Source organism: Antennarius striatus, chromosome 7, assembly GCF_040054535.1.
Source record: "Antennarius striatus isolate MH-2024 chromosome 7, ASM4005453v1, whole genome shotgun sequence".
NCBI classification, from domain to species: domain Eukaryota; kingdom Metazoa; phylum Chordata; class Actinopteri; order Lophiiformes; family Antennariidae; genus Antennarius; species Antennarius striatus.
The window spans coordinates 11,795,175-11,856,122 of NC_090782.1; the positions used below are offsets into that span (position 1 = coordinate 11,795,175).

A 60,948-nucleotide genomic window follows, 5' to 3' on the forward strand; every position below is an offset into this window, starting at 1 on the left:
AGAATTTGAAAGCAATATGGATGTGTGTATTTTTATTTATGACATTTTTACATTGTTAACACTCTTTATGACTCTTTAAGATACGGAATGAATATAGGTGTGAACTGGGGTATACCTCAGAAATGGTATTTGACCCAAAGCTGTATTCACCCATATTTGGCCACAAGGTGGCAGAAAAATACAAAGTCATGTTACAGGTACACAGCCACCACTGCAGCAAGGGCGCTTCTCCAGCTAACATGAGTGTGAAATTTGGATTAAATTTAGGGAATGAGGGTAGCTTTAAATTTGTTCAAGTGACAGACTTTGACATTTTTAAATGTTACCATGCAGTCCCTGCTGTAACCAATGGAGAAGCAGAACAGTGCTCATCTGAAGCCACTGTTAAAACACTTTACAACCCAACTTAATGAGCTGCATTTAATGCATTGTTAGACTGAAACTTATAAATTTAGCTTTAATTCATGTTTTGTGTCAAATAGGACAGGAATTTTAAAATTTTTTATTATTATTATTATTATTATTATTATTATTATTATTATTATTATTATTATTGGGGTGGCAGTGGCTCAGCGGTAGAGCAGATGTACTGAAGACAGATCGCCCAGCCATAGGTGGATCGATCGATTCCCGTTCCCGCCAGGACATCTCCGGAGTGTGAGCTGACGGTGGGAGGTGTCAGCTCACCTCCCAGCCACTGCCAAGGCATCCTTGAGCAAGGCACCGTCCCCCCTACAAGATGCTCCATTGGGGCGCACTCCGAAAGTCGCTGCCTGTCACTCTGCCTCCCCATATACAGTTTGATGTTGTGTACTAACTGCATACTTACAGGCCCCCTTGTGTGCTGTGGTTGTTTCAGGGGCCTGTACACACTGACTGTAAAAAACTAACACACCTAAGTGATAATGTAATATCCCCCTGGGGATAAATTAAAGTATACTTTTTTTCTTTCTTTCAAATTATTTTGGGAAATCTGGTTGTCCTTGTAAAGATCTTACCGAATTGTTAGCTACTTCACTAACTGCATGCACACAGAATTATATTTGCATAAATTTTTTTCGGAGAACTAGATGAGTTTAAGAACGACATTTTTCCTTGACAATTTAGTGCCTCTTTGGGGAACTGTTTGTCTTTAGCAAGCTAAATAATTTGCAAGTTTATGTATGTTTGACTTCGGCCATTATCTACCTGTTCTCATTTTGTTGAAGCTAATTTACCATCATAACACCATAAGTTTAGACTGTTCACAGACTTAGTACAGAATGCACATACAGTACAGATTTAGCGTTTGGCTCTGTGATTGTCCTTAAAATCATGTGAGCTAGTAAAGTATATTAATATGTTGAAAGTGCTTGATCTAAACTGACCCTAGTCCTGTCAGATTGTAAGCATTTATAGTTAGAAAAGAAATAAATATACAGTAAAATATACAAGACAGACACTCTGGAATCTATGCGCATTATGAGTATTGCCCTGTCAATCCACATGTACATAATTGGGTACAGTCTATCCACATCCACCCCAAAGCCAGACAGAATTCAATCAATTTTTACACATGATTTTGTGCTCTTCATTGTGTGCATCTGATATCTTGATCATTCAATTTCCTTTCCTTTTGCACTTTAAATTGTTGGATACATTTGGACACATCAATGAAAAAGGTTTTGGTCAGTCATCTGTACAAATTCATTTCTCCAGTAGTGAGAGCTTTGGGACACATTTCTTTTTAGTTATTCAGACATGATCCAAATTCAGATTAGTAGCTTAAATATTTTAACTGAAAACACAAATGATGAAAATTGTGAAAAAAGCTCCTTTGCAGAATGTTGACAAAATTCTGCAAAGGGAAAAATGAAGAATGATTCCACTGCAAAATTTACTGGATACTGTCCTGGAATATGTCCATTACTTCCATCAAGTTCAAAAGCAAATCTTAATAATTGCCAAAAAAAATGGCCCAAAACTACAAAGTCCACATTTTTAAATTCAAAGGATTCTGACTTCACCCCTTTATCCCGGTCCTCCAAAATTTTACGAGTGCTTCCTTGTGAGATATGTGTCCAACTTTTCTACAAAATTGCATTAATATTTGTTGAGCGGTTTTCTTGTAGTCCTGCTAAAAATCAAAGGAACCAATAGCAGCAGGTGTAAACAAAACCTCCTTGCTGAATGTCCTGAAACTAGACATTAACAACATCTGTTTGAAAAAGTACATTGAATTCAATGATGTCTACACTATCTATGAAAAAAAGGATGTTTATAATATTATAATTTACATCGAAATTTAGATTTAGACTATCATCCTTGCTCTCAGTTTTACCTGAGTGTTTAGTAAAATAACTAATGTCATAAAGTTACCACATAGTTCACCCTTATTATAACTGCTTGTCCCATTAAATTGTTCTACTTCTACAGAAACTACATTTGTGTGGTTATTTAGTTTCTTCCTGTGAGTCACGGAGTCCAATAATACCGCGTGGCACTTGGAGAAACAAAAAAAAACGCAGGTTGGATCGAGGAGGGGCCTGCGGGTCAGATTTCCAGAGGAGTGCGACCCCTGACCCGTTAGGGAACATCCTCTCTGTGCGCTAACTGCGCGCATGCGCTGATCTACATACACAAGCCCACTGCGGGGCCGTCGCTGGTGCTCTTGCGTGTGATTTGTAGATCGGCTGAGAGTTACAGCTACTCCAAGTTATGCTTCCCTACTATCTCAGCATCCTTCCAGCAGTAGGAAAAAAAAAAAGGGGAAGCTAAACAAGCAAAAGTTTTCCTCCTACTCGCGGAATAAGGAGCCGACATGGATGAAATGGAGCTGTTTGTGTGAATAAACCGAGAGGTTGAGGAACACCGTTGTAACTCGGTAAAAGAATGATAACATAGCTACCGCGGTGTGTTGTTTTGTCTGAGAAGACACGAAGACCTCAACTGTGGGAAAGTTTAGAGCCTGGCTATGGAGCGGGAGAACGACGAGCCCGGGATGGCCAAAGCCTCTAAAGTCAAAAGGCAAAGAAAAAAGAAAACCAAGGAGAACAAAACCAGGACTGTTCACGCAAACATTCTGTATGATAACGCCAAAGGAGAAGAAAACCCGAACCGACACTATGCAAACAACAAGATCAAGACGACCAAATACACGCTGCTGTCTTTCCTGCCAAAGAATCTTTTTGAACAGTTTCATAGATTTGCTAATGTTTACTTTGTCTTCATCGCCTTGCTGAATTTTGTTCCGGTCGTCAACGCGTTCCAACCAGAACTGGCTCTGGCTCCTGTGGTGTTCATTTTGTCCGTCACTGCCATCAAAGACCTGTGGGAGGACTACCGGAGGCACCGGTCAGATAAGGAGATCAATCACATGGACTGTCTGGCCTTCAGCAGGTACGGTCAGCCTCACTCCAGCAGTGTCCAGCTGCTGTGTGGGAAGTCTTCTTCACTGTCCAACCACACTGTCACCACATGACGCAGGCAGGTCCACACTGAGAAGATCCATGCAGATCATGGACGCTGGATTTCACACTGGAATCCAGCTGTCAGGCTGTGTTAGTGGCTCAGGAGTGGAACCCATGACATGTCAGGGTTAGATCTGACTCACACATGAGGACTACAGATCATACCTCCAGTGGGCACCCCACCTGTGCTGTGGAGATGTGTCCTCCAATGATGCAGATGTGGATCTGAAACCAAGCATTTGTCCATTTGTTTCCTGACAACCTGTTGCTTTGAAACTTCCTCCACCACTATATTCCTGTGTGTGTGTGTGTGTGTGTGTGTGTGTGTGTGTGTGTGTGTGTGTGTGTGTTTGTGTGTGCTGATGAAAAGCAGCACTGTCTTCCACGTACAGTGCATACTTCATAGTAATCAAAAGGCTCAGTGTCTAGTGGCTACACAGTTTTAGTGAAGTCTTGACCCAAGTTGTTTGGTTGGATGTAATTGAATTTTGTTCTGCTGGGACGATATTGTGCAAAACAGGCTTTTCCTCAGCTTGGCAACAGCTGACTTGACAAAACCTTCCTGTTGGTGTTAAATAATTTCTGTCATGGGTAAATGCATCTGTATCTTTAATTTCCACAGCTACAGGTCGCCCTCGAAGACATTAAGTGTATGCCAAGCGTATTTTATGTGTTCTTTCATGCTATTGGCCAAACTAGGATTGATAGTGTCCAATGGCTTTGCAGAAGCTACTATTACATTGTGGACTGGCAGAAAAGAAGATGCCAGTGGTCTTCATGGTGCCGTGGTGGGTAGCACTGTTACGTAAAAGTGTTGGTATCCATAGGGGAACTTGTACCTGTTCTGTGTGGAGGTTCATATTCTACTCACACCTGTGTGGCTCACCTCTCGGTCTACAGGCTAAAAGCATGCAAAATAGACCAAATGGAAGCTTTTCATTGGCTGTTGGTGTGAATGGTTGTTTGTCTTCCTGTGTGTTGGCCCTGTGATGAACTGGTGATTTGTCCTAACTTTATCCCATCTCTCCATCCAACATCAGCTCAGATGGGCTCCCCATGCTGCCCTATAGGAGGAGCAGATACAGAGGAAGATGTATTGATGTTTACTTGTCTGGTTTTTATTCCATGACATAAAAATAATTGGAGGATATAGTCTTTATTCTGTATAGCCATATTTCATACAAACTTCTCCAAACCTATCCTATTTTTTTACTTTTCAATGGAAAGATTGACTGAGGTGACTGAGAGTTGGTCATGTTCTCTGGAGAAAAATCCTGAACCACTTATACTACTCCAGACTCACCAAAAGAATGTCACATGGTGATGCATTTAATGTGTAATTGTTAAACAGAGATGTTTATGAAATCATAGACTTAATTTCCACTGTATAAATAGGATCCTGTAATCATAAAGAGTTGTCACTCTGCTAGTGCCCTCCAAACATCCAGTTTGTCCTTAGCGGTCCATTGAGGTGTCGCCTGTCTGAATAGATCGGTTTAGGCCCCTCTAATTTCTGTAGTTAAGTAGTGGTCATGTACACAACATGGAAGATGTGTCTGTAAAGCAATGTTATTGAGAACAAACACTTGATTTCCAATACACAGCTGGGCTTGCACTAGGAGCTAGTATGACTAAGCCACTGTGGCTCAGTGTAAAAGAATAGAGCAAGCCACAAAAAGCCACACTCTGTGTCCAAGACAGTGGCGCACAGGTGGACGACCAACGCTAGTTGCAGGACGGGGCGTGGGGGGTCCGGGGGGCTTCCCTGGGAAATTTTTTGAAAATTGGGTTGTTTTCCTGCATTCTGAGGGCAAAATCTTCTGTTCAGTTTACCTACAAAAATACACTAAAGTCACCAGTTCAAGCTGAACTATCTTTATTTCTATCCTACTTTATGCAGGTATGAATGTGAGATTCAACAATTGAAAACTTCCATTCACTATGTGAAGATACATTCATACAAGTATTACTCAATGTTTACTTGTAAGTTTTAAATAGACTAGAAGACATTTTGACTTTGACCACCACCAACACCATTGGTATGCCATAGTTTATTTTATTTTATTTTATTTTTTTAAATTCAATAACATGATTTTTCATTTCAATTTAAAAAGGCATAAAACATAGCAAGCAAGGTGAATACACATTTACATGCATCGCTGGTTATTCCTGCCGGTCATAGGGAACAAAAGTCTAAGACTACAAACAAGTATTGATAATATCTTTCATTTACCTTCTGATCAGTCTGTCACCACTCCTCCCCCCTCCCAGCATTCACCATTTGTTTATTAATGAGGACTTTAACACAAACTCTACTAGAAAACACTGGATTCTTTTGATCGATCATCCTCGCCTTGTCTTAAACCAATTCGCGGGTTCAGCTTGTAAAAAAACAATATTTTTGTTTTTCATTGGACGATAGGACGTCATGACCCGATTGTATATTTAATGATCAGGAGCGTTCGGGTCACTCGGCTAAATTCCGTCGGCATGTGGAAATAGCGGCGCTATTTTTGCTAGCGCTGCTCGCTAGTGGAAGTACCGGCCCTAGCGCCTCTCACTAGCGGAAATAGCGAGCGGAAATAGCGAGCGGAAATAGCGAGCGCCGCTAGCGAGCGAAAAAGTTGTAAGTTTTAGCCTTTTTTCCGTAAAAATAAGAATGCCACTGTGGCTACACAGTCTAAAAACCTTGTAGCCAATCTGGAATATACTTCGCCTATGGCGAAGTGGCGAATGGCTAGCACAAGCCCAGTCACAGCAGAAATAACTGATCTTTCCCAGATTCGTTCCTCGTTCCATCTTGTTCATACAAAAGGTCTCGTGGACTTAATGTAGTTTTACAAAACCAAATTGGAAAACAGTCGAGCATATTGTAGCATGGGGAGAATTTTAATACCAGACACAAGGATTACAGTGAATTTCCTCACTTCAGGACTGCTGCTCTTTTTTTAACATTAAAGTGTTAGCAGTAGTCGTGACCTCCCCAAACAAAGATTCCTAGTGAGTCAAGCTTTGCTGGGTATTTACAACAGACACAGTATTCATTAGGGATGGAAGTCAGGGACTCATTCCAAATTGGCTATGCCATTAAGATCATATGCCTCCAAACATATTGTTTATCAATGTTGGCATCATTTCGGAGAATTTAACTTTGCAAAACAGTGAAACCAATTTTTTTTGCATGGTTCGAAACAGGCCTTCATGACACAAAGAAAGATGGACAAAGAACGGATCATCAGCGGATCACTGAAACATTTTTCTAAGCAGCGTGGGTGGGCCTGTGGAGATAATCACCTGATGCCAGGTTTTCGCCAGCCAAAAATCTATTTGCAATTATTAGTGTAAGAAATGGAATGTTGTGATAGTAATGACCTTAAATACAGTCTCATAGTCCAGAAAAGAGCTCCTACTTCCCAAATGAGAGGCAGATCAGTTCCCAAACGTAAATATCCTGTTATAATAAGAGCAGGGTCACACTGGCAGTCTGTGAAGGTGTCTTCATCACTAAGAATGCATAAATGAAATAAATTCTGTCGTTTCACCCACACTTCAAAATGGGTCCATTTATTTACAGAGATCTGTTTGACAGTCAGTAGTAAAAACCACACAGTCATTTTATTTACTGATATCTGTATCAAAATTATCCACAAATCTGTTACAATCACAGTAACACAAATGAACTGGGATTAGACCCAGCAGATGACAAATATGAAACAATCGGATTTCATGAATTTGTAAATGTAAGACATAATCATTACCTGAAGATCATCACTGTTTATTATGTTTGAGGTGCAACTACTTTATGGTAGAACTGTAACTAGTTATCTTCACTAGTCGGCATTTTTGGTTCTTGATGTGTTTGTAAGTTACACAGACTGAGCCCACGTGATTCATTAAAACAGCACGTGTTGTTTCACAAACAGTCCAGAACCTGAACATGAGGTTAACCATCAGGTATGACGAAGTAAATCCTTCAGAATTGAGGATCTAGACAGAACACCCATCTGTCCGACTTGATAAAATAGTTCAGGCAATCATTTAATTATGAAAATACAGACAATTTTGTTACCCAGACTAATATTTGAAGTTTTACTCAGAAAGAAAACACAGAATTTTCTTACTATGACTTATCACTTCAAGGAAGTAGTGGTGTAATCTGCCAATGTCTGTATACCTGTTGGTGTATTCTGTCGTTCACAAACCTTTTTTATAAATGAAACCGGGGCGGTTTTTTTCTGCACCAGCATGCTGGATGTTTTTAGGGTTCTTATCTAACGGTTCTGCCTCTAACTTTGCTTTGACTCTTCTTCATCCTCAGGGTCTTGATCCACTTCCAGAAAGTTTTGTTTGAACGGAATAATTTTCTGACTTTGCCGTGTGATTTAAATCCTAACAGTGTGCTTTATTTAGCACATAAACCACCAGGAATTGTAAATTTAAATCCTTTGGACCATCAGACCAGTTTAATCCCCTCAGGAGTGTCTTTATATTATCCAGTCTTTATCTATTTTCTTGTAGACAAGATGATTACGGTCGACTTGTCTACAAGAAAATCCAACAATTTGTGTAAAGTGACATCATTTCCCTCATCTAACCCCAGTTACCAACACACACTCAACTGAGCCAAGGGCAGTAAGTCTGTTCTAAAGCATGGCGGTTAGATGAGGATCCATGTCATGGCCTTACACGACATGGATCGTGTTTGTTTAGCTCTCTGAATGTCTTCTCATCCATCCATCCAGATCTGTCTGCAATCCAGCAGAGATTCAGTGTGACATTCCTTCTGTGCTACATTTCGTTTACTGTTCACACTGACGAGGAACATCTCTGACTTGGCTACACCAGCTTCAAATAATACACAAGCCATTCTTCATCTTTGATACTATTTGCTGAATTAGAATAGTTTGTCCTCTGATTGTTCTTGCAGACCAGAGAGACGATATGTGGAGAAGTACTGGAAGGAGGTGCGAGTTGGAGACTTTATCAAGCTGAGATGTAATGAGATCCTCCCTGCCGACGTTCTGCTGCTGAGCTCCAGCGACCCAGACCGCCTGTGCCACATCGAGACCGCCACACTGGACGGAGAGACTAACCTCAAGCAGAGACAGGTGGTCCGCAGCTTCCTGGACCTGGTGAGGCAGCAGCTCCCTCCACGTGTTGTTTTGTCACGATCTACCCATAAAGGGTTGTGTGTTAGGGGCATGATTAGAACTGTGTGGGCCAACAGGGATGTAAAGGCTGATGTGGACACATTAACGTGAAGCCTCAAACGTGGTCATCAGAGATGTGTTCAAAGACAGCAGGATGCTTTACAGACCAACAGTAAACTTTGTGGGTCAGTTTGGTTAAACAGTAAACTACAGTATTTTCTGCACTATAAGGCGCACAAGAAAGCCTGTCTTTTTCTCAAAAACCGACAGTGTGCCTTATAATCCGGTGCGCCTTATGGTTTGGAAAATACTCTACTGAGATTGTAAGAATTTTACATTTTCATTCAGGTGCATATTGAACAGCACACAAAACAAAGCCAATATAAATTTGTATGTGAGTTTAGCAGGAACTGAAGATATTGTTTTTCTGTTTGAATGATAATTTCATTAATCAGCTATTTTGTCTTGTGAAAAAGTTAAATATGTAACCAACCATAGAAGATTTGGTTGCTTTTATTCCGTGATTCAGGTTTCATTTGTTAAGTATCCGTGTAGATATTCAGATAGATTTGGATGTCACTGATTGTGGACTTAATATTCCTGACGGCTCTTTTTGCAGGAGTTTTATTTAAACTGGCTGCTGTCTGGTTAACGGCTGTTTGTTGTCTGATTGCAGGATTGTGACTTTGATCCTTTAAAATACAACAGCATAATTGAATGTGAGAAGCCCAACAATGATCTGAACAGGTTCCGAGGCTACATGTGAGTATGCTTACAACAGATTTCAACCCTGATTCTCAATTTTTTGACAAATCATGAGTTTCCCACTCATAATTAGAACATACACTTTCTCCGAGTCAAGATTCCATTTTGGGTTTTTGAGAAGTGGTGACAGGATGTCATCATTTTTTACCAGACATACATTCAGATGTATTTGCTTCCTCACAACAGAATGAAATGACAAGCAAGCGGCTCTTAAAAGTTTAACTTCTGAGACCTGAATGTGAGCCAGTTTAGTAGTTTAGGGAGCATTTAGGAACTCACCCCTCTCTCAGCTGTGTTAAAGTTTTACTTCCTGTTTGTCTCTGTGTAGTAGACGTGCCAGAGGTTGCAGGACACGTTCTTATCACAAATATGGAAAGCTGGGAAAAATTCTTCAATTCAGCAAATCCTGTTATAGTGCTTATTCATCTTCTTTGTGGATCACATTTAAGCTAATGTTTAGGAAATATATAAATGTAGGAAAGTCACCAGTGTTGTGAAGCTTGAGGTTCTGCTTTGATTTTAGGATTCCTTCAGTGTTTGAGGAATGTTTTCGCAAATTTCTGCAGCTCTCTTCCCCCTTTATAAAAATCTGATTGTCACTTTATCACTCATCAAAGTCACTCACTGCTGTCTTACTACTTCATGGGGACAATAAGACTCAGTTAAGTCATTAAACCTAGCCAAGAAGTCGTTCAGTACACCCCCTCCCCTCAATCAGCTGCAGAGGCTGTGGTGGGTGGAATTTATGGCTGAGCCAGACTAGCTAGTCTGACTTGTTTCCAGCCTCTAAGATCAGATAAATTAAGCTAAGTGAGTGCTGACTGTAGCTTCATTTTCACCAGACTTTATACTGATATCGATCTTCATTCAACTCCCTGACAAGAAAGCAAATAAGCACTTATCCCAGACTGTTGTCCTACTCCTTTGTGTTTTGTGGTAGTTATCAGAGGGATGCAGAGTGTTTTTCCACACTATTGTCAGAGGTTTGAGAGACTTGGACCTGAGCCCGGCATGTCTCCTCACGAGGCAAGTTTGAATAGAGGCAGAAGATGAGAGCAGCTCAGTAAAGTGGTCGGGCTGACCTGTGCTCACATGATTATGACATGTATTCTTTGCTCAGAAGGAGACCAGATGCTGCAGGTATTCAGTTGCCGGGTTACGGTGGAGCACAGGGCACAGCAGCAGAGTTGGAGGGAGGTTTGTTGTTTTATTACATTACAGCCAATGGCACCCAGTCCAACCTCACCACTTATCTGGGGGAAAGCACTCTGTATTTGAGCGTTATCAATCATCTGAGCACTGCCAGCTCGAAACGAGGATGAGCTGTGTGTGAGAAGCTGCTGCCCGTGCTCAGGGACTGGATCTGATTTTTAATCTGTAATGGCGGTGACGTGTCAGTCGGCCTGCCGTTGAAGGCCGTCAGTATGTCAGTAAACATACTGATGGTTAAATGACTTTAATTAGCTAGAGGCAGCTTTTAACCCTCCTAACGGCTGTGGGCCTCAGTGGTAATTGAATTAAGCCTGACTTTAAAAGCTCAACCCTCCCTCACATTTGTCCTCATTTAATACAAATTAGCGTGCATCTCACTGGTCGTTAAAAAGCCTTTTCTCGGATGTGTTAAATTTCCATTTTGGCCTATCTAAGAGCTGAGATCAGGATTTGTACGCCACTGATGAGCCTTAAACCAAAATGAAGCGAGATGTGAGCGTCAGCGATGAGGCAGCGGATTGGCCGATCGACTCTCAGCCTGACGGGGGGGGGGGGGGGGGGGGGGGGGGTCAGTGAAGCAGTGGTCAGTGCTTCTGTATCAGAGGGGGTTTACACTGAGCTAGAGAACCGCCATGCTTTAGAACGTGATTGATGAAGGTGTTCCACCAAATGATCCGATGTCATCTGGAGGCCTCTGGTGTAGCTACTCTATTTCCCCAAGAAGCAATCAGTGTTTTCAATGGGAGTTATTGTTTTGCTTTTGCCTGTTAGTATTTTGAAAGAGAAGTTTTTTTCATTATTTCTGCCCATCTTCATCTGACAGAATCCATCGCAGTGGTAGAAGAGATGCACTTTACAAAGAAAACCTGCTGCTGAGAGGCTGCACCGTCCGCAACACAGAAGAAGCCGTTGGAATAGTCATTTATGCAGGTCATTCCCCAAAATGTCATCATTTTCCCTGATATGCCACTGACCCACCGCTGCTAACGCAGTGTTTGTGTCCACAGGTCACGAGACCAAAGCCATGCTCAACAACAACGGCCCGCGATACAAGCGCAGCAAACTGGAGCGACAGATGAACGCTGATGTGTTCTGGTGTGTCATCATCCTGCTGGTCATGTGCCTGTTTGCTGCTGTTGGTGCGTAACATTTGAGAGTAAACAGCTCCCCTTGGAAACCCTTGTGGTTTTTACTGAGTGATTTCAGACAAAACATACATTTCTTTAGACACAGTGTAAAAGTAAAGAAAATCTCTAGATTTCTTTTACTGAGCTTTTATTTATATTGTCTCTCCAGTGCGAGTTGACCTTGTGGTGTTACTGTTCCAGGTCACGGACTGTGGATGTTTCAGTACGGCGATAAGAGACCCGTGTTTGACGTTCTTAGTCCGGAGGGGACAGACTTATCACCCATCATGTCTGCTATCTATCTCTTCCTCACTCTGATCATCGTCTTTCAGGTACAGAACAGAAGAAAGTTTATAAAAATACAGGCATAGATAAAGATATAAACAACATATGCTATCATTGAGTTTGAAATGTTTTATCCCAGTGTACACAAGCATGGCCATAAATCAAAACACTGGCAGTAGATATTTCATACCTCCAGGTGTGTGGCCCCTTGATTGTAAGCGTCGCATTTATGAGGAAATGTCTGCTTCACATGCAGAATAATCTTATAATACAGGATGAGAAAGAGAAAAAGCCCAACTCAGCCCTTCTGATCTTTGCTTTTCTTTTATGTACAAATGTCAGTTGACATGTCACCCCGTCCTGGGTTTCATGTTGCAACTCGTTCCCCCTGATATCAGCTGGGTTTGAAATGAATGAGCAGTTGGTGAAGATAACCGTTTGCTTACATTAAACAAGTAGTTTCAGTTTGAGCCGGAAGACCTACCAGTATTTCCAGACTTTACCTGACACATTTAAAAACAGGGAGAGGTTTCCAGCTGAACCTCTTTAAACTTATGACTCATTTTTCTGCTACAGTGAAGGAATTTTTGCCTGGCATGTCTCACCTGGGATCACACCAGCATTAGTTTATCGATCAATAAGAGAAAAGTCATATTCCTGTTAATCTATGATTCTGTTAATTCAGGGGTTCCTTCATTTTCACTGACATTCACTGACCACTTAAGCTGCCCATATGGTTCTCTGATCCATTCATCTCAAGGATATTGATCTTTGTTTAGATGTCTTTGTCACATTAGGTGCAGCTCCAGTGAAATGTGGTTTCTAACTCCTATTATAATACTTTTAACTACAACATTATATTTATTGAACCATTTATCTATTAATTTCAGTCATTACTTTCAATTAAATAAGTATTTTGACCATTAACATTAGCTAGTTATCTTTTTAACAACTTATATCACTATTGCCGTCATTGATTGAATTAATTTGGATAAATTACTTGTGATAATAAATAGTAAACAACTTTCTATTTTTTAACAGTTCCATAGCACATTTGATAAAGCATTGTGACCGTCTTAATTTCTTTCAATAGCTTAAAGATTAATGGCCATCCTTTACTTTTCTTTACATTTCTGCTCAATCTACTAGTAGAATCTGGTTGTTACAGACAAGACCTGAGCAGTTCATTGAAAATACGCTGATCAAATATCTGACCTATTGTTGCTGTGTCAATGCAGCTCAACTTTTTGTTACTCCAATCTTACACACAGTACACAGAAGAATGTGAAGATTATCAGTCAAACAAGTCATGCTATGTAGATCTGTGTTGAATAATGGTAGAACTGAAGCCTTTTTCATACAAATCCAGTTAATTTTATTCAGCACAGAGATCTACACAGAAGAATGAATTGATATTTCTCTCAGACCAGAAAACAACGCAACATGAAGTGACTGTAGGGTGATTAAAGTGACTAAGTATGTTTAGATTTAGATTTTCAAGTTAAATGATCAGGCACATTATTCACTGTGACAGTGTTCAAAAACCTTGCCCAGTTTTTCCCCCCAATAATTGTCCTTTTCAGTAACAACAAAACAAGAATGGATGACAGACTCTTAAACACTGAGCCCCTTAAACATATTCCTCCTCCCACTGATGCTCCAAGTTTATTCTTCCTCTGTTTCGTAAACTAGCAGCTCAGACGACCAGAAGTATGCAGGACTGGGCTGAAGGCTTCAGATCTGAAGCAGTTTACCTACAGGGTGGACGCAGCAGCAGAAGGTCGTCTGTGATGACACACATCCAGCGCGTGTTAAACAGTTTAATTGTCATATTCAGATTATTAAATCAGTTTTGTGATGATTGGAGCTGCCAAAAGCCGTGAATCCAGCCTTTATACAGCAGTAAATCAAGATTTATATTCAGATTCTTCTGACCTTCACTTGCACCAAAATAAAAAACAAAGAAGGGGAGCTCATATCAAAAAAGAGCGAGTGGTCCATGCAAATAACAAAACAGAGTTTCTTCTTGTTTCTAACAGTAACTCTGTCCTCTCCCAGGTGCTGATACCCATTTCCCTGTTCGTGTCGATTGAGATTGTGAAGATCTGCCAGGTGTACTTCATCCACCAGGACATGGAGCTCTATGATGAGGAGACTGACTCCCACCTGCAATGCCGAGCTCTCAACATCACGGAGGATCTTGGCCAGATGCAATACATCTTCTCTGACAAGACGGGCACACTAACTGAGAACAAGATGGTGTTTCGCCGCTGCACTGTAGCAGGGGTGGAGTACTCCCATGATGCCAATGGTGAGACAAACATACATTCCCTTACAAAAAAGAAGTTAGGATTGCTTTTTAATGCAATTTTAATGGTATGTGTGCACGTGATCTAGCCAGAAGACTTGCCATGTACCAAGAGGTGGACTCTGAGGAAGAGGAGTGTACATCTCATGGTGGGACCTTGCCCAGGCGAGACAGTGTCACCAGCCACCAGAGCGTTCGGGTGGTGCTGCGCTCCCAGAGCACAAAGTCCCACCGCAGGACGGGCAGCAGGGCAGAGGCCAAGCGAGCCAGCATCCTGTCTAAGCACACCGCCTTCAGCAGCCCCATGGTCAGTCCAACTCCCCCCAACAAACTCTTCCTACTTTGTTCTGTAAGCCGTTCACTGATAAACCCTTGTCCGTCCTGCAGGAGAAGGATATCACCCCCGATCCTCAGCTTCTAGACAAAGTCAATGAATGCAGCAGCCAGATGGACTTCATGCGATTCCACAGCCAGCCCATGTCCCAGCTGCCCTCTGACCTCTCTGACATCATTGATTTCTTCATCGCGCTCACCATCTGCAATACGGTGGTGGTGTCCTCACCCAACCAGCCCAGGCAGAAGGTACAGGTCGCCTCAACAAGTCTGTCCACTCACCTCCTTAAAGTCAGAGAGGTTTGCTTTAACCAGCAACCATTAAAAGGAATAAAGTTTTGTCATAATTTTTGTCTCAGGTGAGGCAAAATAAGAATTAATTGTATAACCTGAGGATTTGTTGTTATATTTCTATGAAAAATAATATGAATATGATGTGAAACAAAACCAGATAAATTTTAGTATCTTAGGCCTGAACATTTTGGAGTTTGGGAGCCTATAAAGGTTTTCAAGCTAAATCATAAAGATTTTATGGTTATGGTATAGCTGACAGCACCACTGAGCTGCTGGCTCGGCGTGGACGTTTCTCCGCTTTGTTGTGAAAATTTTTAAGAGTTTTCAGACCTTAATAATCAGATGAAAGTAGTTTGAGTTGTTTTCAGTTTGAGTTTTTTTGATAAACATGCAGAGAATAGGAGATATTACTTTCTTTTAAATGCACACAATATATTGAATACACTCCATCCAAGCCACCAAGAGGGAGAGGAGTGAAAACATCAATAGAGGGTTTCTCTTATGTTTCAAATTTATTTGTTTTGTAGTTTTTGGGGCGAGGGGTTCAACACAGGAGTAGTTTTCATCTTTTTTGTTGCTTGTGTTTCTGGCTGCTTTTAAAAAAAAAAACAATTAAAAGCAGAAAAAAAATCCAAAAATCTTTACAAAGTCTTCCTGCCGCTCTGTGATTTGCGGGTTTGTTGTCTTTGATGCGTGCTGTCCTGTCTCGGTTGTGTATCCGTGTTTTGATTTTGTGTTAGCCTGGGTGTGGCTGTCCTGTTCCGAGGTGATATCCTCTCCTCGCCACAAACTACCAGGTCAACGGACAAAGATGTCAGATTAGGTGTCACAAAGTGAAATGTTATTTATGGTTCTGCTTGGAGGTTATCTGCTGCCCTTGCGACTGACTCAGATCTCTATATGAGAACTCCTGCTACCATTGCTTCTCAACACGAGTCAGTCTGTACTTTACAGCTGTCTCAGCATAAATGATTTGGTGAAGGATAACTTTTCATCAGAGCTGAGGTTGTTTGTATGACTGAGGCTAAACCTGGTTGGTAAAAGCATCTCAAGGCATGGATAATCACATAAATAATAAACAGATAATGAAACAAAAAACTAAACTAACCCAACCCAAACTACAAGCACATTAGTCAATTATTGTTTTTTGTATTATTTTTGAGCTGTTTGCATCGACCTCTTCTTGTCAGCATCCAGACTACAGTAGCCACTCTGATGAAGTTTACTTGATTTTGAAAAAAAGTGTTTAAAATTTAATGCTCGAATATCTTCAGGATATTATATTTCCACCAGTGTGTTAGCTTTTAGTCTATTGGCAGAATCTCAGACTCGCATAATTGTCCTTGAAGGTTCTTGATGTGAAATCCCAGGGTAAATAATTCAGTCACGTTAATTTAGTGACCATTAGACGGCTGTGGGCAGACGGGGAGCTGCTGCTGTCGTCACGAGAAAGGAGTGACTGAACAAAAGTGCTTTATGTCAGCCACAAAAGCACAAACATGCCCACATCTCCACACACCTCTGCAGGAAGGTAGCACATTATTGGATTTTTTACACATAACACTAAGTTTTTAGGGCAGTCTGACCTCACATCTTGTGCTTTTTTATTGGCTGGGGGCCAATAATAAAACAACCCTGCTATGCATATGCCAGGAAACAGAAGAATCCCCTGCACAGAAAAATGACTAGATCCCTGGAAGCCTAGACTGAGCATTTGAAATCATGTGAATACCTTCAGCATTAATGGATCTGGAAGCAGTTCTTGTCTAGATGTGAGTCTTACCTTTTAAACGGCCATAAAATCATGTGAATGATGCGTTATCTCATCTGACTGGCGCTGATTCCAGTGCCACTTCTACCATTCTCTGCTACATACAGTATGTCCCCCGTCCAAATGGTTATTTTTTCTTGCACTTATTGTGATCTGCATCTGAATCAAATAGCACATAGTGGTGGGACATTATGAGTCTTTCATGACAGAAAAGTTCAAAAAGACTTTCAGAGAAAAAAACTTCCAAACGCTGAAGAAGGCAAGAAGTTATCTAGGAGCACCATTCATATCTCCATCCAGAACATACAAACTCCACAAAGAAAGGACTCCAACTTGGGACTTTCTTGCTGTGAGGCGACAGCGCTGCCCACTGTGCCACCATGTTGCCCTGCCATTGCTAAATGTTAAAGTATTAAGCTGAAGATTCACCCCTGCAAAAGATTCCTTCGTGCCCATTGATAGCTTGATGAGATATTGAGTTGAAATCAGACAAAACCCATGATGAGAAGATGATGTTGACATGCTGGAGATTCACTCTTTCTCTGGGTGCCCTTATAGTTTATATGTTTGTATGTTAGCACATCTTCAGACTTGAAAAGCATTCAGTTCATGAAGGTATTCAGAAATGCGATGTTTGTTAGAGTTGTGCTTCCTGCTGACTCAGGTTGCTTTCTTTTCCAGGTCCGGATGAGATTCGAGTTGAAGTCGCCGGTTAAAACCATCGAGGACTTCATCAAGCGCTTCACGCCCAGCAGACTGACCTCGGGCTCCAACAGCAGCAGCTCCTCCAGCCTCGTCACCAACCGCTCCTCCAACAAGGGATGCTCCAGCATGCTGTCCTCCCCCTCTGCAGAGAGCACGCTCACCAAGCTGGATGAGGAGCGCCCCCCCAGAGGCCTGGAGAATACTTTCAGTCCCATCCCTCCCTGCTATGACGGGAAGGCTTGGAACCTGGAGGAGGGCGAGCTGCGCTATGAGGCGGAGTCGCCCGATGAAGCGGCGCTGGTCTATGCGGCGAGGGCCTACAAATGCTCCCTGGTCGGACGCCTGCCCGATCAGGTGACGGTGGAGCTGCCACACCTGGGGAAGCTTAGCTTTGAGTTACTGCACACTCTGGGCTTTGACTCCACCAGGAAACGCATGTCTGTGGTGGTCAGACACCCCCTGACAGATCAGATCACCGTGTACACCAAAGGAGCCGACTCCGTCGTCATGGACCTCATCAAACCCCCCGACCCCGGTAGGAACTCTTCTGTATGGTAAACACTGCTGTGTGTTGGTGTGTGGTGATGAGGTGTGTTTCTGGTGTTGCTATGACTGACTACAACTCATGATGTCATGTTCTCGTGGCACATGAGATCAGCCCGCTCAGAAAACAAAATAGTTTCTCTCTGGTCAGCTGCACATTCTGGATGGTTTTCAGCTGTAACTGCTTCATTCACTGTGTGGACAGGGAGGAGCTCCTGGTCTGGGCAGAGTGCCCCCAACCCCAAAACTTTAATACTTTCCACTGCTGTTAACCTATACGGTAGCATGTTACATAAGAACCGGTATATTTAGACATGTTCCTGCTCTAGAGCTCCATGCTACCTGATTGGTTCCCGAAAAAACACCTCCATGTGTACTTTTGTCTTCTGATCTTCAAACCTTGTTCCATACTTAAGGTCTTTAACATCCTAATGGCAAAGGTGAACCAGGTTGTTAGTATTCCAGGCACACAAAGAGCCACACAGGCACTTTTCACTAATGCTTTGTACACAGTCCACCAGACATCTGTCCATGGGTGCTTAGCAAGGACTGCTTCAGCTCACCGTCTGAAGCTTGGCATGATTCAGTGTCGTTCCATAAATAACAATTACATTAATTATTTAAAGACAGTCTGTCTGTGGCGGCAGCGGCTCAGTCCGCTAAATCTGGGGCTGTTGGCCAGAGGGTGATCAGTTCAAGACCCACGTCGTGCAAAAACATTTCTGAGCGTGAACTGACAGTGGAGGGGTGCCAGTTCACCTCCTGAGAACTGCCGAGGTGTGTGTGTGTGTGTAATTTCCCTTCAGGGATTAATAATGTTGATTTAATCTAATTAATTTAAACTGTATAAAAGACAGAAATGAAGCAAATACTCTCATCTAAGGAGCTCAGAACCAACAAATATTTGATATAAATAAAAATAATTTAAGTAACACGTATGATATTATATTATATTATATTATATTATATTATATTATATTATATTATATTATATTATATTATATTATATTATATTATATTCAGTCACCACTTCAAAATCCTTTCTGGTTGAGAATCATTTGTTAATGTCCACTTGAGTTGAAACTCCTGAAACAGAAGAGATTTAAACAGTTGAAGTCAGTGCCGTCATTGGTTTGTTCAAAGTAAAAAGATGCATCATGGGATCAGAAGGCTCAGTTGTGCTGCTGTCTTGGAGTTCCTGTGTGTAGAAGACTGATATCAAGCAGTGGGTGAGCATCTGTGTCTCCAGCTTGTTGGGACACGTCTCCCTGCCTGTGGCTTTCAGTGAGCTCGTAGAACGAGAGGCGGAATCCCTCAGTGGAAGGAAGGTCTCATCTAAGAGCAAATTAGTGCAGGATAAGGATGAGCACTTTATCCAATATTGAACGTTAGAACCCCGTGTCAATAAAATCTTTCTCATGTCAATTGAACTAATAATGCTTCCACTATTTATGCGCTCGTGAACTGTCTCTGAATACTTCAACGTTCAAGCAAAGCTAGACCGGCATAGTTGATGTCAACAAAAAGTTTTTGCTTAAAAAAAATGCCACACCTGTCATTTTGACACATTTTTCCTTCAGTGAAGATGATGCTGAAAGAGTTTAATTATAAACACTGGAGACAAACCACACCTAAGATGCACCACTTTGTGCAATCATTTTTGTACAATTACATTCCATCAAACCAGAAAAACCAAACCTTGTGTTTCTACCTTGCACCTGCCTCCAATAAGAACAGTTATGACTCTCACATGATATGCAAGATTCACGAAGATGGAAAAAAACAATAAATATCATTGCATTTTTAATCACAAAAGATAATTCTCTCATACAGCCAACAAAGAGTGTTTAAACATCTCAGACGCTCTGAACAAAAGAAGCACTGTACCATCGCAAAAATGTTTTTCCCCACCAGTGGTGCCCAACATGTGTGAGATGCTTCAGGAGCAGCGAGCTGCTGATGTGAATTATTTCAGCATAATAAATACACACACTCTTTCAGTAGTGAAAATATTGAAGGTCAAGCGACCTAATAAAGTTCGTGATCAGTTATTTAGTCAGGAGCTCTTTGTGATTCCAGAGAGGACACGAAAACCCATAAAGCACAAAAGACACAGATATTTATTGCCCTCATGTGATGCGAAAGAAAAACTGATAAATGTCTGATCAGTGAGCGTCCAGAACAGAACTTCCCTTTGTCAGAACCAAATGAACTGACATGCTAAGACGGGATGGGTTTTTTTGGAAGTTGCTTCCTGCATCAGTTTTGACAGTTGTTTGGAATTTGTCCCTCCCATGGCCTTTATGTCAGGTAAGTGTTTAAGGTGGCCCATCACCAAAAGAGATGTGAGTTTGTCTGAATGGGTCCTGATTTATGATGTGATTCCGGGTTCTGAGTGTAGAAGCTCCATAAATGGGTTGTATACTTTCTGTTCCGTATTTTTGATCTCCGTCAACCTGAGCATAAACTCATTTTGAACACCCTTCAGTAAAAACCTGCTATCATGCCGTACGCGTCATTCATTAATTTCACAGGCCTGTTTGGCGGTTCCCTACTGCTCAATAAGCCTCACCTCTACCAGACAGATCGGCCTCACAGGGACGCGTTTCCAGCTAAGTTTCTGCGTTGACTTGTTCACTGCATCAAATCAGTGGAGGAAATCGCCCCCATCTTGTTTCTATTTCTGCTGACATGCCCCCATAAGAACTGCGAAGTTAAGATATGATTTACTGCGTTTTCAAAAGGTACCTTTGCATTTATGGTCGGGGCTGTGCTGCGTGTTCATCATTTTAACGCCCGCTACCCAGAACGCTCTGGGCAGACCTTGACAGCGTACTAACTTATAAAAGGTCTCCTCCGGTGAGAAGCACCACTAGTTGGAGGATAAAGACTCCATCAGGACAGTTGTCACACACACTCCTTTTCCTCCATGTGTCTCACTTCAGCAGCTCTAATGACCTACAGGGTGTGTCTTCCCTGAGACAACTCACTACTTTGTTTTGCTATTGGGAAAAGCCAGGCAGTTCCAGAGCCTGGAGTTGGGCTTCCTCATAGCACAGACCTACATAATGGCTCCATTCAGGCGACGAGGGAGGGGTTCAGTGTCTCTCTAATAACTGGGCTCATGGAGGTGGACCGGAGACCCTTGGAGCTAAGGAGTAAAACTCTCTCACATGGGTAACTCCAGTCTCAACACGGTTTACTTCATGTTATTAATCTTCATTTTCCATTTTCATTCATGGCAAATATTTTATTAGCACAAAGTTTTGGTTGTGTTGACACTGCAAAGTTCTAGGTCCTTATCTAGGCTCTCTGAACTAAACAGAATTATATAATTAGTAACCGCAACAACAAGGAAAAGGGCACGACTGCCACAGTAACAGGAGAATAACAACAGCATGACAACGAAGAAGAAGAAGACGAAGAATGAACAAGAGAAGCAAAAATAAAAAGTGCAAGAACACAGTGACAAAAAGGAAAATACAAATAAAAACACAACTGAAAAAAACTTAAATGAGAAAAAAGAACGAGGACAAGGAAAAGAGTATAATTACAACATCAGCAGTAACAAAAGCAAGAGCAGAAACAGGAAGAATAAATACAGGAATAAGAATGACAATAACAAGGAAAAAAACAACACGGCCGTAACGACAGCATGAGGAGAAAGAAGAACAAAAATAAGTACAAGAAGAATAAAAATAGTAAAAAGAAGGCAGAAAAAGAACAACAGGACAAGAACAACAACAAGAGGCTGCTCATCACTCTGATGACTGTTTTAGAGTCTTTCAGCCTGTTGTTTTGGTTTATCTCCATTGTGGGTTTTTTCCTGCTCTCATGCCATCATTTTTGTTCCAAGTAAGCATCTGATTTTGTCTTAGGAGACCTTAAAAACAAACTGTATGCTACGCCTAGAGCGAAGTGGTAGACCTACACAGTCACCAACCGGCTGGTGAACACAGAGGAACATTTAGCAGCTGATATTTACCTCTGGCATTGGCATGAACAGAAAATAGAAACACAATTCCAGATGAATGAGGATGTTACTCAAGGTGTGCTTGTTGGAAGCGTGTGGGGATTAGAAGTTTGTTTCCTCTGCCTGTTTACACATAATTGTTCAAGTGGATCATTTTTTATTGTGGGCCTTAAAGGTGTCATGTTGTGAGTCTAGACAACAAACCCTGTTTCTCTTCGTGGTTACTTCTGGGTGTGTCCTTGAATCAAACCAATATGCTGCATGTATTTCCTTTTTCCCTAAAATATATGCAAAGCTAACAACATAATGGTGTGAATGCATGATCGAAACCTCCTGGGGGGACTGTCAGGTTAAAGGATGCAAATGCTGCTTCAGTTTAACTGGATTTCCAGTTGTTGGTGTGTGAGGCTGGCTGGTCCTCCCTTGTGTTTGTCAGAAGTGGACACTCCTGCTGTTCTTTTCCACAACCAAAAAGACAAAACAGATTCTGTCTGGGCAACAGCAATTGTTGAATAAGATGTCACAGGAAATCAGCTCTATTTTGTCTTTGAATTCTTCACATTATTGATGGCTTTGTGTTAATTTGTCCTTTTCAGTGAAAATAATTTTGCGTGGCGACGTGCCTGCGTATCCGTGCCTGCCAAGCTGTTGTGTTATTTGTGAGATGACATGGCTGCTGATCAAAGTGCGGACTGTCGGGAAACTGCTGAAAGCCAATCTGTTTGTGCACAGTCCCCCTGCCAAAAAGATGGTCATGACGCTGTGCCAGGGAGACAATTTAGCAAAACATCCTAATTCAAGACATCTGAAACAGCCTGTTGTAGTTCACTTTATTAGAGATCACTTCATTCAAACTCAGTTTTCCTGAAAGCAGAAAAGCCCTTCATCTAATTTTTGCTTACTGCACCCCAGATCCGGCTTGATGAGAAATATGAATATTCTAAAGTATATTGAGGCATTAGTATGCGTGCTAAATTCCCCATGTATGCTGATATGTGATTAATTTGGGTGTGAGGACAGATGGCTTTCATGTGCCTCTCAGAGGAAGCTTCTGGAGCCAAATGTTAAACCACTTGAGTAAAACAAGGACATATCCTTTTTCCTCCAGAACAAAAATTCTGTTTTATACGTGCTTAATCCAACACGAAGTTAATTGCTTGACTTCTGTTTTTGTTTTTTTGTTTTTTTGTTTTTTTAGGAAGCTCCAAAGGGAAACGTCAGAAAAAGATTTTCACCCGAACTCAAAACTACCTGAACCTGTATGCTGTAGATGGCCTTCGCACACTATGCATTGCAAAAAAGGTAATGGGAGTCCCCTGAAGAAATGCTGAACAAATGCTTCTTCCCCGTAATTGCTTTAGAAGTTGGAGATGATATGTCGCAGTGGCTTTTTGGCAGGTTGTGCATGGACCCAGCACAAATCATCACATGGCCCTGGCGCTTCTAAAACAACATTCTTCATGACTCAACTGCAATCTGTGCCACTTTCCCAGGCTGTTAATTTATGCTGTCCAAGCCGCACTCTTTTTATCTCTGCTTGTGATTAAACACCTTCTCAAGGTCTCACATGGATCTTCTTGAGCCATGTTGGCACAAGACTTTCACACTTAAATTAGTGTTAGTTTTTTAATCTTAAACAATCATCAGTTTGTATGTTCATGTGTGTATTGTATATCAACTGCATGTGTTTGTGCTCCTGTGTCAGACTCTGAACAAGGAGCAATATGCCTGCTGGCTGCAGCATCACTTGGAGGCTGAGACGGCGATCCAGGGAAGAGAGGAGCTGTTGTTTGAGTCGGCGCTGCGACTGGAGACAAACCTTCAGCTTCTTGGTAATTGATTCACGATTGATTCATTTACAACCTCACCACACGTTTAACTGGGGATGCACCACTATTTGTTGTTTTTCAAATTGCTTAGGTATTGTTGCTGTAGTGTGGGTGCAGAAGTCTGTGTCACCATCAGAATTTTTTTATCGGTAGGAGCAACAGGCATTGAGGATCGGCTGCAGGACGGGGTCCCTGAAACGATAGCTGCCCTTCGGAGTGCCGGCCTGCAGATATGGGTGCTGACGGGTGACAAACAGGAGACAGCCGTTAATATTGCGTATGCCTGCAAGCTACTGGACCCTGAGGAGGAAATCCTGACTCTCAACGCTGATTCTCAGGTGAGTTGAAGAAGCCATTCGTTCATGAAAATACAGATTTGCTTCGATGAAAAGGTTCAAATGAAAGCGACTGCTTCACATTTTCAGCCTTATTTAAATCTTGGATGTAAGGACGGTCATTCCTGTTGGACCATCACTTTAGTCAAGATAAAATACCTCACAGGCTCTGGGATGGATCACCATGATCTAGAGTCACTATCACATCAAAGTTTTGACATTTTCCCAATGCAGCTCGTGTTATTAAGAGTTGACATTGTAAGGTTAAAGACATCAGGGTTTACTGTAATTCTGTGCTCAGACGGGTTGATATGAAACCACTTAGTGACCTGATCCTGAATTCCAGCCCATTCTGTGCCTGTCTCTGAAACAGGAGGCGTGTGCGTTGCTGCTGGAGGAGAGTTTGCACTACATCCAAGCCAAATTCCTCTGCAGCTCCACAGATCAGGCCACCAATGCCTTCCACACTAATTTTGCACCCTTTGAGATCTACCACTCCTCATCTCCATCCTCCTCCTCCTCCTCCTCCTCCTCCTCCCACACCGCTCCCTTCATAGTCCACCGGCTGGGCCTGGTAATTGATGGGCGGACTTTGGCCTATGCCCTGGATAAGAGTTTGGAGGATAAGTTTCTGGCTGTGGCTCGGAGCTGCCGTTCGGTGTTATGCTGCCGCTCCACCCCACTGCAGAAGAGCATGGTGGTCAAACTGGTGCGGAACAAGCTTAAAGTCATGACTCTAGCTATCGGTAAGTGAACGCTCAACAAGCATTAAACTGATTAACCAGAGCGTGTTCTCCTTTCTCGTGATGTCCTAATGCCTCTGGCATCACTGAGACTTGGTTGGTGACATGTTGCTCTGCTTGAGATGCAAGCGCTGCCATTTGATGTTCCCCACCCAGATTTATCCCATTCCTGGAATCAGTCTGACCACTTCCTGGTCACAGATCACTCCCATGTGCTGGTTGTTATGGCAGTGTGTCAGAAATATGCACAAAAAGCAGCTGATAATTTTTGTTTACCAGAAGATATAAATATTTTTGCTGTCAGGCAAATTTTTTTATAAATTAATGAGCTCCACTGGCATCTCTCTGTCAAAGACCTCTAAGCAGTTATTACTCACAGAAGAAAACAAATTCCTCAAATTCTCCAAGCCAGAAAAGGAGGATGGTGTGGGTTCAGGCATCAGATGTTTTATTTCTCGGGTCCTCAGCACTCTCCTCACATGACTTCTGCAGCACCCTTGCTATGACTAGCTCAATGATATTTAAAGGTGCCTCGGTAGCACTTTGGCTTAATGACATGATGAGCAGACATGAGGATGACTTATGAGTCTCTCTTTTCTCCTTGTTTGTCATTTATTTGTTCCTGCTTTTCCCAGGAGAATCCCATTTTAGCCAGCCAAGCACTTTCCTGTCATTGCTATGTTAGCAGTAATGTTGAGAAAACACTGCGTCTCCTCACACTCCTTTATTTTATGTCTCTGTGGGGACAGCAGATTAGATGAGATTACTGAGAGATGTTTTCCACATATTCACGAGTCTTATTACACAAACAGGATGGAGGTTCCACCTCCAGTCGTCTATATGTAAATTACGTTTAACTTGACACAAGATTTCACTGTGTCATCATTTTCTTTCTGTTGCAGCAATAGAAATTACAATAGGCAAAGAAAGCTGCAGCCCATTTGAATATATTTTAGACATGCCTTGTGCATGCCGGGTGTTTAGTTTGAACCGGATAATGATAATAAAGACCGTTAAAGATGAACGGGTAAATAAATTTCATCAATGTCAATTAAAACAAAATTCAAAATCTGATGGTTTGAAGACACAAGCTTATAATTGTAAAGGTGCAGCTCATCCTTTTCATAACGGCGCTCAGTAAAAGAGAGACTATATTCCCTCTCTTCACATTTACCTCAGGTGACGGCGCCAATGATGTCAGCATGATCCAGGTAGCGGATGTGGGTGTGGGCATCTCAGGACAGGAGGGCATGCAGGTAAGGAGGGATGACAAGTGGAGGGAATGGAAGGGACGGATGAAGAGGGAGGTGGTCGAGGGGTGGATAAAAAATGGGGTCATAAAAACGGCAGCTAGAGAGGTTGAGGGGGGCTGTGGGATAAAGATAAGGGAATGAGGAAACACACTGACATCCTTTGGAATAGTTCATGCGTTCTCATTACTCTTAAGTGAATCTTTTAGCCGAAGACGATTGTCTACATGATGCTGAGTCAGTAAGTTTGTCCTGAACACTTTAGGGGGGGGTCCTTCTACACAAGCTTCTGTGTTGCTGTATGGACTGTGACCAACGCCACAGCTGCCTATAGCAAGGTTAAAAACACTCACACCTTACTTCCTGCTCGCTTTGTTGAGAGTACAGGAAGGTAATCCTCACAGCACTGATGGAGACTCCGCATTACCGTCCTCATGAGGCCTGGGGGTGGGGGCTGCTGCTGTGCAGCACATCTGTTAACGTCTCTGTATCCTCTGCTTAAACGGGCGAATAGATTAATCACTGTTAATCAAATTAACTTTTAATGAGGCAGCAATCAGTTCTCGGGATTCCTTGCAGTGCTGACATACACACACACATTCATGCACTCAGAGCAGCACACACTGCGTTATGATTAACACACCTTTCTCCTGTCAGGGCTGCTCTCCCTGTGCAGTCTTTACGAGGCACAGCAGAAGCTAAATTGCAGCGCAATGAGGCATCTGCTATTATATTTCTTGTTGACAAATAACGTTGACAGGTGAGAGGTGTCTTAAAGGATTAGCAGTGCCATTTAAAATGTAAGTTATAAACCCAGCTAGTCTACAGGGGGTGTTCTAGGTTAGATGTTGATGGATGAGACCGACGGCTTCCTACTGATGCAACAAATCCCAAAAGGTGAACAATTTGTTTAAGGGTTATTGCTTTGGAAAGATTTTTTTCCACTGAAGAGTCATTAGGAGGCGGCAGACGTGGGTAGCAGGCCCAGACATACAGTATGTTGCATTTACTTCCTGATAACTGCACCAGTCATGTGTTGATGGTGTAGGCTAATTCTTGGTCCTGCTGGTGTTTGCAGGCAGTGATGGCGAGTGACTTTGCTCTGCCACGTTTCCAGTATCTCCAAAAGCTGCTGCTGGTCCACGGACATTGGTGCTACGCCCGACTGGCTAACATGATTCTCTATTTCTTCTACAAAAACGCTGTAAGCTGCACCCATTTCGTAAATGGTTACAGTTAACAAATGTTAACTGTAACATAGCTAACATTAGTCGACACCAGTCAAGAAGTAAGAAAGTCCTTTCCCCAACTGCTTCTATCATTTGTTCCCACAGATGTTTGTTGCGCTCACCTTCTGGTATCAGTTCTACTGTGGATTCTCAGGTTCGGCCATGATAGACCAGTGGTATCTCATCTTCTTTAACCTGATGTTCTCCGCTTTCCCACAACTCATCACTGGCACTATCGACAAAGACGTGTCAGCAGAGACGCTCCAACAACTACCTCAGCTCTACGTGAATGGCCAGAACTCTGAGGTATGCTCTACCCGTGTGTTTATTCCTCCTGTGTTTTAACAAACTTGTAGAGAAGAGGAAGACATGAACTGATGGAGCTCATCCAGTGCCATACTTTTATCTAACATTAGTACTTAAGATCACGTGAGATTTTAAGTCCATACGCCACCATCATGTGGGAAGAATTTCAGTTTGTCTGTTCTTGTTTTACATCAAATATCTACCTAACCAGTAACATTCACATCAGCCTTGGCTGTGTTTTGATGTTTTTGAGTATTAGCAACTATTAGCATGTTAAAATATTGTACTGTTGAGTTTTATTAATGGTTTCATTGCCACTGACTCACTTCCGGTCAGCCCCTTTGTTTGACATGACAGCAAACATCACAGTGGGAGAGCATAGGGAGCATAAATGAGCTAAAGGCACCTTCTGCAAATTATTGTGATATCGTGTTACATAGTAATTAGCTGTATTCAGTTTATTACATTTTATTTGTTAGCTGCATCATTATTTGAAATCGTAGAAGCCCTTCGTTATAACTGTGGCAATGATTTTCCATGGCCGTGTGATATCTAACAAAACACACACATTAAAAGGAGTAAGATTTTATGTAACTAATACAGCTGAACCCCTGAAGTGTTTTTAGCACTTAGTGCATGACTGCTATTCGTTTTGGGAGATGGACACCTGTCGACCTGCAGCCCTCCAGTCTTCAGCTTCACTGACTTTACTTCAGTTTGTCATTCAAGTCCAAGCAAACACTTGTGTGGATGTTCCCTGCCAAATACCTGATTAGCTTTAGCATTTTTAGCAAGGTTTAGGTGAAATGACCCAAACACAGTGGTATTAGATGGATTCATGCAGATTTGTCTCAAAGATAATGGAAATAACTATAATCAGGCCTTTAAATCTTACATTTTATAAAGCTGAAACATAGCCAGACTTTTATGGGCTCAATAGTTTTGTGAATGGATAGTGTTGATGATTCCAGTGTTTTTTACTACTACCTTTAACCTGGAACAACCCTTATCTAAATGTATCTACATTTTTGTTTCTTGGGGAAAAAACTGTTTTATTTTTTCTTGTTATGAGATTCTCTACAAGCTACAGCGAAATGCTGATGTGGTGTGTTGTTTTTTAAATTAGGATTGTTATTGTTTGTCTCTAATGAATATATCTTGACTTTAATTAAAAAATGGTGCAATATTTTTTCAGTAAACTTGACATATGTATTTCCTGTATACAGCAGGTGTGTTCTGCTGTGAGAGGCCTCTGTCTCTGGGTTCCTGAGCATAGGGGGCCTGTTAGATTATTTGTGTGTCTCTCCAGTCACACTGATGAAGCTCATAAATGTAAACGTGTGTCTTACAGGAATATAAGCCATATATGTTCTGGATGAACATGATTGATGCCTTCTACCAAAGTCTGGTCTGCTTCTTCATTCCATACTTTGTGAGTCCACTTTAAATCCCATCAGCTCATCTTCACTCAGTGATTCCTTGTTGCTGCTGTTGACTGCCTGATCTCTTCTTCTCTCCAGGCTTATGCTGACTCTGACGTGGATCTGTTTACATGGGGAACACCCATTACCACCATCGCCTTATTCACTATTCTGGTGCACCTTGGCATCGAGACCAAAACCTGGGTAAGAAAGCCTCTGCACAGGTCCTCAGTCGGTGAGATCAGTGGTGTAACTGCTGGCGTGTGTGTGGAAGGTTATTCCCCACGGAGCAGAACGCTCTGCAGCAGCAGAACCTTTTTTCTGTCTGCTTCTGTGCAGACCTGCGTCACAGCCCAGATCCACCTCACGCTGCTACGGCTCGCCAGCATACCTGTTTATGTTCCCCCACGTTCCCTCCCTGTGTCGGCTACATTCCCTGCGTGGTTTTTGTAAGCAGCCCAGCAGTCTTGGCTGTGAGCTATTTTGGTTTTAAGATCCTGCATTGAATCAAAGTCTTTTCCATTATACTGAGGCTGTAAATTTAGCTTGACGCATTTTCTACATGAAAAATGTCCCGATCACTAACTACCTTCCAGGACATTTTGGCCCTCTCGTGCAGAGAGAATTCATAGTCAGCAGCATCGACCAAAGGTAAACATTTCAAAACATTCAGGAGGCAGGTCTCTCAATCTCCGGCTGCACGGGATCCTAATGGATGCATGAATTTTAACAGTAGTGGAAGTCAATCAGGTACCTGTGGTGGCAGCGGACAGCACTCACTCTCTCCCCCATACAGCGGCTGTGAGGCAGTAATTAATAATGTGCCTGTGTGTCAGGAAGAACCTCAGTGAAACATCGTCCGGTTCTGTCACGTCGGGTAGCAAGTCAGCACATTTTTCATCAGCCTAAAGTCATTCAATAGCAAGAGAGCATCTGAATTCCCATAAATATGTGCATTAGTACCTTGAGATACAAGTTTAATTTGCTACGTGACTACTTAAATCAACTTGTATCTCAAACTAATTTTCCCCATCTAAAATAACAAAAAATATTTTAATTTGTTTCAGCCTTCTAAAAAAGCCCCAAACACCCTATATTATTAAAAAAACACATATTTTTATGAACCAATAGACCTGCAGACTTTACCTGTGTATAATTAATTTTATATATTAGCTTTATAAACAACGAGAAAGTCCACAATGCACTGACGATGTGCCCCACCTCTCGCCTGTAGTCCACTGGGATAGGCTCCAGTAACCCCCTGTGCAGGTGCACAGCAGAAGAAGATGGATGGATGTCAAAGCATGAAAAGAGTCGCAAAAGTCACAAGAACACATGAACCAGACACTCTTCCATCATCTTTTGAGTTGTTCTGCGTCTCACAAAAATTCTTTTGTATAATCCAAACACATCAAACTTCAGATTGTCCATCCATAACACTTTTTACGATTTTCCTCTGGCCAGTGTCTGTGTTCTTCTGCCAATATTAATCTTTCTCTTGTATTGGCTAGTATCAGATATGACTTTTTGTTTGCCACACCGTTTCACTGTAGATGTTGACACTAGTGTTTTGTGGGTATTAGTTATTGAAGCTGCCAGTTGAGGACCTGTGCGGCGTTTATTTCTCAAAATACAGACTCTAATGTACTCATCTTCTTGCTCAGTGTGCAGCGGGGCCTCCCACTTCTCTAGTTAGAGCCTGTTTGTGCTGTTCTCTGAAGGGAGTAGTGCACACCATTGAAATCTTCAGTTTTCTTGACAATACATGGAATAGCCCATATTTCTAAGAACAAGAATAGATTTCCAAGTTTCAGAGGAAAGTTCTTTTTCTGGTTTCAGCTGTGCTAACATAATTGCACAAAGGGTTTTCTAATCATCCATTAGCCTTCTGACGCAATGAGCAAACACATTGTACCATTAGAACAATGGAGTGATAGTAGCTGGGAATGGGTCTCTATACTCCTCTGTAGATATTGCACCAAAAACAACATATTTGCAGCTAGAATAGTCATTTACCACATTAGCAATGTAGAGTGTATTTCTGATTATCTTAACGTTGTCTTCATTGAAGAAAACACTTTGCTTTTCTTTCAAAAATAAGGCAATTTCTACGCGACCCCAAACTTTTGAAGGGTAGTGTATCTTGAACCAAAAATATATAGACAGTGACGGCTCATAACTCCAAAAACTCCTACGTCGAGTTGCTCCTATCTCAAGGTGCTGCTGTAGTATTAATTTGGTTTGATCATTTATTTTATTTACCTGCTTCAAAGAAAATTATTTTTTTATAAGAATATGCTTTTAATGTTAGTTTTGGCCATCAGATTCAAGGATGCAGCACATTTGGGCATAGTGAATTAAGGTATTAAACATGAAAGTTGCACCAATCAGTTCATTTATAGTATTAACAATCAAAATCAAATAACTGGACTGGTTTGAATCTCTGATAATACACTGTACATCGCCATCTCTTTACTTCTCTTCATGCTACTAGTAAATATAGTTAGCAACTAGCTGTGAAACATTTATCCGCTGGAGGTGGAACCAGAGAAGATCCAAAAGTATAAAAGTGAATTTAGAGCTTTGAGTTTGCTATAAGCAAATGATAACAAGTGAATGCTAATGTTAAGCACACAGGTCATTTGTCATGTGAGCTTCATAAAGCACCATCCACCAACATGAACATATCATTTATGCATATACAACATACAGCAATACAGGACAATTCTGAGAGCACACTGCACAGGAAAACCGCTCACAAATCACCTTAGAAACCCATTTATGTTATCTGTGGCTCGACAACGATCAAACAAATCTGGCGACACATCCCACTAAAAATAATTACTTCCATTAAAAAAATGGAGTTGATGATGATTTTTGTCATCAGTCTTACCAGAATATTGAATATTATCATAGTCTCTACTTTATTGTTTTGCACGTGATATGGATAATGCTAGGGTGATATGATTATATATCTCTATAAATAATCATGGTGGTACAGGTAAACCTCTGCTCACATCTTTAATTGGTTCCAGTAGACGTGACGTAAGTTGGAAGATGACATAAATCAAATTAACTTGTCTCCAGGCTAAACCACCACTGAAAACAGCCATTCCCACTTCTGTACTGTACTTTATTTATGAAATTTCTCAATGTTTTCTTTTTATTTTTTTATAAATCTACTTTAAGCTTACAAACAATTTTTAAAATTTATTATTGTAGTACAGAAAAAAACTTCTCCATCTTTTACATCGCCGTCTCGTCTTCAGTTGCTTATTCAGCATTGTGGGTAACGAGGGCCACTATGAGCTAACAATACGATACATGGTTTTATTCTTATTTATTTTGAAGTAACATGATGTTATGTGTTTTAATGGTTTACTTAGTGATTTCATGATTCCAAATATTGTGGATGTAAGTTTTTGTGATGTAAACTCGATTTTTATTTTTCCGTGTATATACTGAAGTATAATCGAGGACGATGTATCTCTACACGGCGTAAGCCGAGGCGTACCTGTATAATTTTTTTTCAGTTTTCCACTTTATATTATATATAACAAATGTCATTGTCTTGTTACTGTCTTATTAAGATCAGTCTGTTTTGTATGTAATGCTTTCAATGTTTTCAATCTAATAATGTGAGAACTCCTTTCTTTTTGTTTTATGATAGTCTGTCTAACACAGAACAGAAATAACATGTCAGTGCTTCACCTCCCTTGCAGACCTGGATGAACTGGCTGTCGATCACCTTCAGTGTGGTCTTGTTCTTCTCGGTGGCTCTGTGTTACAATGCCTCCTGTCCCACCTGCTACTCCCCCTCCAACCCCTACTGGACCATGCAAAGACTTCTGCAGGACCCCCTCTTCTACCTGCTTTGTGTCATCACGCCTGTCACTGCTCTGCTGCCCAGGTACACTCTGTTTGATGTGTGTCCAACAGACGACACAACGCCGCTTCTCCAATATTTATGGCCCATTCCAGGAATCATATCTGCACCAGATGCCTTTCATGTTTCTCCAGTGAGCCTGGCGTGTGTCTCTGGGAGGGTGCATCCTGATGTCTGCTTCTGTTTTACTTTACAGATATTTCTACAGGGCGTGTCAAGGAACGCTGTTTCCCAGCCCAGTCCAGGTTGGAAGACAGTTGGACAAACTCCCCCTTGAAACCCGCAGGAACATCCTCAGCCTCAGCAGGGTCAAGGTGGGGTCACCGCTCAGCGCCAAGCCTCCCTTCCTGTCCCTCTCTAAGCCTTCCCCTAAAGCTTGCAAAAATAAAGACAAGGGGAGTTTACCAAAGACACCACAGGGACCTGTTTTACATGCAGACAAACACAGAAGCTCTCCGGGGCCCACGGGCCCGTCGGACCTCCGCACATTAGTTTCTACAGAAACAGACACTCTTCCTTATACCAAAGATGTCCCCCAGCTCTCGGGGGGGCCTCAGCTACCTTCCACCAAAGACTCCGAGTGTCTGGATAAGACTTTAGAGGTGCCAGACCTGAGCCGGTCCAGCTGTGTCACCTCCACGCCTGTGCACTCACAGGCAGACAGTGTCCAGCTGAACCTGCCCCCCGACGGAGACCCCCAGTGTGTCAAATATACAAGGACCTCAGAGCAAAGACTCCAGTCTGACCACAGTATTCACCCAGCACAGAAGACTGAGCATTCGCTGCACACCATCTTGTGATGTCTTAGCCTCAAGTATGTCACTCAAACTACAATTTGCACAATAGTTTCTTAAAATCTAACTTTGTTGTATTTTTCAAGGAGATTTCTTTTATAAGAGATGCAAATAGGTACTTTATATTTTGGATGTTTTTGGACGTTTTTGAGTTTTAGGAAATGGAAGAACTGGAATATCTTCCAATAATTGTTGTTTTTTTCTATTTCTGGAAAGTTTTTCATGTCGTCGTGCTGCGTCTCACTACTTGATCGGGTTACAGTGTGAGGAATAACAGAGTCCAGACATTCCACTGCTGTTTTCTTTTCTGTGAAATGTAACTGTTCATTCTTACAGCCTCACCTGTGAGCGTACCTGTGTGAGACGCCAGTGGCCTCGAAGCAGTGTCTGCCTTCATAAGATGAACGTGTGTGTGTGTGTGTGTGTGTGTGTGTGTGTGTGTGTGTGTGTGTGTGTGTGTGTGTGTGTGTGTGTGTGTGTGTGTGTGTGTGTGTATGTGTGTTACATGAAGTTTGTCTTTGGATCCTAAATAGTGGCATTGAATCCATGTGTAAATCAGTCTTATTGCTGATTTGCAAACTTTTAAAAACTGAGAAGTGTGTTAATAGCTTTTCAGTCATATAGTACATTCCACTGAACTTTAAGAGATTTTGTCTATAAATATTGTGCTTTATCACAAAAAGAAATTTTATATGCAGTCTTAATACAGAAAGAGTGGACCAGATATGTTTGAGTGCTTGAGCACCTGTTGGTATTTGTAACTTTTTATTGTTTGTGTATGTGTCCTTTGATTCCTTGGATTTATTTTTACAGTTGCACATTCAAAGAGAGGTTAACATTTTAGGAAAGCAGGTACATCCGAAAATTTATACCAGGTGATGCAGCTGAGAAGTTAGACTGTAAACGTGGGGAACAGCTGGTGGAGTTCTGTCCAAATGTAAAAATGTCCAACACCTCTTTATAGAGTTCCTTTAATTCATACTTAATGTCTAAACTTTTTTCATTTTGTTCATTTCATTTGAACATTTCATTTTTCATTTTAGCCAGGATCCATTCAAATACAAGCTATCTTTTTCTGGAGAGTCCTGGTCTCTGATTCACTTTTTGACTTCGATTGTGTCTTCATTTATCAGTTTTTTCAGAATTCCAGCTAAAAATGATGACACTACCATTTAACAGAGCAAGACTAGCTGTTTCCCCTGCTTACAGTCGTCATGCTACGCTAAGCTAATCGTAGTTTCATGCGTGAAGTACAAAAATGTGTTATCCTTTTGACGCAACTCTATATCAATAACAAGCATTTAAACGTTCTGTTTTAGTAGTTTATCTCATCTCAGACTAATCATTTGTGCGAATGTTTGGCTGTGGACCAAACCCTTTTAAAAGCAGCTTTAATATTTAAATTTGCACTTTGGAGGTCTTGTATTTGAATCACCGTTGGTTATTATTTTTCTGGTGGCACGTCTCAAGCTCAGATACAGCGTGAAGAGGATTTGTATTTTCTTTCACACTTCTGAAATCAGATATTTGTCAAACTGTTAAACGTAAGGAGAATTGGGAATATGGAACAGTAAATTGTTTAAAAAGAATTTAAAGCGTCAGCACCTTTAAATATTTTGTGATTGCTGTATCTCTTTGTGTAAAATGTTTCATTTACCAAAGATCATTTTTTTACCAAGCAGCAACATGTGCCTTAACACTGGAAAATAAATAGCAAACAGAAGACTGTGCTCACAGCTAAATCTGCATTAGTTACAAGCTGATGGTGCATCTTTGTACAATGAGGAGCGTTTGTGTTGTAGATGATATTTATGAAGCTAAATGTTTTGTGGTTCCTCTCCTCTGTCTGTTTTTGCACATTGTACCTGTTTCCGGCATGTTGTTCACGTTTAATCTGTCCACTTTGTTTATGCTATCTTTCTATTGGGAGTTTTTGCCGCTTTGTTTCAGAATGAAGCATTAAAAGATGTTGAATTCCAACATATCCACATTCACAAAATCCTCAAGGCAGTATTCCTCAAAACTCCTAGATCATATCTCAGCTCCCTTTGTTGTTTTTTCATATTTTGGTTTCGAAATAGGTGAAATGTGGTTGTATGATTTTTTTATTATAAAAGTAACAAAGAAATGATCTGCTGTGAAGTTTCTGAGTGTCAGTCTAGTTTTTAATTTGGATTCAACAGAACCAAGAGAGCACAAAGTTTCCGGTGTCAAAATGGGGTTGTAACAAGCTCAAAACACAGAAAAATAACCAAACACACATCATCCACAGCTTATTTCAATGTTGTTGTTTTTTCTAGCAGTTCATTGTCTTTAAGTAATTTGAGATTTCTTACATCGTGGCTACTTATGAACAAAATGATAAAGTATCCTTTGCTACCTGTTTGTTCTGAAGAATGTTCTCGCTGCTTAATAAAATGTCTCAGTCCTAAATATGCTTCATGATTCTGGAGGAAAAACCATCCTTGAAAAGGAATGTTCTTAGTTTTATTAAACAGCTTGAATGGCCTGATAAGAAGTGGCACAAGTTACTAAACGGATGAGGTGCTGTGAGGTCGACTGCCACTGGTCTGTCCAATGATGATCTGGTGACACATTCTGCCATTGATGTTGCTAAAAGTTTCATTCACAAAACAAGTACTTAGATCATCAGTCTGTTAAACCTATAAAATAAATGGCATCAATCAGCAGGATCTCTAACAGCCTTCAAAAGTGGCCCGACTGCCCAGTAGGTTCACCCGGGTGCGTCACCAGCATTAAATGTTCCGTACAGTACAAACAAATAGCAGAACTGTCCTGATTTTAATCAGTGTTTAGAGAACTGATTAAAATACTTGAATAAAGTCCAATTTAATGTCAAAATCTCAAATCGCAATTTTCAGTAGAAAATGTTTTCTCTGCTACTATCATAGCATCCGTTCTGTTTGTTCCAAACCGACTCCTGACAGAAATAAGTGTCTCTTTGTACCTCTAGCCATTAAGCTGGCTAACTTGGTGATGTGGTACTGAACAGGTAGGGTGTGATCGGTTTATGACTGACAATAGATCCATGCTGTAGCTGTAAACTCACGAGTGCAGTGTGAGAGAAAAGCCGTCGGGTGTAAAAACAAAAAGTGTTAATAGATGTTAAAATTAGAGCTGACGGAACTGAAGGTGGGATGAAAGCTCTCAGAGAGGCTTCAGGAGGTGAGGCAGAAGGAGCCACAGCGTGACCTCACAGGTTTGAATCCTGTAAGGAAGATATTGTTGTACTGTTGACTTATTAATGCAAAAAAACAAACAAGTGACTTGCCAGGAAAATCCTCCTGACACTATTTGATTGACATCTTGGACCTAAAGCTCTGGAGGAAAAGCAAACATACATTTTCATATTTTTAGTTAACCTGTGTGACTTACATTCATATGTTCTAAATGTATTTTCTGATGTTCAGTCCTGTGACATCACACAAAATGAAGGAAGGACATTTTAAATCAATTACAAAGAAAGAGCTCATGTAAAATGAAAAATTCAAGCCTTCTGTTGCCACCTCTCCCCCACAGACCGTTTCTTTAGCTTCCCACAAACTGCAGCCCTTCAGCCATTCAACAGGCGGCTTTGAATGAGAGCAGATCTGCCAGAACTTGTGATCTCTCTATACTTCAGTGCTCAGCTGAATTTCAGAAGAATGCTGCAACGCTGGTTTAATGTAAAGCTCCCATTTTTGTGAATGTAGGCGTGAATCGTCAACACAACATGGTTCACGTCACTTCTTTATTGATTAGTAGGGTTTCCAGCAAAATAACAGGAAATGACATCTTTCAATGAATTTTGAAAACATAAATGAAAGTTGATTATATTCCAGTTGGTTAGGTATGAAGGTTTATTTCCTGCTGGCAGAAAGACACTTCAAGAAACACTAGCCAGCCTCTCCAAGCTGACATTTCCTTAGAGACTCCACATACTTACAGTTTTTTCAGGCGCTAACAAGCGTTTTTCCAAAGAGCAGTCAAATTTTCAAAACTCTTAACACAATTAGCTCAGCATCGGCCTTTTGTGGCCATACCATTCACACATTTCATGTTGCTTTCACTCATTATTCAGTCAGTGAACATATTTCCACAATGCTTTCATTTTCTTAACAGACAAGCTATACCTCCCAACAAAATTATGGATTGTTTTTTTTATTATTTACAAATGTTAACACACAACATCCCACAATAGCAACAACAACATTCTAAACCTTAGACACAGTATAAAAACCTCTGCTTCTGCAGTGATATCAGTTCAAAAACAATATATCGCAACTGATAAACAAACAATTGAATATTTTGTTTTAATTTTTAATTTTTAAAAATTTTATTTACTCAATTAATCCCTAAAGGGAAATTAGTGGCAAACTCTAGTGTTAGTAATTCATACGTGCATACATTAGTGTGTACAGGCCCTGAACACACATTCACACACACAGGGGTCCTGTACGCATGCAGGGGGGTGGGGGGTAGAGTGGCGGGCAGCTCCTTTATGGTGCGCCCAAATGAGCAACCTGTAAAGGGGACGGCACCTTGCTCAAGGGCACCTCGGCAGTGCTCCAGAGGTGAGCTGACACCTCCCACTGTCAGCTCACACTCTGGGTATTTTTGGGTGGGAGTGGGGATCGAACCGCCAATCTTGGAACATTGGACGACCCGCTCTACCACCGAGTCACTGCCCCCCCATTGACACACAGCTGATCATTACCAAGGGTGGATCCGGCGTACCAAGCGGTTCTATCCCAGGTGCTTCGCCTTGGATGATATCAGAGATCGTAGAGATTAGAGACAGTAATTTTGTGTTTTTTTACGTAAGCCCCCCGTCCCCTTTTTTTTCTGGACATTTTGTTGCTGTTGTTTTGTTTTGTTCAGAACGCTCTTGTGTGTTTCATGAATATTTTGTTCACTGTAAGCTTTTTCTCTTCTATCATATGGTAAACAGTATTTTTACTGTACCTCCTGTAATAAACTGTAAAGGAAAAAAACTGATTTGCTCTTCACTAGAATGCTTTTGAATGTGAACATTGCATGTGGACATAAAGTTCCCAGCCGAGAAATTTTGTGTACATTTTGCAGGCAAATACCAGTAAAACTGAAACATGAAAGTCCATGCAATTGTTATAATGTCAACAATACCCAGTATTTTGAACCCTGGTGTACTTTGACTGCATGTACCTTATGAAGTGAAAACTAGAATTATTGTTTGACATGGTAATTTCATTTTGAGTCAAATATCCAGTGTTTTGGTAAAGTGTGCGTACAGAAAAAGATGTATTCTATTTTGAAATGAAGAGTTAGTGTTTATTTAACAAAATGTGTTTTTGAGAAGAAAATTAACCATTTGGTAAATTGTGCTTTCAAGGTGTGAGTCTGTGTTAAGAGATTAGAAAAAGTATTTGAAGTATGGGTAAGCGCCTGCTATCTACTGAAAAAAACTGTAAATATGGCCTGACCTCTCTTCAAATAGATAATTTCCTTTTCAAACAGTTTCTGAGGAAGCTCTTGGTTGTGTCTCTCAGTGACGCCCAGCTCATCTACATACGTCAGCTCTGTGTTCTCATCTGCTCATCTACAGTACCTGCACGAAGGCGTGACACGCAAGAGCCTTTTAGAAGATGGATGATCTTTGGTCTGGCGTTGCAGCGGTTGTCTTTACCTGGTGTGAATAACATCTGCAGTGGCTTCACAGAGAGAGGAGCGTTATTAACGTTTGTCTTTTAAAGCACAGGGAGGGACGATGCTCTGCTGATGCTGCAGCACAGCGGCCAAATTACTGACCGCCGCTGCACTTTTGAAGAGCGGGTTCCTCGTCTGAGATAATGATGACTCCTCCACCCTCACGGCGCTGCTCTCTCCATCTCTTTCAAAGCCCAGGTGTAACCCAGCTGGATTGATCAGCTGTTTTTTCTGCATGTGTGGCACGTGTAAAGGTTTGTTTTTTTTTGTGATTAATCTGCTCTCACTGGGATGAGATATGCAGCACATGCAATAAAAAAGATGATTGTCGCAAGTTTCACATTTTTGTATTGTGGAAATTCATGTAGAAGATTGATCATATACAGTAATTAAAGCCCCTCTCCATCTCCACTCCGGCTCATCGGTGGATATGAAGGATTCCTCCCAGTCTCCTTTGGTCTTTCTTCATTTTCTCTAATGACTTTCTTGATTACCTGCAGTCTGCAGAGACACAGGAGGCTAATTTGGGTGAAGCTAATGGAGTTTAATTTGCATTTTATCATAGCGGAGCTTCATAGATCCTGGTCATTAAAGTTGCTTTGACCCGTTTCACGACCCGCTGCTTTAACAAGCTAAAGGCAGGATATTTCCTAAGCTGCCTCATATGTAATCTGGTCAAATGAAACTGTTGTTTAAACAAACCTTGCGTCCTCTCCTCTGCAACCTTTGGATGGGTGTTTTGCTGAGAAGATAGTGTGTCCAGCTAGAGGAGGTATTGTAAGCCTCCATTTTGCACAATTACTTGGTTTAAATGGAGCATCCCTGCTCTTCTTCTGTGTAACATCCCAGAAATTTAACTGAAACTACAGGAACACCCACATGATACACAACACAAAAACAGGCATGATGAAATGACTAGTGGTCAGTAAAAATCCTGGAATTCACTCTATGTTGTTTTAATTACATACAAAATAGCCACTATAGTTGTTTAGATTCTCATGAGCCCGTCACAGTTATTACAGTACTTTCTGCACACAGTTTTTGAGAAAATAAAGGCATTATAGTGCAGAAAATACTGTTGTCACATCTCGGGTTTAATAGTTTCTGTTTGTTTTCTTTCTGCTAACATATCATGTCATTTTAGATTCTACCTTCATTTGCAATCGGCTCATTCCAGTCACCTGTCCTCTCTCGAAACACCTGCAGCCACTCCCCAGTCTGCCTAGTTTTTTCATCTGCATGTTGGACTGATTACCCGGTACCTGACCCGTGCCTGTATTATGAAACCAGTTCTGAGACTATACTTGCCCGCTACTCTGTTGTGCTTTTGGGTTCCCCTTGCCAGTCGTGTTCGACCCCTTGACAACTGTACATGATGTCCTGAAGCAGAGGCAGAGGTCTACCAGGAGCCAGCTTTCACATTGTTCCCAGGATATGACATGCTGGTGGGGGAAAGGTAGGGACAACTCACAACCCCAACCCCCCCCATGCAGCCAATCCCAGTAAACTTGTCTGGACCCCATCTTTTTTTTTTTTAAATTTCATTCATCAGAGTGATGGCCAGAGGACAGATCAACCTCTTGTTTCCAGACAGCGTCTGTGTGGAAGGTCGACTTCAGGTCTAGAGACCTTAAGTGGCTACTGAAAGGTGTCCACGTCTCTGGATGTGGTTTGCAGTGAACATCCCCTACCTGCCCGGTCGGATCTCTTTGTTCCTCCTTTGGTTCGGAACATCATCTGTGCAGAATCACCATAAGTACTCAGCAATGTTCTCACAAACCTGCTTAAACTGACATCTTTGTCTTTTGTTTTCTATGACCTGCCTCCATCTCACTCTCTCCCTGCCATGTTCACTGTCCAGGCTGTGGTGGACCAGATGCTGTTCTGGTTGGAGGCAGGTTGTCATCATCCACTATTAAGTTCCATTCAAGTCCAGTGTTATAACTGTTGCCTCCCAACAGGAGATGTTCTGTGCTACACATCCTCTCTGTGGTGCTGCTGGGTGGCGTCTGAGTCAGTGTGCCTCTGGTAGTCCAGCTAGGTTCTGTCAATGAACCCAGAGTTTCTTGTGCTGACACCAGACACTAGCGAGACAGACACAGGTTTTTGGGACTTGATAAATTTTCACAAGTCGAACTAATGAGGAGGCCGGCGGGTTATCTTCCACATGCCGTTTCATTGTGTGGTCCTGTTGACCACTGAGGTGTGACTGGTGTGCATTAATGCTATCTGCTATGCACTTATTCTGGTATGACATAAATAATTTTATTTATCTTTTGGCACTGTCCACTATTTATCTCCAGAGATGCTTAACATTTTTCTACCAACATAAATATGAATCATTTATTGTAAAAAAAAAAAAATCCCAGCATCACTGTGGACCTGCTGTGGTTATAAACAGAATGAAAAAGAGGAGCCGATAGCTTGAGGGTGTCTAATCATGTGGTAGATGTTGATATAACTTTATTGATGAAAATGATTACTGCAGAATAAATGCTCCTAATGGTGCTGGAGGGAAGTTACAAATCACCAACACAAACAGGATGAAACCTCTGAGGATTATGATAGTTGCAAAATTCAATGAAAATCAGTCCAATAGATATTAGACAATTGATATTATTAATATTAGTAGTATCCTGAAAGGAACATGCTAAAAAACAAAATAAAGGAAAACATCCCAGAGGACCATAATACCATGAAAAAAGCATGAGGAACGTATCACTGTAGGTAATTCTTTGCTTTTTCCTCATAAATATTTCAGTCACATTCAGCTGAAGTGTTATAAATCTCCTGAGATGATGAGCTCAGATTATAAGCCTGGGGTTACGGGGATGACAGGTATTCATCCGTCCTGATCACAGCATAGATGTCTTGGTTTCCAGAGTGACCTCTGTCTCTGTTAGCCTGTAAACCCATTCCTGTATGCGCTGATAAAATGAACCTCCTCTCCCCACACACATGTCCTACATGCAACCTTCAGTGTCTTCCTCTGAACTCCGCACCACCCTGAAGATACATTCTTAAACTACCGGCGTTAAAATGGAGGTTAATTGATATGTTCCAGGAATGAGTGGTGTGATGATCTTAATTTTAGGCACTCTTAAACCCCATTAAATGGCTGGGAGGGAGCTGATATAATCATAGATTATCACACACACTGAGGAACGAAATGCCCACCAGTGTCGGTTTATGTTCCGAGGTGGAGCTGGACGTCTTTGAGAGGCGGCTGAAGCCCTAATCTCCTCCATTTGGAGCATTAAACGTAACATGACCTGAGCAGAAAGGCTGCCGTGAAATAATGAAACAGGCTGCTGTGTGTGCTGGAGTGTAACACTCAGAAAACACAGCTGACTGAAGGAGCTGCATCTGTAATGGAGTGAATAGGTGCTTTAATGGGGTATTTTGAGCTTTTTTTGTGGAGTCTTCTGAGGTAGTCAATGTGTTACCAATAGTAGTCTGGTAATCTGAAGTCACACAATCAGTAATATTACTGACCAATCAGTAAGTTTTGTTTCACAAGGTATAGGTCCTCATTTTGTCAGGGTGAGTTTACCAGGTGGTTGTGATTGGAAACAATTTGAAACGCTCAGTGTTTCAGCGTGCAGTGTTAATATTTATTTATTGACCTGGGCCTTTCTCAGTGAATGAAAGTTATTATTTAATGTTTCCCTAAACTAAAACAGGACCAAATCGATCGTCATGGATGATTAGAAAAACAGAATAAACTTTTGTGAGGCGCTATGGTGTGAAACACATTGAAAGTGAAAGAAAAGTAGTAACAGTAATAATACTAATCTGTAAAAACAAATACTTCCTGTTTTCTGTACACAGTGTTACTATAATCAGATAATATGGCAGATTTACACGATACTTTTATCAAAATGCGTCCTGGACACAGGTGACGAACAGCCGGTTTGACTTTAAGGAGATTCCAACCACCAGAACAGGAAATGATAACAGTTCCTAGACAGCTGCTTTCTATTCCGCTACACCTACAGACTGATTTAATTCTTGGTGAATATTTTCATGTTTAAAAAGACAGGTGTCGCATATGAAAAGGAACGGGTCCCTGGCAAAACTATTTTACTTTAAAGGCCACTGAAGGCCACTTCGATAGCACACATTAATTTGATGACAATTTAGCATTATTCTGTTGTTTTTTCTTACCAAAATATCACTTGGAAGTCACGATTAACATCTACCTAAGGTTTTAGTGTCCATCCGTGCAACAGAATTGTTTCAAATTTGAGCCAAAGAAGATTTCCTATTAGGAATATGATTTGGACACGTAACAGATTCATAAAAAGAGTTCAAAATATATAAAGTTCACTGAAGTCAAGGTGTGTCACAGAGTTATGCTATAGTTCCTTGTAGCTTCATCACTTTGCATAAAGTACCTCACATCGATTTTAGCAATAAACCAGTAACTTCAAAGTATTTCAGCTGGTCACAAACAAAAAGATCAACACAAGAGACCAGGTGAGAGTTCAAGTCACAAGGTCAGGTAAACTCTGGTATCCACAAACTGTGATAATTAAATAACAATACTTACTTTTACAGAACAAAATGTTATTTATCTACAGGATACTGTGAAATAAATACCCCCCAAAACACCAGAAACATTTACTCGTGACTCAAGTGTCACCAGGCTGAATGTTAGATGATTTGTGTCATTACAGTGACCCCTAGGGTTGATATGAGGTACTGCAGGGAACCCCAGCCGTACCGTTAGGTTCAATCACAGTAATTACTAAATTAATGTTGTGCATGAAGTCCTTTAACTCAGTGTGACGTGTTAATGTAGAACCGCTCATACAATAACAGGTAGAATGTCATATCTCAAAAAATTATTTTACTAATGTATGAATATGAATATATTTGCATCCCTTCTCTATCACCATATATAAAAGCCTAATATAGTTCACCTTGACCTCTGCAGCACCTTCTGGATGGATAGGAAGCCCTCTCTGTGTCTATATCAGAAAGCTCAGCATAATGACAGCAATACACATGCAATAGATTATGAATAATTTATTGGGCTTTATTACAGAATGAGATGGCAGTCATTTGATTACCTGCTGTATCTGCCTGGTTTGATTTATAGTGTATGACTGATTTAAAGATCGGCCTGCACCTCCATCAATACTTCGACTGAAGCAACCTGACTTTTCAAAGATTTATATGCAAACGGTGAAAATGGAAAATTTAGTTGGAGTAACTGTAACACTGAATGTATTTAATAAATTAATGAATAAGCACTTTTAGTAATGATGTCTGTTCAGCATACAGCTTCTAGAGGCAAGGACTAATCATCAGAGGAACACATTCTGTCTTTATAGGCACTGCCTTGAACACACTAAAAAAATAGCAAATATTTCACACAAGCAAAGATGCAATGGAGAAACTATAACATATATTTTAAGTGTTTTCATTTCCGCTACATTCATGTCACAGCTAATAACCACTTTGCAAGCAAAGATTTTACAAACATTAAAGTTAAATAATTAAAGTACAAGCTGATGATGTGTTCTTATAAATGAAACCAGTAAACAGCATTAAGTGAATTAGCTTCATCTGAAAATAATACACAAAATATTATATATAACAATGTGTTTAGTACAATACATACTCAGACGGATTTTTCATATTGTGTTTAGAAAAATAAAATATGCATCCCTTGATGAGGGATTTTTTAATCAAATACTGTATCAAAATCAGAGTATTCTGATTCTGATAAAACACAATTATTTATAATAAAATAATAATACATGTAACAATATATCAATAAATTTCAAATAAATTGATTTATTGGACTTAAAGGAAAATTTCAGCATAAAAGACTTTTATAATTGTAACCATAATTTCAAAGTTATATCAGTGGAAAATCAAGTCATTGTGGAGCTTCATCTTGAGTAAAGTCAACTGAACTTTTCATAAAAGTTGTCCTTATTCACATTTTTATGTTTTATTGTTTGTGTCAGTGATTGTTCAGGGTACATAGTTTTGTGCATCATTACTTAATTGTGACTTTACTGTGTTCCGTTGAAATTTAAAACGAATGTCCTATGTGGACATCCTTTTTCTCAAAAACAACATCATGTAAAAAGATCATTCTTTATTTTTACACTCAACAGGTCACAATGACCTCAAATGCCAAAGAGAAATTAAAAATGCAATCATTTATTACTAAAAGTAATGTCATTGTTTGCTTTTATTTCACAAACACCAGCCATAGTTCATGACATAATCTGAACTGATTTAATTCTAAAGTTTAAATAAACCAAACAGCTGAACGAATATAAAGTAAATCTGTGCGATTTACTTTTTACTCCGGCTCGCTTGTGATCCATTCTGTAAATCCGGATTATTCCGTGCTCTGGTGGGAGGGGCTGCATGTTTGCCAGCTTCGCAGTGCATGCCGGGATATCTGTGCTCTTGTTTACAGATGGCAGTGGAGTGTTATTTACTGTGACTTACAGGGTGAATCATCAACACCTCCTGACCGTTCTGACCGCCTCCAGGCCCCCGTGCCGGTACAGGATCCAGGCCGGTTCCGTCCGGGAGGACCACGTGTCGTCCGGAGCCGCCGCGCCGGGACTCGGAACCAGTTTGATTTCGCAGCGTCACCGCAGGTTGATGTCTGGGGCTGTGTGGTGTTGTGTTTGCTTGTTTGTGTGGTTTTTTTGTTTGTTTGTGTTGATAGAAGCGGACCAGTAGTAAACAACAACATTGCTTCATCCACACGGCGGTGCGTCTCTGCTGACCCACTGCTGGCAAGGTCCCGCAAAACGACCGGGGTGAAACGTGTCGGTGGTAAACGTGTTATTAAAGGAGGCTGCCACTTTCTCACCTATTTTATTTTATCACATCTATCATTATCATAATCATTATTATTAATATCTGTATTTTTGCAATACCGTGAAGCAATCCATGATTGTTTTACAATCCACGAATGTTTGCCTTAAATAAACACACGTCTTTAGATTTTTCTTTCTACACTACACGTTCACATATCACTGATTAATGATCCTATTATTAAGTAATACTAATGATTATTTGTTTACTACTTAATGATTACCCAATGATCACATGTGTAACCATCACACAGCAGAGGAACAGCTGGAGCGTCTCTGCTTTAGGAACGGGCTTGTTGACGCACGTGGACAGCAGCAGTGACGTCATTATTTATAGAGGACACACTAGTGACTCAATCTTACATATAATTTGAGGTGAAAAACATCCTTAGCTTAAATTATCTCAATACTTATGGTATATAAATATCATGATTTAGCAGCATTTTTAAATAAAGACCTAAATAAATAACGGTTTCCTCCTAGTGAAGACACTGATGTATCCTGATGGTGTTAACTACAGTTAACTACCTCACTAATACCACAACAAATCACTAATCCCTACAAACCTGTACTTAACTAACTATAACTGTCTTTACTTCTGCTATTACTTAAGGTTGTTTTTTTTAATTTCCATGGTTACAGAGTGAAAACAGGATCATGACGTGTGTGGATTTTTCTCAAGTGATGTTTTCCGAGGCATTTTTTTCATGAAAATACACACATCTCCATCCACTGGAGAGGCTTTGCAGGATCGACGGATTTCTTGTCATTTTATCATTCATTTTGAAAGTTGAAATTTTTTAAAATATGCAACTAATTTACACTTAACAGGGACAACTTGAATAACTTCTTCTTGTCTGTCTCTGATGAAATGCTGCTTTGGTTTTGTATCCTAATTCATGTTCGTTTTATTTATTTATTGTTGACTATTTTACTGACCCCAAAGGGGTAATTCTTCTGTTTACGACCCACCAGTGAGGCAGTGGGCAGCACTCATGACATCCGGGGAGCGTTGGGGTTGATATCTTTGGCAAGCTGACTGGAGGACTGAGGCTTGACCCACTGACCTTCCATTAAGTGGGTCACTCTTCCCACCACAGTCCCAGCTGCCCCACGCCGTCTATTACAGCCTATATATCCACAGGAGGATGAATTAATATTAATAGTTCAATTTTCAGTGGGTCTGTGTCATTCCTGTTTAATCATGACTTCATTTGCTCCACAGTCTGATGTCTCTGCTGTATTTGGTGCTTCTTAATACTCCACATACTTTCAGAGCTGCTGTAAGGAGACAGAATGTGATGTGTCACTAATGCCACCATAACAGGTTTCTATTGTACTAAAAAAAAAGGATCTGGAAATGATCACATTCTGTTTTATTAATTTTTTACAGTGTTCCACCTTTGTGAGGTTGGGGTCGTTCGTCACTGGTTAACATTTCTTTCAGAAGACGGTAAAGTGGGCCTGCAGGAGGGTACCTGAATCCAGCTGAATGTGAGTCTCCAAGATAGTTAAAGTTGCATGTGAACTAATGTACATGCACTTATCTATTAATATGTCTAAGCTTTGCTCATCTCATAGTATTTGTGTCTGTAAAGACAAGAATGCGAGTAAATTTGCTTGTTCACTGGAATGTTTTTCTGGGTATCAACATAAATTTGAAGAACTTTATTGTTTGCATGGCTAGAACATGTTGATGCTCCTTCTCTAGAAGCAAAAATGATAATGTTAAAATATAAGTCTGTCCTCTTGTTCAAATATCTAACGCAGGAACAGAGCGGCTGCAAAGCACCTCATCGAGCGCTACTTCCGGCAGTTAACCGAAGGCTGTGGAAATGGCGACTGCACGAATGAATTTTGTGCATCATGTCACGATTTTCAGCCTTTGGATAACAATTCAGCAGCTGCCAAAGCACTCCAGCTGTTTAAGATTAATGCCAAACTGTGCAATCCTCACCCCTCCAAGAAAGAATGTGACAAACCACCCTCAGGGTCCAGCACGGAGGGAAACGCTCATCTGGACGATACAATGAGTGACGTGGACCGGTTTCCCCACAAAGAGGACTTCTCAGGTATTGTAAAAGCGACTCTTATGGACTCCGCCATTGAATTGCTTGACAGTCGACTCACTTTCTGTCTTTCTGTTTTCATGCAGATGTTCATTACCTGACAGAGAACACTGTATATATGATCCTGACTTCCTGTGAGGAGGAAGGAGATTACTCTGCTCTCATCCGTACCGTTGGCAGGATCTTCTCTAACGTCGATGCCTTGATGCAGAGCTTCAGGAAGGATGAACCCAAAACCACTGAAAATCTTGACTCCTTGAAACTGAACAGTGAGCTGGGCGCTTCTTCTTCATCTAACTCATCAAACGAGGGTCCTGATGAAATGTCCGACCTTTCTGATGTCACGGTTGACATCTCTGCCGTGAGGAGAGTCTACGACAAAATCCTGTCCATCAATCAGGTGGAGGCAGCTCTTGTAAATGCACTCATTTATCTCACTCCAAACATGGAACTGGACCTGGAATACCTTGATGTGTACGAAACAAATACAGATTACCTGAATATCTTCATCATTGTGATGGAGAACAGTAACCTTCACAGCCCAGAGTACCTGGAAGTGGCATTGCCACAGTTTTGTAAAGCGATGAGCAAACTTCCCGTCACTGCTCTCGCCAGGCTGTCGAAGCTGTGGTCCACGTATGATCTCCCACACGTCCGCCGTATGATGGAGACCTTCCAGCAGGTCATCACTTTTACAGTCGTCAGCAATGAATATGACGGAGTAAATCTGGTGAATGACGATGAGACTGTTGTGGCTGCAACCCAGTGTTTAAAAGTTGTCTTTTACGCAAGTATCCAGGGTGGGAATGTGGACGTGGAGAACAACGAGGAGGATGAGGATGACTTGGAGTCCGATGAGCTCACCCTGCACGAGCTGCTGGGTGAGGAGCAGCTCTACAAGAAGGGTCCCCGGGTCGATCCGCTGGAGAAAGAACTGGGTATCAGATCTATAGACAGCATCAAACCTCTGATCCCCTTTGAGGATTTCATAAACGAGTCTCTGAATGAAGTGTTGGAGATGGACAAGGACTTCACCTTCTTCAAAGTCAATGCTGAAACCAAGTTTTCCTTCCAGAGCTGCCCCTTCATTCTCAGCGTCGTCACCAAGAACCAAGGGCTGTATTACGACAACAGGATCAGGATGTACAGCGAGCGACGCCTCACGGCCCTCTACAGCATGGCCCAGGGTCAAGAACCCAACCCTTACCTCAAGATCAAAGTACGCAGAGATCACATCATCGACGACGCCCTTGTCCGGGTGAGTTCACCGCGTCGGGGTGTTTCTGATTATGTGATTGAGTCCTGTCATGTCAGCGGAACAACCTCCTGTGTTGCAGCTGGAGATGATCTCCATGGAGAACCCGTCCGATCTGAAGAAGCAGCTGTTTGTGGAGTTTGAGGGGGAGCAAGGAGTCGACGAGGGAGGTGTTTCCAAGGAATTCTTTCAGCTGGTCTTGGAGGAAATTTTCAATCCAGACATAGGTGAGAATTAAAATGACAGCTTCATATGATCATACTGGCTTTCCATACATCCATGCTATAAACAGAACAGATACACATTTTGAAAGGTGCACCTTTTCTCCGTTTACAAGGGTCAGATGAGACGATTGACATAAATGCCACATAGCTTATCTTACTGATGTGACTGGAAATGTTGAAGCAGCTAAACTGGTTCTGTTTAGATGCACAAACATCTGCCCCCCGCCCCCCATAAAACCTGCTAACCAACATGCTAAACTTTGCTTATTGATTTCGTACAAACAGCTGAAACACCTTAGTTTGGCCTACACAAATGTACAAAAATGGATCAAACCATAAAGATAATAATCAGATTTTGAGGTTTTGTTTTGTTTCTTTGCTCTGAACAGAGAAAAATCATTCGTTTCCGTTTCCAGCTCATAACTAATATTCTACCGACGAGATTGGTGTTAATCTTTCAAACTGAACCTATGCAGAAAAGGCAATGATGCTTCACTGTTCCTTGATGTATTCATTTGTGCATGTTTCTCTCCTTCTGTCTGACTCTCTGAACAGGAATGTTCACCTATGATGATGAGACAAAGCTCTTTTGGTTTAATTCATCCTCATTGGAAAATGAAGCACAATACACTCTGGTCGGACTCGTCTTGGGTCTGGCCATTTACAACAACTGCATCCTGGATGTACATTTCCCCATGGTGGTCTACAGAAAACTGCTGGGCAAGAAAGGAACCTACTTGGACCTGTCGGACTCGCATCCAGTACAGTAACCCTCTCTAGAGTTAACAGACAGCAAAGGCGATAAAGAAGTTGTTAGAATAGTTGCAGATACAGAGGGAAGCTTGTCTCTAGTCTTCATATGATTGTTGAGAATCAAGACAATCACAGCGCAACCAAAGTTTCTGTTTACAGCGTCCTGTTGGGACATGGAAGCCTTTCTTATTTAGAATGGATTAAAAACATTTCGTTAAGACTTGTAACCTTTTAAAGGCAGTTGAACTGTATTTCTTTTGAACTGAGATAGACTAGCTGTTTCCAGTCTGTGTGCTAAGATGACTCGCCTGGTTTCATATTTATTGCCGGACTTGTAATAATATTCCTCTAAAGACATCCCAAAACATGTGTTTCACAGCAGTTGTTCTCTTTTGCCTGTAGGTCCTCTACCAGAGTCTGAAGGAGTTGCTTGAATATTCTGGCAATGTAGAGGAAGACATGATGCTTACCTTCCAGATATCACACAAAGACCTTTTTGGAAGCCCCATCTTACATGAATTAAAAGAACAAGGAGATCAGATCCCCGTTACCAAGGAGAATAGACAGGTAAAGTAATTCATCTGATCTCTCCTGCCCATGTCCTGTCAGTCAGGCCATTTTTCTGTAATCCTGCAAACTTTACTGTAAATGTAATGAGTGTTTTTACATTTGTGGTTATTCACAGGAGTTTGTGTACCTATATGCTGAATACATACTGAACAAGAGTGTGGAGAGGCAATTCAAAGCCTTCAAAAAAGGTTTCCTCATGGTCACAAATGAGTCCCCACTGAAATATTTGTTCAGACCTGAGGAAGTAGAGCTGCTTATCTGCGGAAGCAGGGTGAGGAAGTAAACCTTGATTTCAATGTTGTTGCTTTATCGTCTCTTTTATGAGTTAAAGAGATATCTGGATTTCACAGAAACTCGACTTTGACGCACTTGAAAAGACAACCGAATACGATGGAGGTTATAGCAGAGACAGTCAAATTATCAGGTAAGTCTGATTTTCTCCAAATGGAAAACACGTCTTTGAGGCATCCTAAAATACGCTTTAACAAACAGCTTACAGCACAAGATTGACTGTTTTTATGAGTAAGATCATTGCTATTTCTTATTTCTGCACTCAGGGATTTCTGGGAGACGATTCACTCGTTTGGAGAGGAGCAGAAGAAACTGTTTCTTCAGTTCACCACAGGCACAGACAGAGCACCAGTTGGCGGGCTCGGCAAATTAAAAATGATAATTGCGAAGAACGGTTCCGATACAGACAGGTACAGAACGCCGCCCCTAAAATGTACTTGAGCTACTATGTTGTTATTTCTACTTTTCCTTGCTAGTCAAAACCTTAAAATAAACCATTGATGCTCACACAATTAGCGCATCTCATCCATCCCAATGACTCCCTCATGTCTCACCCTTTGTTTCAGGCTACCGACCTCTCACACCTGCTTCAACGCTCTGCTGCTCCCAGAATACTCCTCCAAGGAGAAACTGAGGGAGAGACTCCTCAAGGCCATCACTTATGCCAAAGGGTTTGGGATGCTGTGAACGATCCATAGAGTGTGTGACTGAAATTTAAGTGAATGAGGGAATATCACAAAAAAATGCTGCAATAACTCTGTGCCTAACACGTCACTCTGAGGCCAGACCTCCTCTGAGCTACTTTCATTTAGTCCAGTAGATCTCCCAAAGAGTTTAGCACAGTGCTTACGATGTTTATTTTTGTGTGTGTTTTGTTTCTGAGTAGACATGAACTAAATATTATTTTTGAAACTGTGAAAGTGCACTTTAGTGAAAGCAGCACACACATTATATTTAACGACTGGGTTTGAATTGTTTTGCGTGTTTGTCTACTTTTTGTGGTGTAGCAGTGTTTAGTCCGCAGGCTCTCTTCCTAAAACTGAGTGGTATAAAATGATGGTGCTCCTTTGTTGTGACTGTAATCATAGCACATGGAAGCCTTTTAAAATACTCCTAACCAAGATAGCCTCACTGACATGCTATTTCAAAATCTTATTGTCAGACAATAAGGTTATTTTAACTATTCCTGTGTGGTGCCTGTTGTATAGATAAAAATAATCCTGACCAGATACAGTGTGATTTGAAACCCACTGACTGACTGGTTGCTTCAGATGTTCACACGATCAATGAAGTGTTACTCTTTCCTTAGGTTTTTCGCACATTTCTAAGAGCTGCTGCCAAACGTTCGATGCTTATTTAAAGACAAGAGTCATGGGAAAAGATTTATTTGGCCAGATATCTCAGGTATATAAAGAGAATGTGCAAATAATGTGAAAAAAATGGAAATTGATTGTTATGCAAAGTAAATAAAAGTTAAAACATATTGTTTGCATTTAATATGACTGGAACGATTTACAACACGATCAAACTTAGAGCCAAACAAACAATGTTCTTATTACGAAAACATAAAAGGGACCAGATTTAGAGACCCACAAAGACTTTTTCTCTCAGTATTGTCTGTTTTAGTGTTAACTTTGTGGCCAGGGTTAGTCTCACCATTCCTGAAATTTGTGTTTGTCCTGTGTAAGAAAAATTAATCCAATTGCTTAGACACTCCCTGACAGCACTAAACTGCTGCTACCTGGTAAAAATAAAGACATTTTAGGTGTGCAGTTATATTAAATTAATATTTTAATGTTTATTCACTTACAACATTTTACAACGGACAGTGTGTGCTGACAGTAACTTATGAACAGAGCTGCATTTGGGTTTGTTCTGCACAGTCACATCATACACCATCAAGCGAAATGCATTCGCATCATAATCTAAATATAGAGGAATATCAACACTGATGAGGAAAAGACACATTCCCATTATTCTAAGGCTATGAAAAGCCATTAATTTGCATGCACACAGGCTTCTTATGTAAATAATCAAGTAATTTCATGACGACATGAAGCTGGACTCCATGCACTGCACACAGTTTGACACATGACAATAATAAACAAATGTACAAATTCATATAAACACGGGCTTTTAAAAAGTGACACTACAAATATTACATGAAAAATACCTTCATTTTCTTTTAAGTCCTTTCAGCATCTCCTTACTGCACTCTTTTGTCTTTGTCGGCCACCACCTCTGACAGATCCTCCGGTGTTACGGATTTCACCTTGTTCTCCATCTCGGTCACCCTTTGCTTCATCCTTGTCTGGCTGGAGGTTACCTCCGCCATCAGCTTGGCGAACTTTGTCTGCATGACATCCAAGTTGGTCTGCAGCTTAACAATTTTCTCCTCCAAATCTTTGGGGTCAGCGCCAGCGTTGGCGATCGCCTCATCAATCAGGTTGTCCTTCATCAGGATGGCTTTCCCCTTCTCCTCCAGAGCTTTTTTAGCATCTGGATACTCAGTGAGCGATTCCATCAAGTCATCCTTGGACAAGGCAAAGAGATCAGAGTATCCCACACTTCTGATGTTGGCTGTTCTCCTGTTGCCTGCTTTACTACCTTTGATTCCCAAGATACTGATTTCCCCAAAGTATGCACCATCACTGAGCACGACGAACTGAGTGACCCCATCATCAGCCACCACAGCGAGCTTCCCTTCCTTGATGATATACATCTCCCGGCCAATATCCCCCTTCTTACATATGTAATCTCCGGGACTGAACACTTGTGGCTGCAGCTTGAGCACCAATTCAATCAGCAGACCAGCTTCACAATCTTGGAAAATACGCACTTTTTTTAGAGTGTCCAAATGTACGTTAATGGCAATCTCAGCCTTGAGCTTGTCTGGAAGGTTCTTCAAAACTTCCTTCTCATCACAGGTCTTCTTCTCAGTCCACAAGTAGTCAAACCACTTGATGACCCTGGCCTCCAGGTCTTTGGTGACCTTTCGAAACTGCATGTACTGCTTTATGGAGTCGATCTTTGCTTGGAACTCTGCCCGAGAGGCATTCATGTTGGAGATCATAGCACCAACATTACCGACAATACTAGCAAAGATTAGCACACCAGTGAGGAAATCAGAAATGACAAAAAGGAATTCCACATCCCTGACTGGTGGAGGCGTCTCTCCGATGGTGGTGAGGGTAAGGGTGGACCAATACAGAGAGTAGATGTACTTTCTGGCCAGGCGGCCGTGTTCCGGGTGGCTGATGTTGGGATATACCCATGTGTCAGTTCCAAAACCGATGGTTTTTGAAATGGCAAAGAACATACAAGCATTCCAGTGGATAATAACAAGGATATAGAGCACGAGGTTGCTGATTCGAAACATGTTGGGGAAGCTGGTTCTGGTTTCTGTTCGCTCAAAGAACTCAAAAAGCCTTGAGATTTTGCAAAGACGATTGAATCTGAATTCTGGGTTGTTGAATCCAAATTTCAGAAACAGCAGATCAGTGGGGATCATTGACACCATATCGTACTTGAACTGAGAGGTTGTTTTGTATTTATCTCTCAGTTTCTTGGAATCCTTTACCAGCAGGCCTTGTTCCAGATAACCTGAAGGACAAACACAGAATTTGGAGGCAAATCCAAAGCTAAAAGGCAATCAAAGTGGTAAACACCGATAGATTCCAACCTGTTCGTGATCTGACAAAGGTATCCATGTAGTAGATGGCGTCTGCGCTGTAGTCCAAGACTATCCAGAGTTTTGTATATGTGTCCTGGAGTTCATTAAAACAGGATCTAGAAGACAGAGACCACATATTTTTTTCATATTCGGTACATACTATTAAGTGAATTGTGAAGAACAAACGATACCTCGTTACAATCATCATCAGGTTATAAAACACTGGGACTGCGATGATGGACAGCCATCTGTAGTACAGGTCTGCAGCTGGATCCATAATCCAAATTTCTTTCCTAAAAACACAACACAACTTGATGCACAAAGTAATGATGAATCCTCTGTGGTGTCATTTCATTTCCTTGTTGCTTACTACAACTAATGACATACTTACGGTGGCTCCTCTTTCTTTTTATCATCTTTCTTATCATCCTTCTTATTGTCTTTCTTCTCATCCTTTTTGTCATCTTTCTTCTCATCCTTTTTCTCATCCTTTTTCTCATCTTTCTTCTCATCCTTCTTGTCTGTGTCTTTCTTTTCTTCTTTCTTCTCCTCCTCCTTTTTCACATCTTTTTTAACCTCCTCTTTTTTGTCTTCTTTTTTGCTATGGACGATAGTTAGTTTTTCATATCGCTTCCTGTCTTTTTAAAGAGAACACATGTGGTCTAAAGGGAAGGAGTGGGGCTCTCAGGGTACTACTTGAATGGGGTCTTCTGGTGGTTTTTACAGTTTTACAGGGATGGTCCATCTGGTGCAGCTTGTACACATGTCCAGCAGGTGGCAACAAAAGCCAGGAAAGTTTCAATCTCCTCTCTAAGTTTACAACTAATAACTAAAAGATCATGCCAGTACATTTTTAAATATAGTCTCTCATAACTTGCAACAAAAGAATCTCTCAAGCAAGCCAATGGATATATGCAGGGCAACGGCAGAAATGAAGGACTGTAGGACAGGGTGCTTCTGTGTGCTAAAAGCTACTCTACATCATCTACATAACAGACACAATTCCACTTCTGTCCAAAACTTACTTGTCTGTGTTGTTGCAGTTATTCATGTTGTAAGTAGCTAGTGACCACTTACTAGCAAGACTTGAGGAAGAAATGACAGCTTTACAAAGAGATCCTTCAGAAAGTTTCACAGTAAAGTTCTTTAAAGAACACTTAGTCCAAGTTCCCATCCTCTTGTTACATTCAAAATAAATAATAAATAAAAATTATTAATAAAAACATCATTGATAATTTTTTAAATCTTCTCTCTTCTTACAAAGCATTTTTGAAGACTTATTGTAAAGTTGGTTGTTGTCACATGAATCTGATTCAATTAACCGTCTTTACAATAATATCACTCTGTAAAGCACAGCCTTTAACCATTCAGACCTTGTTTTAAGTCGGATCCCTGTAACCACAAGCTCAGGTTACCAGATATATAACCACCAAACAATAACAAGTTGGATCTGCATCTCAGTTTGGATCCACACCAACTTGCACATGTGATACTGCCTTAGAAAATGCTGAAATAGGTTTAGACAGATTTTTTTCAACACCTTAATCCGTCTTTCAAGGACTAACGCATGGATTTTTTTTTCTTAAACAGTAAGTCAGTGGTCGTCAGCCTCATTGCTACAAGGCCCAGTACTTACTTTCTGTTACGAATGGTGTCATTGGGACCCAGAGACTGGGCGTTGCTTCCTCGACTGGTGATATCTTTGAGATCAGGGCCTCTGAAGCGCTCGAGGAAAGAATCATGTCTCTGTGTTTCAGGGTTGGCTCTGTGATTGGTCCAGTTCCACAGCATGTAGAAGAAGTAAGACAGCCTGGGAGGTTAGCAGGATGTAAAACAGAACAAGGTGACCCCCGTCTAGTCTATTGGCCAGCAATCATATAACCTCACAGTATCTGTAAATACCAGTGGTGGAAAAGGTGTCCCCTGTAAAAAAAAAGAATGCCACTGGTTCTCAACCTGTGGGTCGTGGACCTTAAAGGGTCACAATAGAAATCTTAGATTTTGTAACATGATTATAGAGAAATATTTCAGTTCTATTCATTGTTTATATATCAGACTGAAAAATTATCATTTTGTGAAACATTGCAAATTTGAACTTATTGTTATTTCTTTAAATGAATCAGCCTACTAGGCTTAATGTACTTTCCACCACTGGTAAATACCCAGTAAGAATTTAAAGTGTTACTGTGCATGTTTACCTGGCCATAGCCCCCGGACCTGTAAACGAGTCTCTGTGGGACAGTGTTCTCTCTGAGAGGGACGGAGAGCGAGATCTGCAAAAATAAGAAGATGATAAGTAAACGTTACCAGGTCACTTTCAACTGACTGTCAAAATCAAAGTTCAATTCTCAGACTGGAAAAACCACTTAACACAGTCCTGAAACATTTGGCACAACATTAATCTGAAGAATTTCAGACCTGCTGTCTCCATTTTCAATGACAGCAAGCTCCTCGTCAGGTGTGCTGGTGGACAATCGCGATCTGGCTGGAAGTGAGTTCTCACTGCAAATTTTTGCCATGTCGTTTCCGGCTCTGACGGCCTGGAGCAAACATATACAGAGAATAACGTACAGGAAGGCTTATGAAGCACCGACATAACATTTTACAGGGCAGGAATCAGATGTGTGTTTGCTGCTTCTGTTCAGTGTTTGAGAGTAGCGACTAAAAATACATCCTTATTATGTCCTTAACACTAAACAGGATCAGTGTCCTCCCTCTGTGAATGATCCGCTGTTTTTTAAAATAACTAAGCTATGGCTTACAGGCAGACTGTAGCTGCTATGTTGAGAGCTGCATACAACCACTTAAGTCTATTAGGGCACCTTTTAAAGAACAAGTACAAGCATCCAACTCTGAGGACAGAGACTCTCAGTCCTACCGTTGGTACGCTCTATAGCACATGTGTTAAACTTAAGTCCCAAGGCCAAATGTGGCCCGCCATATCATTTTATGTGGTCCGCAAGAGCATAAAAGGTCATTTCCTACAATGCAGAAATTAAGTCCATTTTAACCCGAGAGGGCCCACGGTGACACCGGAGTCACATGCACTTTGAATGTCCCTGTCTCTTCATTATAAAGTGTTATGTCTGATTTTAACCTGTTAAGTCCCTAAGCGACGTATACTCAACATCCTGGTATGATCACCATGTGACAGTCATGTGTCTGTGACAGACAGTGATCTCTCCAAAATAGTGATAAAATAATTCTAAAACTAAGTTTAATTTTTCTGAAAAAAACTTCCTTTTCTATATGGTCCACTTGGTCTGTGGTATATCCCACACAATTTTCCTGTAAGGATAAATGGATGTGGGTTGTCTAGGGTTAACTTTGACAAAAAACTTTTTGAACAAAGTTAATTTCCTAACTGGTGTTTTATGTTATTTTTATTTAATCTCTTATATAGTTTGATCCTTGATTGATGGAGTTCTGTGGGTTTAATAACCTGACAAATTCAAATGATTTATGTTATAACAGAGAAACAAGCAAACATATTTTTTTCTGTACAACTGTAATGTTTGTCACTTGAATAAGTAATAAATTCAGAGTATTTAACATTAAAGAGTAGTTACATTTATTTTACATTTATTTTACATTTATTCTAAAGTACATCAAATTACATATAGTTACATTTGTAAGTTACATCTGACCCTTTGAGGACGGCCATTATGCTGATGTGACCCTCTGTGAAAGTCAGGTCATCCAGGTCAGCCAAATGCTCCAAAAAAGTCTCTCACCTGTATTTAAAAAATGTGAAATTTCGATGCAAATATTACTCCACATTTGCAATTCTAAAAACAAAGTGCAAAATTTTATTCAAATATTTAGTTTTTGGTCTGTTGGTAAATAATGTGTCACTGATCTCTGTGGAACACCAGTGGTTGTGACACGTGGACACATGCAGATTAGTGCTAATACCAGGGAGTTAACCAACCCCCGCCAAATTAAATCATGGTGACAAGAAGTCGAATGCCTGAAAGGTGGGTGAAAGGTGCAGCCAGCGCTGTGTCCGGACGATAAAATATGTTGGAGCATCTCTGAGTCCAAAGATGCATGTTCAGAATGGACTGCTATTAGATGTGTGATTGTGATTAGATTTTCTTATTAGGTCGACCAATAATTCTCTGCTTTTAGAAACAGCAACCAAGATGAAGTGCACATCTGTTTCTCCAACAGCAGTGACTACACTAGATCTGCTATGTTAAAGCTTTTTATCAGCATATTGAGTTTTTAAAAAAAGTGATGATGGACAAAAAACTGAACAGTTTGATCACAGATGGAAATTCAAAACAAAAACAGAAGAAGACACATAGAAATAGGTCTTAATGTTCATATCATCATAAAATCTTTAGAAAACAACTAACAGATTCCCCATGAAACAGTGTGTCCTGAAAACAACCACAACTAACAACAGTGTTAACGGGGTTTGTGTGTTTGCACCAGATTAGTCAGGTGTCAGGAGTCACTAAGAGGCTTGAGACCTGCGGCATGTTTTCATCCAGACACCCTGATCACCACATATCTGTTCTCCATGGCAACTCACCTTCATCACTAGACATGTGAAGTCACTGCCTCTCTCATTCCAAGTTGATGTAAAGATCTGTTCTGATTTTCATGTTTCTGTTGCTTAAACTTGTTGTTTAAACAACAGAATTTTGTGCACTTTTATTATTAAACTCCAAGTCTCTCTCTCTCTCTCTCTCTCTCTCTCTCTCTCTCTCTCTCTCTCTCTGTGTGTGTGTGTGTGTGTGTGTGTGTATGTGTGTGCGTGTGTGTGTGCGTGTGTGTGTGTGTGTGTGTGCGTGTGTGTGTGTGTGTGTGTGAGTGAGAGAGAGAGAGGGAGAGAGAGAGACAAACTGAAAAATAACAAAATGAAATAACAGAAAGCGTCTCAGCTTCTTTTCTCCACTAAAATGGACCACATGATTGTCTCCTGAAGGTGTGTTAAATTTAAACAGCCCAAGAGAAATAAGTGTGTGGATGTTCCTCTCATGATCCACCTGTGGGTCTGGTGGGTCGACCAGTGTCTACGTTACCTGCGCCCTGAATGAAGCCGCCTTCACGCTGACTTCTGAGCACCGACCAAACAAACTCTTCTCCTCTGGTAGCTTCGGTTTAATCCCATCTTCAATACTGAAACATCAGGATCTTCTTCCAGGGAAATATTTCCGATGATTCCTCCGAACCGAGCGTCACCAGGAACGAGGACGGTCCATGACGGACAGCAGCTCTGCTGACTGATCCCAGATCAGAGGAGGGAGGAGACCTGAGGGCAGCTGAACCAACAACCACTGACAGCACTGAGAGACGCGTTCATGTTACTATACTGATGGACTAATAATAAAACTGAAGTCATAGATCAACTAGTGTGAGATGGATGGATGGATGGATGGATGGATGGATGGATGGATGGATGGATGGATGGATGGATGGATGGATGGATGGATGGATAGATAGATAGATAGATAGATAGATAGATAGATAGATAGATAGATAGATAGATAGATAGATAGATAGATAGATAGACAGACAGACAGACAGACAGACAGACAGACAGATAGATAGATAGATAGATAGATAGATAGATAGATAGATAGATAGATAGATAGATAGATAGATAGATAGATAGGTAGGTAGGTAGATAGATAGATAGATAGATAGATAGATAGATAGATAGATAGATAGATAGATAGATAGATAGATAGATAGATAGATAGATAGATAGATAGATAGATAGATAGATAGATAGATAGATAGATAGATAGATAGATAGATAGATAGACAGATAGATAGATAGAGTGGATAGATACTTTATTGTACATAAAGTACATATCTTTGGTGTAATAACAACTCTCGTCCATCCTGTTAT

General features: G+C 40.9%; 3 protein-coding genes across 8 annotated transcripts; 2 read left to right on the forward strand and 1 right to left on the reverse strand.

Moving 5' to 3' along the window:
* The first annotated feature begins 1,230 nt into the window (after positions 1 to 1,230).
* atp10a (ATPase phospholipid transporting 10A) lies at positions 1,231 to 36,133 on the forward strand. Its single transcript, XM_068319221.1, has 21 exons — positions 1,231 to 3,378; positions 8,377 to 8,581; positions 9,276 to 9,361; positions 11,400 to 11,506; positions 11,584 to 11,715; positions 11,905 to 12,035; positions 14,047 to 14,299; positions 14,386 to 14,603; positions 14,684 to 14,878; positions 17,376 to 17,934; positions 23,114 to 23,217; positions 23,621 to 23,747; positions 23,898 to 24,082; positions 24,453 to 24,825; positions 26,002 to 26,078; positions 27,151 to 27,276; positions 27,407 to 27,607; positions 28,959 to 29,039; positions 29,128 to 29,232; positions 32,751 to 32,938; positions 33,111 to 36,133. Exons 1-21 carry the CDS (start codon positions 2,954 to 2,956, stop codon positions 33,712 to 33,714), a joined length of 4,482 nt encoding a protein of 1,493 aa, XP_068175322.1. The 5' UTR covers positions 1,231 to 2,953; the 3' UTR covers positions 33,715 to 36,133.
* Positions 36,134 to 45,761: 9,628 nt separating this feature from the next.
* Positions 45,762 to 52,892, forward strand: ube3a (ubiquitin protein ligase E3A). The gene is made up of 11 exons (XM_068319498.1): positions 45,762 to 46,025; positions 47,641 to 47,741; positions 48,018 to 48,319; positions 48,403 to 49,574; positions 49,654 to 49,798; positions 50,351 to 50,556; positions 50,951 to 51,115; positions 51,234 to 51,389; positions 51,469 to 51,542; positions 51,676 to 51,819; positions 51,976 to 52,892. Coding segments are annotated over exons 2-11 (2,487 nt in total). The 5' UTR covers positions 45,762 to 46,025; positions 47,641 to 47,739; the 3' UTR covers positions 52,097 to 52,892.
* A 328-nt stretch (positions 52,893 to 53,220) lies between these two features.
* On the reverse strand, positions 53,221 to 60,297 carry cnga3a (cyclic nucleotide gated channel subunit alpha 3a). 6 transcript variants are annotated; one of them, XM_068319505.1, is made up of 9 exons: positions 60,116 to 60,297; positions 57,501 to 57,622; positions 57,281 to 57,355; positions 56,719 to 56,892; positions 56,108 to 56,167; positions 55,474 to 55,683; positions 55,274 to 55,375; positions 55,092 to 55,198; positions 53,221 to 55,012 (listed from the first exon to the last, which is right to left on the reverse strand). In XM_068319505.1, exons 2-9 carry the CDS (start codon positions 57,599 to 57,601, stop codon positions 53,616 to 53,618), a joined length of 2,226 nt encoding a protein of 741 aa, XP_068175606.1. In that variant the 5' UTR covers positions 57,602 to 57,622; positions 60,116 to 60,297; the 3' UTR covers positions 53,221 to 53,615. The 6 variants fall into 6 exon arrangements, with proteins under 6 accessions (XP_068175606.1, XP_068175603.1, XP_068175602.1 ...); XM_068319502.1 differs by lacking the exons at positions 55,474 to 55,683; positions 56,108 to 56,167 and having other exon boundaries at positions 56,719 to 56,847; XM_068319501.1 differs by lacking the exons at positions 55,474 to 55,683; positions 56,108 to 56,167.
* Positions 60,298 to 60,948: the final 651 nt, after the last annotated feature.

Coding starts and splice junctions, on each gene's coding strand:
- cnga3a (XM_068319505.1), bottom strand. CDS start 57,601: ATGGCAAAAATTTGCAGTGAGAACTCACTTCCAGCCAGATCGCGATTG. Junction 55,684..56,107: donor AACTGCAACAACACAGACAA/GTAAGTTTTGGA, acceptor TATCGTCCATAG/CAAAAAAGAAGACAAAAAAG. Junction 55,013..55,091: donor CTTTGTCAGATCACGAACAG/GTTGGAATCTAT, acceptor TTTGTCCTTCAG/GTTATCTGGAACAAGGCCTG.
- atp10a (XM_068319221.1), top strand. CDS start 2,954: ATGGAGCGGGAGAACGACGAGCCCGGGATGGCCAAAGCCTCTAAAGTC. Junction 24,826..26,001: donor AGTCATGACTCTAGCTATCG/GTAAGTGAACGC, acceptor CATTTACCTCAG/GTGACGGCGCCAATGATGTC. Junction 26,079..27,150: donor CAGGACAGGAGGGCATGCAG/GTAAGGAGGGAT, acceptor TGGTGTTTGCAG/GCAGTGATGGCGAGTGACTT.
- ube3a (XM_068319498.1), top strand. Junction 49,575..49,653: donor TCGACGACGCCCTTGTCCGG/GTGAGTTCACCG, acceptor CCTGTGTTGCAG/CTGGAGATGATCTCCATGGA. Junction 51,390..51,468: donor TGCTTATCTGCGGAAGCAGG/GTGAGGAAGTAA, acceptor TGGATTTCACAG/AAACTCGACTTTGACGCACT.